Source organism: Emys orbicularis, chromosome 2 (genome assembly GCF_028017835.1).
Source record: "Emys orbicularis isolate rEmyOrb1 chromosome 2, rEmyOrb1.hap1, whole genome shotgun sequence".
NCBI classification, from domain to species: Eukaryota; Metazoa; Chordata; order Testudines; family Emydidae; genus Emys; species Emys orbicularis.
Window position 1 is genome coordinate 290,259,375 of NC_088684.1, and position 72,089 is coordinate 290,331,463.

At 43.8% G+C, this 72,089-nt stretch overlaps 1 protein-coding gene across 1 annotated transcript; it reads right to left on the reverse strand.

Moving 5' to 3' along the window:
* Positions 1-24,707: 24,707 nt before the first annotated feature.
* SEC22C (SEC22 homolog C, vesicle trafficking protein) lies at positions 24,708-55,572 on the reverse strand. Its single transcript, XM_065399720.1, has 7 exons — positions 55,549-55,572; positions 44,906-45,115; positions 42,191-42,354; positions 39,979-40,158; positions 30,317-30,435; positions 29,560-29,625; positions 24,708-25,074 (listed from the first exon to the last, which is right to left on the reverse strand). Exons 2-7 carry the CDS (start codon positions 45,085-45,087, stop codon positions 24,874-24,876), a joined length of 912 nt encoding a protein of 303 aa, XP_065255792.1. The 5' UTR covers positions 45,088-45,115; positions 55,549-55,572; the 3' UTR covers positions 24,708-24,873.
* Positions 55,573-72,089: the final 16,517 nt, after the last annotated feature.

The following is a 72,089-nucleotide window of genomic DNA, read 5'->3' on the forward strand; positions in this document are numbered from 1 at the left end:
TTTTAAGATGCCTCCAGTTGGGCACCCAAAAATGGCGGCACCAAACATCACTAGTCATGTTGGAAAACCTTGGCCTACAGTTTGTGTATGTAAATGATGCATAGATCCTATGCTGGGCCTCTGTGCAGGGGTGAATTTTAGCCTCTAGTCTTAGCAGAAGGCAGCTGGGTACCTTTTATGCTCAGCTAGCTGATTTTTGCAGCTAGTGATGTGTCTAGAACTCCAGAGCCCATCTAATAGACATGCGGCACTAGAAAAAAATGAAGCTGACTGGAGGCTGAATGTTTCACAGCAGTCAAGACAACCACACACCAAATAAGGCAGAGAGAGCAAATGCTCAGAAGTTACCCATGGGTGGGTGAAACGGCAAACATTAATTTGGACAGTTCTCCTGGATGATCTTCCCACATATGAGTTTTGCAGGGAGTTTAAATTGAAATCAAATCCCTGCTCAGGTTAATTTCTATTCTTCCTTTTCCTTCCCACCCTCGAGAGTCAATCACATGGGCTTCCTCCAAATTCCACTCTGCACATTTCTCCGTGTTTGGGTGAATTGCTGCAATCTAAGCGAGTGCCCTGAAACCAGCCTGTGCCTGAGGAGTACAGGGAAATCATGTACTCCAAATACCTGGTTCTAATCAGGGCTTGAATGGAACCAGTGCCACTGGCCAGGGCACACACAAAAATACACAGGGTCACTAACTTAGCACCAGATACAAGCAGATCCAAAAATATTGAGCTTGATTGCATATAGAGGGACCCTTGCCACATTAAATCACTAGTGGGGTTTGAACCTGAGACTCTCAGTGCTAAAAGCATAAGTCTTTGTCACTTGATCTTGTGGATTGCAGTAGTTGTCTCTTATCCACTTCTACTGACTAGCCACTAGAGGGAGACAAAGACCCACACTGTGCTACTGTGGGTTACATGTTCACTAGTACTAGTCACTATAGGAGATAGGATATTGGACAAGATGGGCCACTGCTCTGATCCAGGATGTTCACTCCTCCATTCCTACGGATTTGTATTTCACCAAACCTAGAGGCACAAGCCCATGGGGCTGGACGCGCTGCATCCGAGGGTGCTAAAGGAGTTGGCGGATGTGATTGCAGAGCCATTGGCCATTATCTTTGAAAACTCATGGCGATCGGGGGAGGTCCCGGATGACTGGAAAAAGGCTAATGTAGTGCCCATCTTTAAAAAAGGGAAGAAGGAGGATCCGGGGAACTACAGGCCAGTCAGCCTCACCTCAGTCCCTGGAAAAATCATGGAGCAGGTCTTCAAGGAATCAATTCTGAAGCACTTAGAGGAGAGGAAAGTGATCAGGAACAGTCAGCATGGATTCACCAAGGGCAAGTCATGCCTGACTAACCTAACTGCCTTCTATGAGGAGATAACTGACTCTGTGGATGAGGAGAAAGCAGTGGATGTGTTATTCCTTGACTTTAGCAAAGCTTTTGATACCGTCTCCCATAGTATTCTTGCCAGCAAGTTAAAGAAGTATGGGCTGGATGAATGGACTATAAGGTGGATAGAAAGCTGGCTAGATCGTCGGGCTCAACGGGTAGTGATCAACAGCTCCATGTCTAGTTGGCAGCCGGTTTCAAGTGGAGTGCCCCAAGGGTCGGTCCTGGGGCCAGTTTTGTTCAATATCTTCATTAATGATCTGGAGGATGGCGTGTACTGCACTCTCAGCAAGTTTGCAGATGACACTAAACTGGGAGGAGTGGTAGATACGCTGGAGGGTAGGGACAGGACACAGAGCGACCTAGACAAATTAGAGGATTGGGCCAAAAGAAACCTGATGAGGTTCAACAAGGACAAGTGCAGAGTCCTGCACTTAGGATGGAAGAATCCCATGCACTGTTACAGACTAGGGACCGAATGGCTAGGAAGCAGTTCTGCAGAAAAGGACCTAGGGGTTACAGTGGACAAGAAGCTGGATATGAGTCAACAGTGTGCCCTTGTTGCCAAGAAGGCTAACGGCATTTTGGGCTGTATAAGTAGGGGCATTTCCAGCAGATCGAGGGACGTGATCATTCCCCTCTATTCGACATTGGTGAGGCTTCATCTGGAGTACTGTGTCCAGTTTTGGGCCCCACACTACAAGAAGGATGTGGAAAAATTGGAAAGAGTCCAGCGGAGGACAACAAAAATGATTAGGGGGCTGGAACACATGACTTATGAGGAGAGGCTGAGGGAACTGGGATTGTTTAGTCTGCAGAAGAGAAGAATGAAGGGGGATTTGTTAGCTGCTTTCAACTACCTGAAAGGGGGTTCCAAAGAGGATAGATCCAAACTGTTCTCAGTGGTACCTGATGACAGAACAAGGAGTAATGGTCTCAAGTTGCAGTGGGGGAGGTTTAGGTTGGATATTAGGAAAAACTTTTTCACTAGGAGGGTGGTGAAGCACTGGAATGGGTTACCTAGGGAGGTGGTGGAATCTCCTTCCTTAGAGGTTTTTAAGGTCAGGCTTGACAAAGCCCTGGCTGGGATGATTTAGTTGGGAATTGGTCCTGCTTTGAGCAGGGGGTTGGACTAGATGACCTCCTGAGGTCCCTTCCAACCCTGATATTCTATGATTCTATGAAAAGGAAAGATGGTCTTGTGGTTTGTGTGCTAGCTGCAGATGTGGGTGATGGGTTCAAGTTCCTCCTCTACCATGGGCTTCTTGTGTGACCTCTGGCTCGTCTCTCAGTTTCCCTTTTTTAAAAGGGGGTTCATAGCCCTTCCCTATCCCAGAGGGGTGTTAGGAAGAGCATTACATTAAAAATGGTGAGGCATTCTGATATTACAGTCACGAGGGCCATATAAATAGCTTAGGTAGGTGGACAATGAAAATAGAGTGGTCCGTTTCACTTTATTTCTGGCTCTCGTGCACGATTACAATGCTGCAAAAAATGCAGGGAAATGGATAATTCCAGGCACAAGAAAGGTTGTCTTTGTTTTTTAATTAATGAAAACATGTTGATTAACATTAGGTTTGTTTAATCTCTAAAATGATAAATCCAGACTCCTGAGCGACGTCATTAAACCGGCCCAACCACCACCAACCCTCACCACCCCTGTGTAGACAGCGCTAGGTGGACGGAAGACCTAGTAATACTGTCTCTCAGAGAGGTGGATTAACTACAGCAAAGGGAGAATCTCTCCAGTTGCTGTAGTAAGCGTCTATGCTGAAGCGCTACAGCTGCCCTGCTGGAGCTGTTTAAGTGTAGACACAGCCTAAGGGCTTGAGTCTCAGCTACCATTTCTGCTGCACTGATACCATCACCGAGCCTTAAAGTGGCTGAAAATGTAAATGCAGTTCACACTTACTTCAATAGCCCTTCACAAGGCCAGAGTGGTGTGAAGGGGCCTCAGTGTAACTAGGGCTGTGTCTACACTAGAGACCACTGTAAGATCTCCCGTGTGGCTGCTCTATACCAGCAGGAGAGAGCTCTCTCCTGTCAACATAATTAAACCACCGCCAGTGAGCGGCGGTGGCTACGTTGGTGGGAGACGCTCTCCCACCGACATAACGCTGTGCACACTATCACTTATACCAGCGCAGCTTATGTCGCTCCAGGGGGTGTTTGTTTCACATCCCTGAGCAACATGAATTTTGCCGATGTAAGTGGCAGTGTTGGCATGGCCTAACTGAATCAGTCCCTAAAATCCTACATTTGGGGCCTGGACTACCCGACATAATCTTCTGAAAGGGAGCCAGGCTAAAGGTCATGCTACTTTATTCTCTCACACACACGAGGTTCGGATTGTTTGCTTTCTCTCACAAGCCAAGACCACTGGAGTACCTATCCACCTCCTGTGGCCATAGGCGCCGACTTCCCCTCTTTCATGTGGGTGCTTGACCCCCCCCCCTGCCCCTGGCCCCGCCCTCACTCCACCCCTTCCATGAGGCCCTGCCCCCGCCCCGCCCCGCCTCTTCCCACCCCTTCCCTGCCCCCATTCCAACCCCTTCTCCAAAGTCCCCGCCCCAACTCCGCCCCCTCCCTGCCAATATTCCAACTCCTTCCCCAAATCCCCACCCCAGTTCCGCCTCTTCCCCACCTCCTCCCCTGAGCGTGCCGCAATCCCGCTCCTCCCCCCCAACCCGGAGCGTGCTAACGCTGCCAAACAGCTGTTTGGCGGCGGCCGGGCAGGAAACGCTGGGAGCTTGGCGGAGGAGCGGGGATGCGGCGCACTCACGGGTGGGAGGAGGAGGTGGGGCGGGGGCAAGGGGAGGTTGGCTGCTGGTGGGTGCAGAGCACCCACTAATTTTTCCCTGGGGGAGCTCCAACCCCAGAGCACCCACAGTCGGCGCCTATGCCTGTGGCCTCATCAGATCTTTTTTCAGTCAACCCAAAGTAAACAGGAACTGGGGAGACAAGGGGAACAGAAGACAAGAGACAGGAGAGGCTTTTCATTAACAAAGGGAATGCAGAATAGTGCACTGAAGCAAGCACTGAAGAGATTAAAGCCACAGCCCCTCCAGATGCGTTATCCAGCTCTGCACATTACCCCACACATTGTGACAAAGCTGTTACGGAAAGCTGACAGGTCGACAGCTCTCTGGGTGAGTTATTTTCCAAGCTCCAGAGGTGTCTTTCTATGAAGGTGGGTGGCATATGCCCCTGCTTCCAGTGATTCCCTGACTTCGCAGCTGCATGGTGTTTACTATTGCCTACAATGACTTTCTTTTTGTAGTCAAAGACATGATTTAAACATCAGTTTTCTAAGCAGGAAATATTCTTTTCTGCCATACAATAAGCCAATTATTTTCAAAGCATGGAGCCTGAGAAAGGCTGGCCTTGTGGTTAAAATGGCAGCCTGAGGCTGGCCTTGTGGTTAAAATGGCAGGCTCAGACTCCTGAGATCTGGGCTCGATACCCAGTTTTGCCACAGATTCATTGTGTGAGGCCTGGTCGACACTCCAGAGTGAGGTCGACCCAAGGCAGCTTACGTCAACCTAACCATGGAAGCGTCTACACTTACATTTCGCTCCTGCCGACGTAATGGCCCAGCTACACCGACTTAATAACTCCCCCTCCACGAGCGGCGTAGAGCCAAGGTCGCTGTAGTTAGGTTGACACCGTGTCAAGGCAGACACTGCGTTGCTTACGTCGACTGTTGCTGGCTTTCAGAAGCTGTCCCACAATGCCCTGCACAGACAGTACAATCGATGCAAGAGCTCCTGATGAGGACGCCCACCACCGACACAAGGAGTGTAGCATGGACAGGCACAAGTGATGTAATTACTGCAGCGGCTGTATGCCGACGTAAATTAGGTCGACTTAATTTTGTAGAGTAGACCTGGGCTGAGTCACTAATCTCTGTGTTCCTCGACTCTCCATCTGTAAAATGGGGCTTAGGATATTACCTGGGTCTGTTTATCTATTTAGATGGTAAGTTCTTTGGGGCCCAGGTTCTTTTTCACTATGAATTTGTGCACGCACCATGGGGTCCTGATCTGTGGGGGCCTTTAGATGTTATAACAATAAATCAGAATAAGAATGGTCTTTGGGGCTTCTGCTGCCTCTCCCCTCCTCTGTACAGATCACGTCTCATCTCCCCCAAGCCACCAACATAACAACAGTCAGAACCTGATCCCTTATGAAGTGTAGAGTCACACACCCTTACCGCACACACCTCATCCCACCCCAGCCCTTTGCTGTCTCTTCTAGACTACGCGTGACAGACGCTCCTCTTCACAGCCAACATGCCGGGGATCGAACAGGGGAACGCCGGCACTAAACCATGAATGGCTACAGCTTGAGCGAAAGCAGAAGTCGCTGGAAGGCCTCCCTTTGCCTTCAGTGGGCTTTGGATCAGGCACTGAAGGGAGCCCACATGGTGGGAGACATCTCTCTCTGGCCCATCAGCCAGGCACTCTGGGTAAACTGCATAGGCACCAAAGCCCCTCTCCTTGGCATTTCACTCCTGGCTAGCCCCCGCTCAGCTGGCCAGCTTCTGAAAATCCCTTCCTTAGGTGCCTAACTCTCCCCGTCCATTGTATAGGGAGCTTGGATACCTTTCTTGGGGCTGAAAATTCCACCGGGTGGGGGGTACTTCTACACAGCGAGAGGCAGCAGGTCGAGCTCACCCCTTCTCCCTAGGCTTCACAGCCGGAGCCGTAACATCTACACTGCTGCTTTTAGTGCCACAGCCCACGCCCTTCGAGCCTGAATCCATCGGCCTGGACTCAGAGGCTGGCTGCCATTGGCTGTGTTGACTTACCCAGAGGGGTTAGGCGTTGCAGTGCTGATGGTGCAATGCCAAAGTACCTTAAAAGATCTGGGCTAAGTCCTGGAAGGCACCTAGCACACCCCTGCATGCTGGCGGACTAACTATAACAACGATAACGACCTACTCCTCGAAACCAAACCAAGTCCAGAGTTAATCAGGGCTTGTCCGGTTTATTTGATCATCACCCAGCTGAAGCCCTTCGAGCAGATTCTGCGGATGAATCACTCACCCCGATAACTTTTCCATTACTTTGATGACTTGTTATTTCAATGCTGCCTTTGCCAATACATAAATGAGTCTTGTGTGATCCACTGACTCACAGCTGCTTAGGCCAGCAATAATGTCTCCTTTTTTAATTACAACGGCACTCGTTTTAGAATAGGCTGATGTGCCAAGTTTCTAAAGATGTTCAAGGGTGCGTGTCCAACTCATAGTTCATAGTCTGTGTGAGCACCAGGGGGAGAAAAAGCCTAGGGCTGTCCTCTAATGGGGGAGACCCTAGGGCAGTGGCTCTCCACCTTTCCAGACCACTGTACCTCTTTCAGGAGTCTGATTTGTCTTGCATACCCCCAAGTTTCACCTCACTTAAAAACTACTTGCTTACAAAATCAGACATAGAAACACAAGTGTCACAGCACTGAACAATTGCTGACGGTCTCGTTTTTACCATGTAATTATAAAATAAATCAATTGGAATGTAAATATTGTCCTTACAGTTCAGTGCATAGTATATATAGAGCAATATAAACAAGTCATTGTCTGTATGACATTTTAGTTTGTCCGGACTTTGCTAGTGCTTTTTATGTAGCCTGTTCTAAAACTAGGCAAATATCTTGATGAGTTGATGTACCGCCCAGAAGACCTCTGGGTACCCCTGGTTGAGAAGCCCTGCCCTAGGGTTTACCTGCTGACGTGTTAAAACTACAATCGCCTCGTCTTCACTAGGCTTTTCCCTGGTGTTAGTTACCACGTGCTAGCTAACACATGGTAAGAACACATCGTTTTTCCTAGTGAAGACAAGCTCCAAGTGCAGATCCATAGCATTGATTAATCCTCACTGCGATCCCACGGAAGACCGGGCAAGGAGTCCAACTGGCTAACTGCACCGTGACAGCACCTCTGTGTTGACGGGACAGGATGAAGAGTAGGGCTGTGTTCAGAGCATCTAGTGATTTCAATGGAAGTTTGGAGCCTAAATACCTTTGTCAAACTGCGTCTAGAAGCCCAGAGGAGAGTTGGAAAGTCCACAACTTAATTTATTGTAACAAGATTTGGACTGAACTGCATGAGCCGAAGGGAAGACACTGATTTCCCACAGAACTTGAGTCACAGACTGCCCCCACAAGATACCATAAAGTAGCCAGGGAGTTACCATGGGCCTGATGCAAAGTCCACTGAAGTCACTGTGAGCGCTAGCGTGGACTTCAATGGACTTTGGATCAGTTCCTAGGTGGAAGCCTGGGGTGGTGAGATGGTCCTATGCTCTTTTAGGGTTCGATTAGGTTTGTTACGGTGTCACCTTGGTGGACGGAGCCCAGAGAACATAGAATCATAGGACTGGAAGGGACTTCGAGAGGTCTTCTAGTCTAGTTCCCTGCACACAAGGCAGGACTAAGTATTATCTAGACCATCCCTGACAGGTGTTTGTCCAACCTGCTCTTAAAAATCTCCAGTGACAGAGATTCCACAACCTCCCTAGGCAATTTATTCCAGTGCTTAACCACCCTGACAGTTAGGAAGTTTTTCCTAATGTCCAACCTAAATCTCCTTTGCTGCAATTTAAGCCCATTGCTTCTTGTCCTATCCTCAGAAGTTAACAAGAACAATATTTCTCTCTCTTCCTTGTAACAAACATTTATGTACTTGAAAACTGTTAAAAACTTCCTTTACAGTTAAAAACATGAATTGATTCTGCAGAAGGAAATGAATTAATTGCAATTAAAAATAAAATAGGGCTAGTAATGCTCTTATTTGCTGCATCCCTTGTATGGATTTTTGGCATGATATTATCAGCCAGTCTAATTTCTGTAGATAAATAGACATACCAGACGTACAGTTGCTGGTTTTACATGTGCGACATTAATGCATCTTTCTGGACATTTAGCCTATGTCGGGGGGGGGGGGGGGAGCGGTGTTGGTGTGTCACACCCAAAATGGAGGCTTTTTAATGATGGCTATTTCTCAATACTGAAGGGTACATTTTAAAAATACATATATTTAGGTCCAGCTTTTCTCCTGCACTCAGCGCTGGACAGGAGAGGGTCAGACCTGGGTTCTCAAGCTGCCCCAGCCTCAAGAAAAGTTAGAGCAGCCTAGGCACTGCTCTAACTTACAACAGCTAGCTATGGTCTGTAGGAGACCATATGCCAATGGCAAATTGGCTTAGCATAGTAGAGTTCTGCCCCCTACAGGCCCTGGCACACCTCTCCCATTCCCAAAATACCCCCTACACCCGGTGACAGACAGGCAGTGGCACAAAAATCAGTGCTGCCAGCTAAATACCAGTGGAGAATTCCCCTCCACTAGGGAGATTTCTCAGTTTGACAACTGGGGCTGGAACAGAGGCAAAGAATCCAGCTCTTAAAATCCAGAAGATACCTACAGATCCTATTCAGGATGGGACTAACTTTCTATGGGGCAGCGTGATTCTCTTCTTGTTACAAGGAGGAGGGTGAAAAATTGTTCTCGTTAACCTCGGAGGATAGGAGAAGAAGCAATGGGCTTAAACTGCAGCATGGGAGGTTTAGGATGGATGTTAGGACAAACTTCCTGTCAGGGTGGTCAAGCACTGGAACGAATTGCATAGGGAGGCTGTGGAATCTCCATCATTGGAGGTTTTTAAGAACAGTTAGATGAGCACCTGGCAGGAATGGTGTAGTTATTACGTAGCCCTGCCTTGAGTGCAGGGGACTGGACAAGGTGACCTACTGAGGTTCCTTCCAGTCCTACACTTCTATGATTCTCACTTACACTGATGTCAATCAGGAGTAACCCCAGTGGAGCCAGGGGAGTTGCACTGGTGTAAGGGAGGGTAGCATAAGGTCCTTAGAATGTGGGCTATGTGTCTCCTTCTGCTGGGCCATGCTGGGTCTAGCCACCCCCTGAAAAGCAGCAGCCCCCTCTAGAGGGTCACTGGATTTCTCAGCGTGTTGCTATCCCAAGCAGAATAGCAGAGTAGTTTTTTCCTGCAATCAGCTCCCCAGGGACCTGACTGCAGGATCTGGGCTGTAGCACCTAATCCAAAGCCTACTGAAGTCAGTGGAATTTGGATCAGTTCTTTAGGGAATGTCCACTCTACAGTTAGACCCCCATGACTGGGCCTGTGCTAGCTGACGTGGGTTTGGGTAAGGCTTTAACTGTGGTGTAAAGGTTTGGGCTTGGGCTGCAGCCCCTGTTCCAGGATGGGTCCTAGAGCCAGGCTCCAACCCAAGCCTGAATGTCTACACCGCAATTAAACAGCATCTTAGCCCCCGCCCCGCAAGCCCGGCACGGTTTATAACTGCAGCATAGACACACCCTTAGCATGCAAAGGCATTGATGGTGAACGGGATCTTTCTGAGCCCACTTAAGAGTTTGGAGTCACAAGAGCATTTAACACAGTAAAAGACAATTTTAGGTGGAAGAACCACGTTTTCCACAGTATAAGAACAGGCGTTTCGAGGCCCGCTGAATGCTGGTGCTTTACTCTAGAAACAATCGAATGTGGCGGAAAGACACACTCATTCATTTAAAAAGCTGGGAGGAAAATATATAGAAATCTCCATAAAAGCCTAATATTTTTGGAGCAAGACAAAGAGTTCTTGCTCCTGCGCCTCACAAGAACACTAGCAGCAGGTGGAGAGGATCCAAGAGCTGGAAGGCAGCCAAACCGTGTTTCGTTGCCAAGCCCTCTCTCAGACACCCAGCATTACTAGACAGGTCTCCACGAAAGGATTGGGGCTCTTGCTCTGTCTCTGAAGATGGAAGGATCCTTTTAGCCCCTCCAAGAGGCAAATGGATTTTCTCACCTCCTTGTATTTTTGCTCTGCTGGAGTGAGTTCCTACCTCACAATCGGGGAGACTGTGTGTGTGGCTGGTCTGGCTCCCCTCTATATCAATGGGAGTTTTGCCGTTCTCTTCAGTGGCAGAAGGATTGGGCTATAAACCCGTGAAAACTGACTTCTTATCTAACTCTCACATTAGCTTTATTCGTAATCATTCGCAAGTTTATTGGGTGACATCCTGGCCCCATTCAAATCAAAGGCAAAATTCCCACTGACTTCAGAGGGCCAGGATTTCACTCCTAATGCCTTTCTCCTGAGTATCCCAAGTCTCTCTACAAACAGCTAAGATAGTACCTCATACAGACTGATAGATAGGAATAGTAATGAACTAATAATACTTTGCTCTTACATAGCACTTTTCAGCTGTAGCTCTCAAAGCACTTTCCACAGCCAGACAAGTGTCATTATCCCCATTTTATAGATGGGGAAACTAAGCCACAGAGCAATGACACGACTGAGGTCACCGAGCAAGCCAGTGCTAGGAATAGAACCCACAGCTGCTGAGTCCCAGGGCAGTGCCCTAGTGTGGCCACTAGGCCACAGAGCATCCCCTCTAAGGCATGTAAATATTATTCCTATTTTACTTGTAAGGCATTTAAGTATTACCACATAATCAGCTTGTGCATGCAAGAATATGTTATCATTCTCTCATCTTCATAATACCCCTGTGAGATACAAATGGGGAACTGAGGCACAGGGTAGTTTAAGTACTTGCCCAAGGTCACAAGGCCACACAAGAAGCCTGAGGCCAAGCCAGGAATTAAACCCAGGTTTCCTGAGTCCAAGTGGAGTGTGCTAACCACTAGTCTACCCTTCACCATCATTAGAGTGATTAGTTTCCATTGATGGCTAACGACTGCATCAAAGTGGAAAGTGACTTACTTGTCCTGGCTAGGAAAGAATGTTGCCTTCAGGTTAATCAAAATCAAAGGTACAGGCACTGATTTTGGCCTTGAACCAAAACATAAATACTGTAGTTTTCCTTTTTGCTTTGCTTAAATTTTCAAACACTGGTTAACGTTTTTTTTTAAGGAATATGTTTTGCACCTTGATATTTATACCCCCTTACTGGAGTGGTTTCTCAAGCACAATCAATTCCCTTCCTGAGTCCTTAGAGCTCAGCTACAAAGCCCCAATCATCAGGAACCAGAGGGTTAATATTTAGCACAACCATTCATCAAAGAACCAAAAATGGGAAAGGACAAAAAGAGGTTGCAATTTTTTTAGGTCTGACAAATTGCCTCAATGCCGTTAGGTAAGTGGACTTTTCTTTCTGGAGTGTTCCCCTTAATGTGTCTGAAGTGCTTTATGTTTTGTAAACTCCAAAACAAAATCTATCTGGGAAATCTTATTCTTCATATAAGCAGGTTTTTGGGTTTTTTTAAAGACCCATTGCTGATTCTCCATCTGTCCAATTCCGTGGCTTGAGAAATGCAGCATTAGCTTGTACGCTGATGCCTCTTAGTGGTTAGAACAGAGATTGGCATTTAAAAAAGCTTGAAATGCAACTAGAGATATCTTCAAAACACATTTCACTTTGGCCACATCTACGCTAGGAAAAGGTGTTTTACACAGGTATTAAAATCCTAGCCTAGACAAGGTAAGATGTAGTGTTAACATGGGTTAGTTAACGTTTTAAAATGCACCCCATTTCCTAGTGAAACCATCTCTGTAACCAATAGGGTGACCAGATGTCCCGATTTTATAGGGACAGTCCGTTTTTTTGGTCTTTTTCTTATATAGGCTCCTATTACCCCCCCCCACCTACTGTCCCGATTTTTCACACTTGCTGTCTGGTCACCCTAGTAACCAAGGAGTTAAATACAATGGAACCGGCTAATAGTGATCTCAGGTGACCCTGCTCCTAATGAAGTCAATGGAAACCTCGCTAATGAACCCAAAAGGAGCAGAATTAAGCCTTTTTAGCAATAAGCGGGTGTTTATAGCATTTGTTCTCCTTAAGGAAGAAGATAGATGTACATGAAACTTTCATTAGAAATTGAGGCAATGTAAGGAATAATTCAGCTACCTCAGTGCTTTAAGAACTCCTATACTAGAGCTGGAATGAGGGAGAAAATACCAAAACGCACCTAAGTGACTTAGGAACCAACGTCCAATTTTCAAAAGTGACAGATAGGAGCCTAAGTCCTGTTGACTTCCAGGGAGCTTCGGAGCCTCAGGGCCAGATTTTCAAAAGTAGCTTTAGGTGCCTAAAGGTGCAGAGAGGCACCCACTGGGAGTTTTCAAAAGTGCCTGAATAGGTTAGGTGCCGACTCCCTGCTCTTGGAAAGCCCACCAGGCGCTTATCTACAGCTTTAGGCACCTAAAAACACTTCTGAAAAGCTGGCCGTAGGGCCAAGTTCCTCAAAGGTATTCAAGTGCCTACTTGCCACTGAAATCATTAGAAGTTAGACACCCATGTACCTTTGTGGATCTGGGCCTAAGTCACTTCTGAAAATGTGACAAGTTTCCAAGACACTGGGGCACTTTTGAAAATTTTGCCCCCACTCTTCAGTTGCGCTTTGTCTGAAATTTCTCATTCCTCCTGCAATTTCAAATTAATAGGGTATTTCTTCTTCCCTTCCTGTCAGACCTGCGTGCAGCATCCCACTGTGGATTGGTCCTGCGTTGAGCAGGGGGTTGGTCTAGATGACCTCCTGAGGTCCCTTCCAACCCTGATATTCTATGATTCTATCACACAGATGCAATGTCCTACAGGAGGTTAAGGAGATGGACAATAAATTAAAGGAAATACTGTAGGAATTCCTAAAAACCTGAGATGAAGGCTTTATCTGCGCTGCCTGGCAGACGCCTGCCTGAATCACTGCATCACGCAACACAGTTTGTGTCCTTGACTTCAGTTATTAGCAGAAAGGTGCCCTGGAAGTTGGCCCTCTAATGAGCCCCGTCCCCACTGCACAATTTATGGCACTAATACAGGAATGAGCTCCATGCAGGAGCGCCCCTCTGTGGAAACCACTGACATCACGGGCTCCATGTGAGTGCAAAGGCTTGGTTATGCAGAACAGGGCATAAGACTGTGTAGAGAGCTAATAAGAAATAGAACTTAAATGCTGCAAGACCGGCTGGAATAAATAAGGCTCCCAGGTCTAACAGCTTGCTGGATTAGGAAGACAAGGCGGGTGAGGTCATATCTTTAATTGGACAGTAAGCGTCTCTCTCACCCACAGAAGTTGGTCCAATTAAAGATATGACCTCACCCACCTTGTCTAATATCTTGGGAACAACCAACAACACTGCATACAGCGTGATGGACTCACTTTTGCACTAGCAAGTCACAGGAAGAGCTTTTGCAAAGTTCCAGCAGGGCTGACGCCAGGCAGGGGTCTGCATCCCAGTGGGTTATAGTTGGACACAGTCAGTACACTGAGAGATCACATGGAATGGGCATCATGTCATTTGTCGAACACTGACTGTTCTGCCCGAGCCAGGTTATAGAGGAAACAGTGGTCCTTACCTCCAAAGGGCCAAAGACAAAGAATACACTGCACCGGGGGATGGGAATGCACAACTGGAAGTTGGATCATCATAAAGCAGCACAGAATTAAGTAAATAAATTAATATGGCAATACTATGAATGAGGGATTCCACCTCTGGAAGGGAATTCCATGCTGTTAAGACACAAACTTCTCAGACCAAAATCTCTCTCAGAGTGGCCTAATATTACTGGGAATATTTACTTTTTCCTCCTTTGCAGAGTCTGCCTCAATATTTCTACAATACCTAGCACCATGAGACTGCAGATTTTACTAGGGAATCTGGATGTTACCATAACATAAACATAGGTGCTCAGACACTGGTGATAAGAGCCGTACCTGGATGGATATTACATGAATAATGGTTATATACCTTTAAGAGATGGCTGAACATGTAAAACAGATGCTTATTTAGAATATATAGGGTCCACTCTGCTAAGACCTCCCAGCTACCATCTGCGATTGGAATTAATGGGGATTCCACACCCAGAGGGGATGCCCATCCCAGCAACCTGTGGGTCTTGAGTGCTAGAAGCAATGGGGAATGGTAGGTCACGTGTCCTGGACTTCCCACATCTGAAGGGGCTGCATGAACTGAAAGACTTTTTTGGCCTTCATCATCAGGCAAGTGTGGATTGTTCAGGTCCGATCCTGCCAGGGACTCAGCGCGCCCAACTTTCAGTCAAGTCAGTGGGAGTTGATAGAGTTCAGCACCGCACAGGACAGGGCTCTTTGATTGGCTGGCCTAATACATATTTATGAGTGCTAATGTATTCCATAGCTGAACTTTTTGCATAATTGCTTTTTTTTTTTTTACTGTTCCACACCAGAGCACTTGAAAGAAAGGATTTTGTATGTTAATATATTTCATTGTGTAATGAAATAATGAATCTCAGCCGCTCTCTCTAGACTTGTGCCATGCTATGCTGACTACTGCTTTACAATAGCCATTATTTCAGTCCCTCTATCTTCTCTGCTCCTTCTCACCTCCTCTTATACAGAATGACTTTTATTCTACTAAATGTAATTAGGCATGGTCCTGTATTTTGATTACTTTTTATTCTTATAGTAGCAGAAATCAGAGTTTTCACCATTTAATTATTCAAAATGGTCTGTTTCAAGTATCCAAAACTAGTGTTCCTCTTTACCTGAAAGGCAAATGTAAAAAAGACATTTTAAAAAACACACAGTGAAAATTAAAAGTGTGGCAAAAGCGGCATTTGGGTCTAAGTATCAGATATGAAAAACCTAAGCATGAAAACTGGTCTACAAGTTCCAAAATTCAGTTTTTCAAATATGAAAAAGTCATCCCAATTTTTATAAGTCGTGTGTCTGCAGTCCTACACCCCCACCCTTCCCCGGGCTGTATAGTTGGTTGTCAGTTTTCAAATTCCTAATAAAATACTTGACAATGGAAAATATTATATACATGTCCACCAATTGTTTCATGATTTCTACCAGTTGACGATCTGGTCAAAATATTTCAGGTTTGAAGATTCTGACACAAAATTCGGAATGCAAAATGCTAGTGCAACCACATTCCAGTCACTGTTCCTCTTTAATATTAACCAACTTTCCCAGCAATGGTGCTGTTTTCATTTCTGACACAGATTAAAAGGCATCTTCTGAGATGCTATAAACAGTAGCCACCATTAAAAACTCATTGGCTATTCCACGGGGAGCGTAATAACTTCTCTGCTCTTCTAGCCCCAGGCACATACTGTGGATACTGCAGGTATATGGCATAGTGACTGACGAGTTCTTAAAATGGTATCCACTGCCGTTTGCCCTTAAGGGAACCAAATTTGGGGGCCTATACAGGCTGCGTGCCACCATGTTTGTGATCCATTTAAGGACCAACGGCTGTTATAATGGCAGGATTCTTTCACTTTTAACCAGGACACTCATCAAACCTGCCTCAGGAGCAAATAATGCATTCCAAGCTGATCTTTTCCTAGTGACCATTACTGCTCCAAACTTAGTTCTAGATAGAACTGGGTCACACTCAAAGGAAAGCATCAGCACAAAAGTTGAAAGCAACGAGTCCTGTGGTGCCTTATAGACTAACAGACGTATTGGAGCATAAGTTTTCATGGGTGAATATCCACTTCGTCAGACGCAAGTGGGTATTGCGTCTGACAAAGTGGGCATTCACCCACGAAAGCTTATGCTCCAATACGTCTGTTAGTCTATAAGGTGCCACAGGACACTCTGTTGCTTTTTACAGATCCAGACTAACACGGCTACCCCTCTGATACTTGACACAAAAGTTGAGTTGCCAAACGCCCAAGGTAAGGCATAGATGTGCAGGCTTTATCACAAAATTGCACACTTTCATCACCAGAGGAATTGTTCCTCCTTTGGCATGACGCTCCTCTCATCCTCCTGCCTCCTCTTCTCAGAATCTTCAAAAGAAAATGAAGCCGTTCTTGCTTTCTCCCCTAACATCGAGGGAAAAGAAAAAAGGGCAAAGCAGCTGCTCTTTTCCATTTGGCATCCCAAGAAGAAACGTGCTTTGAGCAGCCCTTTATTTACAAGAAAAACAGAATTCTAAGGGCGGAGCAGTTCAGAAGAATAAGGCTCTCATTTGTTACCGGCTACGTTTTACCACATTGTACCTCATTACAGCAGAAACACTTCCATTAAGCTTCAAGTTGGAAATATCTATACACTCCAGCACCACTAGTTAGCATCTCAGCAAGGGTGACTCAGCCCTTCAACTTTTGAAGGTAGATACATTAGGGCACATTCAAAAGTGAAGCTAGAGTTGAAACTGCGGTAACTTGGCTCTTTTTCAGTGCATTTATGGGTATAAGAACGGCCCTACTGGGTCAGACCAAAGGCCCATCTAGCCCAGTATCCTGTCTTCCGACAGTGGTCAATGACAGGTGCTTCATAGGGAATGAACAGAACAGGTAATCATAAAGTCATCCATCGCCTGCTGCCCATTCCCAGCTTCTGGCAGAGGCTAGGGACACCATCCCTGCCCATCGCCATTGATGGACCTATCCTCTTGAATTTACCTAGTTCTTTTTTGAACGCTGGTATAGTCTTTGCTAGAGGATATTGTGAAGGCCAAGAGTTCCACAGGTTGACTGTGTGTTGTGTGAAAAAATACTTCCTTTTGTTTTGTTTTAAATCTGCTGCCTATTAATTCCATTTGGTGACCCCTAGTTCTTGTGTTATATGAGGAGTAAACAACACTTCCTTATTTACTGTCTCCACACCAGTCATGATTTTATAGACCTCTATCATATCCCCCCTTAGTCATCTCTTTTCCAAGCTGAAGAGCCCCAGTCTTATTAATCTCTCTTCATATGGAAGCTGTCCCATACCCCTAAACATTTTTGTTGCTCTTTTCTGTACCTTTTCCAATTCCAATCTCTTGAGATGGGGGAGACCAGATCTGCACTCAGTATTCAAGATGTGGGAGTACCATGGATTTATATAGAGGCAATATGATATTTTCTGTCTTTTTTATCCCTTGCCTAATGATTCCCAACCTTGTTAGGTTTTTTTGACTGCTGCTGCATATTGAGTGGATGTTTTCAGTGAACTATCCACAATTGACTACAAAATCTCTCTCTTGAGTGGTAACAGCTAATTTAGACCCCATTATTTTATATGTATAGTTGGGATTATGTTTTCCAACATGTATTACTTTGCATTTATCAACACTGAATTTCATCTGCCATTTTGTTGCCCAGTCACCCACATGGTATCCCACATCAAGTTGGGTCATGTTTACACTAGGAAAAAGGGCAGATTTTTAACATGCATTAACATCCTAGAGTAGAAAAGGCAGTTGTATTTTAACAAATTGTTAGCTGATCACAGAAAACGCTATCAGGGAGCCTAGGGTTTACCTTGACCAGCTAAGAGATGTTAAAACTACAACTTTCCTTGTCTACACTAGGCTTTTAAAAGGTTAAACACACCTTTTCTCCTAGCGAAGGCAAGGCCTTGGAATTTAGAAAGCACCTTATACTTACACACTGGAAAATGGGCACAGGACTCAGGTCTAAGTTACTATTTCCTTACACATCACCTTTGGATCACTGCTTCTAAGGAAACCTAGGTTGATAGAAGGTTCTTGCTAAGGGGATGGAAGAGAGGAGTGTAGGATAAAAAGCTAACAGGAGAGTGTAAGAAAATACACTTACACTTTTGGCTCAAATTAAAATCACCCCAACTCCCTTATGCAATCACCAAGTGATCTAAAAGGAGGCTGACTTGCCTTTTAATTTGGTACACTGAATTTCATTTTTTATGGGCACATCTTTCTAACAAGACTTATTTTTAAAAAAAGGTCTCCTTTGTGTGGACTTTAACAATTCCATTGTCTTTTAAAAAAAGAAACTTATTTTGATGTGACCTTAGCTAAAGATTGTCTGCTGCTCTGCACCACAGATGCAGCTCCAATTAGTTGCTTTGGGTCCTAAATAAACAGAATAGGTTGCAAGATCAGATATATCTGGTTAGTGCTTTGTACAGTCCAATTTTAAACAGCCCCAGATATGAGCATCCATCACTTTGAAGGGCAGCTTTTAGAGGGTGTAACATATCACTGAAGCAGCCCATCATGACTACATGCAGACATTTCTCTCTATGAAAAACAGAGAGCCCACACAGATTGCCCAGCAAGTGTTAGGGCAACATTTGAACCAGATTGGATTTAAAATGTATTTGTTAAACAAGCTCAACTTCTCTCTTCAAGTTATTCTCGATATACACATACTGAAGGCTGGAAAATATGTCAAGAGTTTGGTATGTATATTTATATTTTATGATGCAACATTGATAAAAAGCTTGTTTATCCTGTTTGATGTGTTTCACTAATTTCTGAAGATATAAATGAACACAGCCATTATAAAAAGTCATTTATTTTTTACTCTAATCATATTAGATATGTACATATATACACACACACGTGCAAAAAATGACTTTACATACATATACACAGGTTCAATTGTTAATGCAGTGCAAAAGTTTTTTTAAAAAGGTACCAGCCAGCCTTTCAAGAAACCTTAACAGATCTTTGGTTAAAAAGGCAGGGGGAGAATGGGTCAATATTTCATAAGCTGGCAAAGCACTATAAATATTTTAACTGTAAGGAAGGTTTACTCTTGGCCTATTTTCTTGTGTTATATTTCTAGATGAACAGAGTTTCCAAGGGACTTAATTCTCACTTTCAATTTTCACCTGAAGTGGATAAACAATTTTAAATGGTCTAAGGTTCTGACAAAAAATTGATTCTTTTTAAAGATTTGATTCAATACAAGCACAATCCTCGTGTTCTGATCCAGATTTTCTGTTCTCAAACAGTAAAACGCTTGTTTTATTAAATCCTGAAGGACTCGTATAAATGTAAACTATGTTATCTCTTTTCCTGTTTTAGCAAAAGAAAGTTTAAACATATATTATACACACACTGTGCACAGAATTAACATACCAAGAAGCCAGTGTAAACATTTACAGAAAAAAAAATTAGGACAGCCAATGCTTAACTTGAACTCTCCTTGGTCTTTGAATCACAACCCAAGCTGGAAGAAGTGTTAAGATATTAATGGACATTGCTAAATGTATGTTCCCCAACATGGATTTTGTAGGCAGGCTTACCCACATTATAGAACCAAATCTCTCTGTGAATGGTTCCCTGCCAATCCTACTTCCTTTGTAACAAATCTCTACCAGGTGTTTGTCCATTCACCAGACATAGGATCCAACGGGACAAGCAGACGTTGTATTGAGAGATTTTGCTGTATTGCTTTCCTAAAGATGCTTGGGTTGGATGATCCTTCCAGTAGGTAAATCCAGTGATTCATTTCATTATGCTTAAACCCAGCGTCTTGGATGGGATGTACTCAAGGCAGCTGGCCCTCCCATCATTTGTAACACCGGGGCTACGCATGCCAGCTGAATGAGAGCTAATGCGGGTATGTCCTCCTTGCGCTGGAATTCACATCTCCAGACAGTAGTGTTGATGTACCTAACTGTTCTAGATGCCTAAGTCTATGCAAGACTAGCTTTATTCAAATACGTTTAGTGGAGACAAGTACAACACTACCAGGATCAGGGTCCATGGGAGACGTAGAAATCAGATCCTGTCATTAAGGTTACTCCCCACAATGTTTTGTCCATGTACAAAGTAAAACTCCTACCCCTTTTCCTAGCAGAAACAGCCTTCCCTATTTAAGTCAATGCGCTGCCACCTGGTTAAGAGTGCCTAGTAGACTAGCCAGAGGTATGAGCACCATGTCCCGTAACCTCAGCAAGGCAGAGCCTAGTGTGGAAATTTAGCAAACAGATGATTAAAAGAAGTTTACTCTTAGGCCAGGTCTACGCTACCGCGGTAGTTCGACGGCTGGCAATCGAAGTTCCGGGTTCGATTTATCGCGTCTGGTCTGGACGCGATAAATCGATCCCGGAAGCGCTCGCCGTCGACTGCGGTACTCCAGCTCGGCGAGAGGAGTACCGCGGAGTCGACGGGGAGCCTGCCTGCCGCGTGTGGACCGCGTCTGAACCGCGGTAAGTTCGAACTAAGGTATGTCGACTTCAGCTACGTTATTCACGTAGCTGAAGTTGCGTACCTTAGTTCGAATTTGGGGGTTAGTGTAGACCAGGCCTTAGTCATCTTCGTGGCTTATTTTCCAATAAGACCTCCGTTCACATGAACAGAACAAGTGCTACTAGGCTGATTGTTAAGAAAGGTTTCCCTGACAGAACTGGATTTCTGCCCTGATCACCATTTAAAAAAAAAAAAAAAAAAAGTACAAGATGAAACTTAGGTCTGCAGGACCAGCCCTTCAGCTCAGCAAAATTTTACCTGACACAAAGCAACCGTGATCTGTGACGCAAGAACACCCTTCTCATTAATGGTACTTTTATATTTTTATCAGAGAAAATGCAAAACATTTTGATTAGCTCTTATTTTAAATATGGTCAAAATGTGAGTAAAGAACTTTGGCTCATGTTCAACAATAGTCCAGATAAGAACGAGGAGGAACTTTGAATTGATATAGGAAAAAGTCAGGCCTTGACATAGCTTAGCAGCATACAGAGCTACGTCAACACGTCACTTGACATTTCATTGTTCCTTGTCATTTGAGTGATACAAAAAAGACCAGCAATTGCTGTTTCATTGTGCTTTTTAATTCACTGATAAAAAACTTGAAATGTTTAAAAAGGAGGTTATAATTTTAGGCTTCCTTGGGCATTTATTTTACAATGAGTTCAGAAATACTAAAATAGAAAAAGGAAAAATTTGCAAGTGGTACTTCAAACATTAAATTTTTAGGCAAGAGTATGTCTACACTACCTGCCGGATCGGCGGGTAGCGATCGATCCATCGGGGATCGATTTATCGCGTGTAGTGTAGACACGATAAATTGATCCCCGATCGCTCTCCCATCGACTGCTGAACGCCAGTTCGGGGAAAGGCAGAAGCAAAGTCGACAGGGGCGCGGCGGCCGTTGTTCCCGCGCCGCGAGGACACGAAGTAAGTGATTCTAAGTCGATATAAGATACATTGACTTCAGCTATGCTATTCTCGTAGCTGAAGTTGTGCATCTTAGATCCATCCCCCCCCCCCCGGTTTTGACCAGGCCCAAGTGTTATTTTAATCATGAAGTCTGGGACCTGCTGCCTTAGCCAATTCCACACAGTTTAATAGATCTTAGTATCAAGCAGTTTTCATAGAATATCAGGGTTGGAAGGGACCTCAGGGGTCATCTAGTCCAACCCCCTGCTCAAAGCAGGACCAATCCCCAACTAAATCATCCCAGCCAGGGCTTTGTTAAGCCGGGCCTTAAAAACCTCTAAGGAAGGAGATTCCACCAGCTCCCTAGGTAACCCATTCCAGTGCTTCACCACCCTCCTAGTGAAAAAGTTTTTCCTAATATCCAACCTAAACCTCCCCCACTGCAACTTGAGACCATTACTCCTTGTTCTGTCACCTGGTATCACTGAGAACAGTCTAGATCCATCCTCTTTGGAACCCCCCCTTAAGGTAGTTGAAAGCAGCTATCAAATCCCCCCTCATTCTTCTCTTCTGCAGACTAAACAATCCCAGTTCCCTCAGTCTCTCCTCATAAGTCATGTGCTCCAGCCCCCTAATCATTTTTGTTGCCCTCCGCTGGACTCTTTCCAATTTTTCCCAAATCCTTCTTGTAGTGTGGGGCCCAAAACTGGACACAGTACTCCAGATGAGACCTCACCAATGTCAAATAGAGGGGAATGATCATGTCCCTCGATTTGCTGGAAATGCCCCTACTTATACAGCCCAAAATGCCCTTAGCCTTCTTGGCAACAAGAGCACACCGTTGACTCATATCCAGCTTCTCGTCCACTGTAACCCCTAGGTCCTTTTCTGCAGAACTGCTGCCTAGCCACTCGGACCCTAGTCTGTAGCTGTGCATGGGATTCTTCCGTCCTAAATGCAGGACTCTGCACTTGTCCTTGTTGAACCTCATCAGATTTCTTTTGGCCCAATCCTCTAATTTGTCTAGGTCCCTCTGTATCCTATCCCTACCCTCCAGCGTATTTACCACTCCTCCCAGTTTAGTGTCATCTGCAAATTTGCTGAGGGTGCAATCCACACCATCCTCCAGATCATTAATGAAGATATTGAACAAAACCGGCCCCAGGACCAACCCTTGGGGCACTCCACTTGATACCAGCTGCCAACTAGACATGGAGCCATTGACTACTACCCGCTGAGCCCGACAATCTAGCCAGCTTTCTATCCACCTTATAGTCCATTCATCCAGCCCATACTAGTTTAACTTGCTGGCAAGAATACTGTGGAAGTCTGTATCAAAAACTTTGCTCAAGTCAACCTAAATGTTCCTTTTCCTCAGTTTCATTCTATTAGCCTTAGTTATGCCTTCTTGTGCTCTAACTTCTCTCTCATCTGACCCGATATCTGAAGGACAAACATCAAGAAAGGTCGATCCCTTTCGTTACTATGCTAAGCAGTGACTTTCCCTTCTCTCTTCAAATATCAATACCTGGACAGTCCTCTGTGGACACCCTTCAGTGCGTCTGTCTTTGGTACTGATATCTGGAACTGAATGAAATAATTCTCCGAGTGCTTGCATCCAAGCTGTATGAAGTATTATGATCCTTTCCTGCTCTGAGACATGCCTCACCCCATGCAGCCTACAATTATAGGGCCTTTTTGGCTGTCATATCATCTTGCAATTTCACATCCAATTTACTGTCTCCTATCAAGCTAAAGTTTCCACTGGTCTCTAGGTTTCTCCCCACCACTGTTTCTGATGTTTCATTTCATCCCTTTCCTTCTTATTTTTCCCTTTTTAAAGTTTATTTACTCCTGGAATTTCAGCTGTTTCCTTTACAACACAGTGCCTTTCCATGTCCCAAAAACACAGCAAATGATTCTTCTATTTCTCTGTAGCAGTGCATTGGACTAGGTACAGTAAAGGCTGTACTACTGAGAACAGCAGACATCAATGCAATATCCAGTCACTTAAATCTTTATGCACGGATTTATGCATTGGCTGCACAGAGTTGCATTACACAAGTTGTCAGAGGAAGCTGGAGGTTTCAGCAGCTGGACAGTCAGTTGTTAGGGCTTTTAGCACACAATGTGTGGGACTGTGGTTTAAAATATTAGCTGGATGTTTCTGCTATAATAGTCAGTAGTGAAATAGATAATATTGACTAACATTTAAGCTGCCTACAGAGTCAGGAAGGTAACTCTCCATCAATTTAATCTCTTTGCAACCATGAAAGGTAGAGACATTAAGTGAAAGAACAATTCCTCAGCTAAGGGATGAAATTCTACAGAATACATGGGGCTACCATAAAACGGTTAAGTGAGAAAAAATTAAGAAGGTACCTCCACAATATTACACCTACAAGCTTCCTGTAATTTCTGTTTCATGATTCTCCACTAACCCTCCAAAAGATAGCTGCATCAAAATATTAGGACATTCTCTATACAGAGACAACTTACCAAAAAAGTATCAAAAAAGTGTTCATATACATTTTAAATGTCAGTGTCTACTTCAGCACATTAAATACCAGAATATACACTGCAGCAGAGGTGGACAAATTCAGCTCCTATTGACTATATTCAAAAGTGCATGCTCATAAATTAACCGTAGCATGAGAGCTTAAATGTAAAATAAAGAGAACCTGCTCTTGCTTTCCAGGGTGGGGAATGGATTGCTAATCGCTAATAATGTATCTTTTGAAAGGTGGAAAAACTCATTGGGTTGTCACAAAATACATCTTCCAAGCTTATTTATCTGTATAAACCAAACATATATATTATTACCCTTTCAAACAATGTGACCTTCAACAAGGAAATAAAGGCCAGTTGGGCTGAAAGGTCAGTTGTGTATTTTCTTGGTTTGTTTTATGCAGCTTCAAACTTACTGACAATTTCCCAATGAGCTCACACCGTACCAACAATTAAGATGTACAGTTTAGTCAAGAGACATTTTACATCCTTTATGGTTTTTAAAAGGGCCCCTGCCCTTTTCTTTTCTTCAGATTCCTATAATTCTATTTCACCTTAATAGGATTACCCTGAAGATCCCACTAAAAGCATTTTTTCCCCACCAATTACTGACTAATTATGACAAACGCCTCCTTAGCTTACATCTGTCAAGCAACTTGAGATCTATAGATGAAAGTGCTAAGCATTATTATCCCCAATTTTAATCAGTCTTGGTTTTAACGTACAATTTCAATGTTTTCTGTCAAACTCCCAGGGCAACACACTGAAATAGTGAACTGTTGCAAAGCAAATGAGACAAATGAAGAGAGATTGACTGTTTGGTGTTAGTCAAGGAGTACACTGAAAAGAGTGAGTACTGAAGATTCTCAATGGCAGTGAGAACCTCCATTACGAATGCTTGCAAATAGTCTTCAATGCACAGTTGACCTGCAACTAATCCCCTGCATGTCTATTTGACACTAATTATAAGAGCAGAGTTTATTTCGAATTGTTTCGTTTCAAAATCTCTCTTGTGATAACCATCGTTGTGCATTTTTAAAATATTCCCCAAAGTATTTTTGGCCAGTGTAAGCAAATACAAGAGTTTTTAAAATATGAGTGATGAATCCCACGTGTGCTTTCATACTCCAAAATCCGGCTGTTTCTCCATCAGTTGCCTTGTCAGTATCTGATATGAAGAAAGAGAAGCCACTCCTATGTGAAAGAGTATTTGCCAGATGTTCCTTAATCCATACAAGTAAATGTTGCATAGACAAATGGAGAAAAACAGTACAAACGCCTTCATCTTCTTTGATGAACCGTGGAACAAGTACAAATAACACTGGAATAGCACCAGAGAAACAATGTTAGCAACATCAAACTGAATACATACAGACAAGGATCACAGCTTACAATTACTGGCACCTATGATTTAGGGATGCACCTGCCACTAAAATGCACACAAGAAGCTTAAAGCTCTTTTCAAGTCTTATCTATTATAAGACCATCCATCCAACAGAAGTGAATTGGTGGCCTCAATCCAGATCCTAGTGAACAGGTATCGTATCCACAACAAAAGAAACCCGCCAGCACAATTGGCACCCTTGTTGGTAGTCTAGAAAGGATTGGCAAGAATTAAACAAGTATGAAAGCTAAACTACGTTTTAAGACTCAGAAGTGAGCCTTGTAGGTTAAGGCTGAAACTCAACTTGAGTATAGATAGGAGGCAAACCTATACTCACTTCTGCTGTACCTATTCTGGGTATAAATAAAGGGCTAAATTAACAATGATTTTATCCCAGAATTCACTTTAATATTAAAGGATATAGTTTCTAACAAGAGTCTCAGAGCAATATTTAAACAAAACAAACCAAAAAATTCCCAGTGCAGGTACAGTCCACTGGTTCAGTGTATTTTAAGTGACTTCCTATAATGGTTGGTCCACATAACAGGGTAAGAGCCTATTACGCGTGCCAGCTAGAGGAGTTACTTGTTTAGCTCAAGCAGTCAAGACTCACGCTTTAGTCTGCTGGAGGTCCTTGCTTTCAAACCTTGCTGGTGAGACGTGGGATTGCTAAATACGCAGCACTTTGCACTGAGTATGATTATGCAGGGTCACTTCAGGACGCTGTCCTGCCATAATTTAAGAGGGCAAAGAGCCCAAAACACAATGTTTGTTAGCATTTTCCACTATCAGGCGAGAAGTTGGGAAAGTCAAGAGGGAGCTACTCTATGTAAAAAGGTGAAACTGACTGGCATCAAGTTAAGGAGCAGATCACGTCTCCACAAAAAATACAAAGTTTCTACTATGAAATACTGGCACCAAAACATAGTATAAGCTACATGATTACTTCTCTTATTGTATGTATATGTACCACCCCGGGGTGGGTCACCAGCAGTCAGGACCAAGGGTAGGACCTCTGGATCTATAAGCATCAGACTCTATTGCCTGAGCTAAAAGACCCAGGCCCTGTTATCTCAAAGCCAGCAGCAGATCCAAACCTCTAAGTGGTCCAGTCGTTAGAGTAGACAGAGAACCATGGTAAAAATGGGTTACACGTGTACCAGAGTGAGGAGTTGTTTCACTTTAACTGCCTCCCCCCTTATTTTGGCAGAAAAATCCAATGAATTTAAAGGGCAATAAACTTCAATCACAGTCAGAGAATCAAGCCAAGCTAGAAGCCATGTGGTACAATAAAGGACTAAGCCCAGAATACTAAGTTTCTGAAATTCTGTGATTGGACAAAACAAATCAGATATTAAAGGTACATTTCATTATCAGCCTAGGGTAACCTAACATGGCAAATAGTTTTCTAAATATTTCTAGCATATTAATCACCACACAGAAATACTGAAAGTGATACTTCACTAATTTACGTTTTTGCAAGAGGTCTGGAGTTGCATACACACTTAGAACTTGATCTTTATGCCAATTATAAAAACTTTGATGCAATTCTGCTATTTTACATTTGGTCAGGTTTTCAAAGGGCAATGATGCATAAGCCTAAATCCAAGACCTCAGCTCCTGGAAGAAATAATACTTCACCCCTCTTGGAAACCAGTCATCTCTGTGCCAAGACTCATTTATCACAGAGCTGCATTTGGCACTTTACAGCAAAGATGCACTGTATCAAGTCTGTAATTACTATTTAACAAGGGTCAAATTCTGCCCTCATATTCGTGCTACTTCACTTAAGTCAGTGGAATTGAGTGGCTGTAGTGACAGAACACAACTTGATCTTCTGATTAAACCTTAGATTATGCAGAAACCAATGTGGCATTTTATACACAATAAATATATTGGCTCTTTCCGCTGTAGATTTGAGAGCGTGTCCAAAGTAACTCCTCATTTGAAGAAAGGCTGAGCTGGGCAAACAGCAAGGTTTTTAAAGCATTTAATATTTTAAATATTAATTTGTTATAGTCTAGAATTTCTCTATTTTAGCAACGAAGGTTAGTGTCCAAAGACAAGACTAAATAGCAATGTTGAATTTCCCCCCCCTAAAACAGAGGTTCAGCCAATCCAGATGATACAGTTTAAAATTTCAAGACTTATTTTTAAATAAATTGGAGCATGTAGTTTTGCCCATTTTCAGTCCATTTTCCCAGTTATGCAAAGTCCAAGTTCCTCAAATAATTGAGCTCAATTCAAGCACCACATGACCCTGAAATCAGGATGACTGCTGTTCATTTGTATGTTGGCTTGTTTAGACATGAAAATTCATCCATTATGTCCATGTGAATCAGAAAACCAAGAACATAATTTAGAAAATGAATCTGCCAAAGCTCTAAGGAATGCCAAGCATGAATGCTTGTTCTTCCACTATACCGCACAAAAGAGGACTCAAATTATTGCAGAGCTCTCAGAGAAGAAAGGGGGTTTCGGTTCCCATTTGAAATAATGCAAGACGAAAGAATTATCTGGTAGCTACCTTAAAAGAATGAGGAGATGGGGGCTGCACATGCTCTTAAAGTAGTAGATTGGATATTGGGCCATGCTCATGCTAAAACAGCCTGGAAACAGGACCAACTCCCACCGAGATTTGTCTCTAAGCCAAGTTCAGCAGTGATGTGTAGAACCAGCGGCGGCTCTAGCTTTTTTTGCCGCCTCAAGCACGGCAGGCAGGCTGCCTTCGGCGGCATGCCTGTGGGAGGTCCCCGGTCCCGCGGATTTGGTGGCATGCCTGCGGGAGGTCCACCGGTCCCGCGCCTTCAACGTACCCGCCGCCGAATCTGCGGGACCGGTGGACCTCCCCCGCAGGCAAGCCACCGAAGGCTGCCTGACTGCCACCCTCGCAGGGATCGGCAGGGCGCCCCCCGCGGCTTGGAGCGCTGGTGCCTGGAGCCGCCGCCGTGTAGAATGTAAGTTACAAATCTTTGTGTGAGTTGTGCCAGTTTATGCCAGAACTGGTCCACAGGTAGTATTAAATTGCAGTAACATATTTTTGCACTCCATCAAATGCCAGATCAGTGTAAGTTACATTACTGCTCACACCTGATGCGTAAGTTACACCATTAACATCAGCAATTCCTTTTGCCTACTGACTAGGAGTCCATTGCAATATCCAACATGACTGCAATGCAAAAGGATCTTCATATATGACCTCAGGATTGTTTATTGGCAAAAAGAGAGGAGATTCTGAATGCAAGAACAATGGTCAAATACACAGGTAGGTGACATAAAAGCTATTTTGTAAAGTAAACAGATGTGCATGTGGCAGGATGTTGGGCAAGAACTGCTGACTCAGCCCTCTGTCACGCCAGCCCCCATTAAGGGACGTAAATTGGAGCTGGCTAGAGAAAACCTGCAACTAATTGGGAGACAGCTGCCCGCCCAATTATCCTGGGGCTATATAAAAGGCTGGGAGGAAGGAAGCCAGGGGGAGGAGCGAGGGAGTGGAAGCAGAGCGATAGCTCTTCCCTCCTGGGCGCAGACACTAGAACCCAAGCGGTGTATGGTGAAAAGATGGTGGGAGCACAACTTGTAAATAAACGGCACCAGTGGTTACTGAAGCCCAGGGCCTCGGAGTGACTTTGTCAGCACAACAGGGGCAGGAACCAAGAGGGTCCTGCAGCGCCCCGCTACAGTGCGTAATTGTCATTTTACAGATAGAAAGACAAAGGCTGAGAAGTTATGAGATTTATTCAAGGCTGCACTGAGTCAATGGCAGAGTTGGAATAAAACTTAGCAGGCCCTGGATTTGTCTCAGAGTCACAAACAATTCTGGTGACTCGTTATACATTATGGCAGTGAAACAATGGAAAAACAAGGATTGTGCTACAGTATCTTAAGGATTCTCTTTCGAAAATGTTTAAGTGTGAAAGAGTTTTAAAACTAGTTAATATAATTAAAATGATGGCTCAAGGCTTTTGAAGTTTGTATGACTCCGCTCTTTCAAGCGGTTAAAGAAAACGCTACAATGCTGGAATAGCACAAAGCGTATCTATTGCTGCTTTGGGGAGTTTTCATTTAACTAGTGGTTATGTGGGGGCTACTTTAAACCAGAATAGTTCTTGAGATATCTGTACCATGAAGGGGATAGATAAACCTACAGCTGAGGGGTTGAGAGGAGCGATTAGTCAATAGATGCATAATGGGTTAGAAATGTGAAGGCTCCATTTGTAGACTGAATCTACCCAATGGCCAATTTTTGCTCCTGTGTCATGTATGCATCCAAACGCAGAATTTCACCCAGTGAACAGCCAATGTGCTTCTGAGTCTCCTATTCTGCTCATTGATCATACTCAACAAATGTTTGTTAGATGCAGCGCAGCAGATGAAAAATGCAGGAAGAGTGCCAGAGCACAATAGCTAAATTTAACATACCTGAAAAATGCAGGCTAGAAAAGAAAGGAGAAATGCTATTACATTTCCAATTCCCTCGTGGTCTTCCTGTTTGGGGAAGATAATAAAGAAGAATTTTTTTAAGAGTTACTGAGTTTTAGTTGATGCAAAGTGCTGCTTGACATTTTATATAGGTACAGTCTATAGACGTACTTAGTACCACAGTAGAATGAGAATATCATAATTTCAGACTACAAAGTCAGACTGGAGTTAAATCAATATTCATTGAACAAAATACTGGAAATTGAGATGTATGGATCAATTTATGCCACAAAATAAAAACTGCAAAACACTAAATGATTTAGACTTTTTTTTTTTAAAAGAGGTACTTTATGCTGATTCCACAATACATTTTCTAAATGGTATAAAAATGCACCATCTGAAGAAACACATGCAATTTATCAAAACAGACATTTTAAAGTGGGACAATATGTCCACATAAAACCCTTCCAGGATGTCAAAAGTAAGATTCTCCTCCACCTTTCAAATGAACTACATCACTCCACTCCCTCCAGGGAAAAGAGATTTTGCAACATGCCCTGAAGCTCAAAAAATTCAGGGTCTGACAGATCAGAGTGCATGAAGTATATTCCTTCATCTGAATCAAGCTCTCCGGATAAACAAAGCATAACTTGAAAAGTTATGGTGTGCAATAACCACCGATGATAGGATACTTGTATAACTCTAATCCTCCCCTCCCTGCCCCCACAATACAACTCAAAAGTCAATAAAATGTTACCTGAAAAGAATACTCCGCTAGATGAACTCCTCGAATGAGGTTCAGAGCCCCACACATGATGTTGAGAACAAGGGACAGAATCCCCAAAGGAGTCACAGGTTGCATTCTGTAGGTAGGGGCTTCAGACAATTAAAAAAAAAAAAAGACTATTGAAAATTAATTCCAATTACCGTATATACTCGATCATAAGCTGGTTCGTTTATAAGCCGACCCCTCCCCCCCCCCCAAGAAGGATAAGTAAAAATGGAAATTTTTTATAACCAGTTCATAAGCCGACCCTATAATTCAGGGGTCAGCAAACTTTGGCTCCCGGGCCATCAGGATAAGCTGCTGATGGGCCGAGATGGTTTGCTTACCTCGAGCGTCCGCAGGCACGGATGTAAACCTAAGTAAACAAAAAGTGTCCCGGCGTGCCAGCTGCTTACCCTGATGGGCCAGGACAGCAACTGGTGGGGAACTTTTGGGGGGGGGGGGGGGGAGAAGCTAGGAGTCAGGGGAGTAACCCCTGTGACCACACCCCACATGACCCCACCCCTAGCCCGGGACCCCCACACTCTCCCTATCCCATCCCTTCCCACCTTATCTGGGGAGGATGTCTCTGACCTGGCTGGAGCTGCTCCAGCGGGCCAGACCGGGTGGCGCAGCCGCAGCATGTTCCGGTGGGCTGGGCCGGACGGCACGGCCGCAGCGTGCTCCGGCAGGCCGGGAGGCGCGGCCACAGCCTGCTCTGGGGGGCGGGGCCGAGTGGCATGGCTGCAGCCGGCCACCTGCAGCTGCTTCGGAGGCTGGGGGGAGAGCAGCGTGGCCAGAAGCGGAGAGACTCTGGCCCCGCCTCTTCCCTTCTGGCTCTGCTGCCTCTCCTTGCTCCCTCTGTTGGGGGGAGGGGCTGTGTCCCACCTCTCCCTCTCTATACCCGTTCATAAGCCGACCCCCTTCTCTGGTGCTTCCCTTTTTTACTAAAAAAAAAAAAAAAAAAAAAAAAAGGAATCGGCTTATGAACGAGTATATATGATACTTCATTCCTTTTTCATAAGGTAACTCAAATTCAGTCGAATTGTGGGCTGTATATTCAAGGCCTTGTGTACACTCTGGCAAGATGGACTTTAATTTTGTGGCAAGGCGCCCACAGTTTCTGTTCCACTCCATTGCTGAATTCTCAGGGCACCTGGAAATTCCACAGCAGCTACCAATAAACTGAAGTGATTTTTAATGGACTGAATGATACAATCAGTCCATTAGCACTTGCATTATGCATCTGGATATTAAGTGTCACTTATTTTATGCCACACCTAAATTTTCAATTGTCAACATGCTACAGATTTTTGTATTGCAGACACTTCACTTCCTTGTCAGCAGAAAAGCCGGACGTTTTGGCATCCAAAAGTCATGGCAGGTGGCTTACAGTTCTGGCACCCAAGAAGCAGTTACAGCTTTTGACACTGGAGAGGGGAAGTATCTCCTCTTTGCTGCTCCTTGTGGGCAGAGAGGACTTTACACATAGGGACGGAAAGGGGCTTTAACTCTTAGGATGCATCTACACTGCAGGATTCTTTTGGCGGCGTGTAGTATACATACGTGCATAGGCCTTCCAGCACGGGTATCTATAGCAGCATAGACATGTTCTCTACTGGCCCAAGCTGTGCCTCCCACCTACACTGCAGCGTCCCACTGCGGAGCCCTTCCACACTGCAGGGAAAGACTCCAGCAGCAAGGAGGTAGCATGGAAAGGCTCCAGTAGCTCCCCACTGCTGAAGCCCTTCCCTGCAGCGGAGAAAGGCACCAGCAGAAGGGAAAAGGCTCAGCGTTTCCCCACTGCTCCCCCTTTCTAGAGTACTTCCTCCCTGCAGTGACAGGCTCTGGCAGCAGGGAGCAGCTGAAGCCTTTCCACACTGCCTGCCCTCTGCCAGAGACTTTCACTGCAGTGAAAAGCACACCGTGTCCACTCTGCACTGCACAGCTACACCAAAAGTGGTGTGATGTGTAGACGTAGCTTTAGTTCCTGACCCCAGCGAACCCTCGACAACAGCTGCACTGCTGGTACCCACATCCAACATCGATGGTTTCAGCACCTTATCTGCCAACATTAACCTGCCCTTAGGCTTCAGAAGGAACTCCAGCCCTGAGATGAGTAGGCTAAGTTCACACCTCAGATAGTGGGCTCCAATTCTCTCTTACACCAAGATCCCCTAGATGCAAGAAAGAAGAGAAGGGTCATCAAGGAGTCTCCCCCGTTCTTACGATGTTTTGGCCTCAGCCCAGATACAGCCAGTAGCTGGCTGTTATCCCCAGACTGTGTAGCATAGAGGAGCTCCACACTGCACCCTCACCAACCACTCATGGCTGGGGAAGGGGGGGACAGAGGCAGCTGGCGCAGGAGGCAGCTCCACTAGCTTTTATGCCAGCTGAGAATTCCTCTCCACCAGGTTGGGTCTCAGTTCAGCAGCTGTAACGGGATTCCTAAGGTAGCAAAGAGCCTGCAAGCAGGGAAGATAATGTGCAGCAACATTTTATGCTCATTGCAGCTTCAGGAAGGTTAAACAAAATAGACAAGTTTCAGAGTGCGTAGCTGTGTTAGTCTGTATCAGCAAAAACAACGAGGAGTCCTTGTAGCACCTTTGAGACTAAAATTTATTGGGCATAAGCTTTTGTGGTGTTTTTTTCACTCCATGCATCTGATGAAGTGGGTTTTAGCCCACGAAAGCTTATGCCCAAATAAATTCGTTAGTCTCTAAGGTGCCACAAGGACTCCAAAATAGACAAGGTTTTCCTTATACCCATAAGGGCTAGAAACTTATTTATAAAACAGCAGAGGATGGAATTCCAATCATGAAAAATACAGAATACCCAATTACATATTTGAGCATTATATAAATCTATACAAACAATAAGTTAATATTTAAACTTTGTTAATATCAGACAAACACACAAGAGCAAGGAGTTAAGAGGCAGCAATTCCTTTATTGGAAGGGCCTCAGAACCAGAAGTGATCTTACTCCACCTCAAAAATAGACACTAGTAGCAATATAAGGATGCAAAAATACAATGATGTATGTTTTATAGCACCTTTAATCCAGCTGTCTCAAAATGCAGTACAAATATTACACCTCCCCAGGACAGGAGCTCTCCTATAGGATAAATGCGTATCATCGCATTTCACTCTTTAGTGAAATGCAGCCACTGCTGGGATGGAATGCAGCAGCTGTTTAATACAGTGATACTAAACAGTTTAAAGTAGGAAAGTCACCCACCTCTTTTTTTTTTATTAAAATAAAGGCTTGTCCTATAACTGAGGTTTCCTTGACAACGTAGGTTTACAGCAAGCTTCAATGCTACTTGAATACAGTGGTGTGAATTAGCGCTAATAAATGGCTACGCAATTAACTCAATTGGCACTCCCGCACACACCTGCTTTTATCTCAGACATTGCTGTAGCAGCAGTCACATTAATCTTGTTATGCAATATGCCAGCATCATGCAACATTATTGTATAAAAGTTTCCACTGAAATCAATGGTACAGGTATCTCAGTCACTTAAATATGACTTTGCATAATAAAAAACAGCAATGAAATTTAACATCTAAGTGACTCACTGAACAGTGTTTAGTCCGATAACACTGGTCTACAATTTGAGAAGTCGTCTGCTTCAGAGATAAAATGTGCTATTTATTATATATTTTGATGTGCTGAATTCAAATATGACAATTAAAACAACTGATTGGCTACTGTTTCTAAGATATTTAAGTTTTTACATTTTATGTCTATGTATATTGTGTAGATAGTAGAGTTTTAATCATAAATTGTAAACCTAGGTCTTTTCATGTGTTTATGGTTGCTTTACATGATAATATTTCACCTGTCCTGTTTATGTAACACTTTAAAAATCAGCAAAAGGGTTATATAAATAAAATTTATTATGAAACAAAAGGCAAAAAACTATTCTGTACATAGTTTAGTCCTATTCAGTGTCTACTCGGCGCTTCTTGGCTTGTCTCTTGTATTCATTAAATGGAGCATCTCTTGTCACTGTCCAGCAATAGTTTGCAAGCATTGATGGGCTCCATTTGCCCTGATAGCGTTTCTCCATTGTTGCAATGTCCTGGTGAAATCACTCGCCGCTCACTGCTCCGCAGTTCGGTGGGAAAAAAAAAATCTAGATGAGAGTGCAAAAAAATGTATCTTTAGTGACATGTTGCAACCAAGGCTTTTGTATGCCTTGAGGAGGTTTTCCACCAACAACCTGTAGTTGTCTGCCTTGTTGTTTCTGAGAAAATTTATTGCCACTAACTGGAAGGTTTTCCATGCCGTCTTTTCCTTGCCACACAGTGCATGGTCAAATGCATTATCTCGAAGAAGTTCACGAATCTGAGGACCAACAAAGACACCTTTCTTTATCTTAGCTTCACTTAACCTTGGAAATTTTCCACGGAGGTACTTGAAAGCTGCTTGTGTTTTGTCAATTCCACTGCTGTAGTCTGGAGCCCAACAGCTCTGCCTTACTCTTGGGTAGTTCCAAATCCCTGACAAGGTCATTCAGTTCTCCTTGTGTTAGGAGGTGTGGTTCAGAGGAGGAGGATGGGAGAAAATGTGGGTCCTGTGACATTGATGGTTCAGGACCAGAAGTTTCATCCTCTTCCTCGTCTGACTCAAGTGAGAATGATTCTGGTGCCTCAGGAACCGGCAGTCCTTCTCCGTGGGGTACTGGGCGTATAGCTGATGGAATGTTTGGATAATGCACAGTCCACTTTTTCTTCTTTGACACACCTTTCCCAACTGGAGGCACCATGCAGAAGTAACAATTGCTGGTATGATCTGTTGGCTCTCTCCAAATCATTGGCACTGCAAAAGGCATAGATTTCCTTTTCCTGTTCAACCACTGGCGAAGATTTGTTGCACAAGTGTTGCAGCATATGTGTGGGGCCCACCTCTTGTCCTGATCTCCAATTTTGCAGCCAAAATAAAGGTGATAGGCTTTCTTAACCATAGTGGTTATACTGCGCTTTTGTGATGCAAAAGTCACTTCACCACAAACATAGCAGAAGTTATCTGCACTGTTCACACAAGTACGAGGCATCTCTGCTCACTTTGGCTAAACAGAAATGTGTCCCTTTGCAAAATCAAACACTGACAAATAAGAGAGCACAACACTGTATGATTTCTAGAGCTGATATAGGGCAATTTGTTCAGCAGAGTGATGTAAGCTTCGTTATGATTGCATCATCCATGACTTCTAGGAATAACATGATGCAATTCATATCATGTATGACGCAATACCAGCTTCAGATTGCATCATTCATTGGTTTGCCTAAAAAGCAAGTACTGTCCAAACCCAGTCATAGATTTATTCGAAAATACATCTTTGATTGGATCTATGTCATTTCTGGTTTAAATTGAGATCCCTTCCCTTTATAACTCACTTATCCTCCGCCATTCCCAAGTCAAGGGTTGTATATACTGACCCAATCGCATATCTTGAAAACTAGAGCCAATCAACAATTTTAAGCATCATTTTCGTTCTCAGTGGCCCAGAATTAGTAAAGTTTGACTACATTTATTTCAGAAGCATTTTGGCTGTAGAGCAGTGTAAGCAGCACCAGCATGTTTTATTTTCTCAATGATCTGCACACATAGTTTACTGTACATTACTCGATGGATTAAGTTTTACTAAAATAAGCAATAGTGCATATTCCTCCCCCACACAATTCTCCCGAAAAGAGCATTGATTCTCCCTCCCTCGTCTAGCTATCCCTTGACTGCAAGTTGCCAAGTTTGTTCATGCAGACGACATGTGCCTTGGCACTCAGTCACATGCCTTTGACATACCTAAGAGAGCGTTCTAAACGCAGATATGGTGGCTATTACCGATTGTCGTCGGTTGCGCCTGATACCAAGTGGAAGTAAGACTGTGTTGAGTGTTTTCCCACTTACATCATGCACAAGTGGGCAGAGAGCTGAATATAGTTCTCAATGGTCAGCGAATAAAGCATGATTCACACCTGGTCTATCTAGGCGTCACATTGGATAGAACTCACATATCATGACCATTTTATAAAGACAGCGACTAAGGTCAAAACACAGCAACCTGCTCAGAAAACTGGCCAGAATGACATGGGGTGCCAAAGCCCAAACATTACGCACTTCAGCCGTGGCATTCTGTTATTCAGCGGCAGAGTATTGCACTCCAGTATGGGCTCACTTGTCTCACACAAAGATGATTGACATACTACTTAATTCCACCATGCGTATTATTTCAGGCCACTTAAATCTACTCCTCTACCATGGTTACTGGTTCTCTGCAATATTGCTTCACTCAGTGTTTGCAGAGAGGAGAGTGAAGCAAAGCTCATGACGACTCTGCATGATATGCCACATCCACTGTTAATTAAAGACTTGTTTAATCCACCACATGATTGTCTGTCCTCACATTGCCCATTGTAGATAAGTTTACCAGGTGAGGAATTTACAGTAGAGGACACGTGGTGAGCTCCATGGTCCGCTGAGAAAGTGACAAATAATTATCTTGTCTCGGACCCCACTCAATGTCATCCTGGGTTTGATTTACCATGAAGGCAATGGAGCCTTCTGAACCAGTTTCGTACTTGACATGGAATTTGTGCTGCAGTGAAATTTCAGTGGTATTTTACAGACAGTCCACTATGTCAATGTGGGCAGCCACAAACTATGACACGTATTGTTAAGGACTGCAAAATGACAACTTCCTGGAGGTCTTCGTGCCTGGAACATCGTTAATAAGAATGCCATGGCTTGGCTTGACCAGACTGCATATGTCAAATAAATAAATACGTTGCCAAGATTCACTTCAGAGCCAATCAGTGTTTCACTTTAAAACAAACAGGAATTGTCAATAACTAATAAGAGTCATTCTTCCCTGCTTGAAGTAAGCATATCATCAGCTTCCAGTCCCCAGTGAGAAACTATGGAAGCAACATATTGAGACTTGAATATGATGAAGAATCTAGTTTGGAAAATTTACAAATTAGAAGTTCTATACAGGAGGCAATAAGCGTTAATATCATGGGAGAAAAAGAGTGGAGAGTGCTACGCCTGATCATGTGGGGTTGGTTTATTTCTGACTTTATACCCCAAGACAAAAGTTTTCATTTCATTTTATTCCTATATAAAAAGTCTTAGGCATTACCCACTCATAAAAAGTTGTACCACTTACAGTGGTATGGCTTATTCCCATATTTAAGAGAATAAACCAAGCCAGTATAAGTATCCTTATACCAGTATAACTACAACCACATTAGGGGTAGTACTGATGTAGCTATTTCAAAATCACACCCATAACAGAAATAGTTAAGTCGGTACATAAATTGTGTGGCCCTGGAGAATCGGAGATTGTTCCGTCCTTATCAGCAGCAGTTCGTGCATTTCTCCAGGGGACTATATAATCCTGCAAAACCGTTCACTAAGTAACAGGCAGAAGTTTCACTTAAGATTTTTCCAAACTGATTCCCTCAGCCTATTTAACTGGAGATAGAATGGAATTTGCAGCAAACGGTAATGGCTATTTCCTCAGGGCATTGTACAAAATAGTTGGCTGCCAAGGAGCCAAGCAGAGAAATAAGGCTGACAGAGAGCTCCAAGTCAATGCATGATCTTTAGCAGTATGAAATTAGACTCAGATATTTCCATTTAAAAATAAGTGGGGTATTTTAAATCTGAAAAACACTTGTATTAAGATCTCATCTTAAGAAAACACAATTATGCTTTAAATACGACCTGTAAAGCTGTTCAGGAGACTAGTGGTGTTCATTCAGGAGAACACAATGCTGCATAGCTTATTACCGTGTTTACCAGACAATTAGGACAAGATGTTTTTCCATTTCATAAATACCATTTCTGTATCTGTCTAGGATGGAAATGTTCTCTCCTCTCCACATCAACTATTTACAACATTTCTTAAGGACCCAATCTCTTCCAGAACTTCACCCGCTATATAAACACCGTCAAGATAGGAGTTACGCTTTCCAGTAAGACAATGGCGACCACACTGACCAAAGGAACAATGCTAGCACCTTGCGAGCAAGAACTGGGTTCAAGCATTGTTCTTTAGCATGGTGCAAAAGGGGTTCTCTCTGGCCAGAGTAGATCGGGAGGAGATGGCTAGACTATGCTCACCTTTCCTACATTAGAAATAGGGAGTCAGAGGATCTGGTCACAACATGGTTACAAAGTGTAGATAGGAACTAACCACCTCCCTGTGACAAGTCTAAAGCCTTGGACAGTACACATTTTTACCTGTTTACGAGGACATGATTAGGTCCTGTCTCTACTATATCTTTCAACCTTATTGTAATCAGATCCCCTGGCTTTGTGTTGTCACCAAGTTTCCTGACTAGTATAGTTGTAGTGTAGATAAAGTCTTAGTTTCCTTCTAAGATAGAACAAGCAAATTTTGGAGGCAGTAGAATGGGATTCAGCCACTGCTTCTGTTAATGACAGAAAATGAAAGACCGAGATACAGACAAAAGCCAGAAAAGCGGAGTCAAGCAGTGGTAGATAGATGAGGCTGAAAATGGTTCTTACAATAAGGATGAAACAATATGTATGAGTATCTGGGTTAGACCACTGAAAAGAGCCAGAGGTTCAAAACTAGATGGAAAATGGAAGAAATAAAGAATACGGAGGTTATGAGAACTGAATATTTAGTTCTGATCATTTGTTCAGGTCTAGCTTGGAAATATATACTGGTCTTGAAAGCATCTGTACTAGTTCAAAGTATTTCTAAGCCTGGCAGGTCATAAGATATTGTCCCTTCACATGTGGTTCTGAAAACTGATCACTAATATAACTTGCCAATCAAATCTGCTTCGTTTATAAATAAAACAATGGGGGTTTTTTGTTAGCCCTACAGATTCACCCTGAAATAGGCAAGTCAAGCTGTGTTCTAAGTTTTTGCATAGTAAGATGATACTGAAAAACAAATAGATACATTTTAAAGTGTTTGTTATACAATGTTAGCTATGTGAAACCTCTCAATATGATATTTGAGTAGATGTTTATCATAACTGTAAGATAGCTTTAATTCTGTTTTTTACTTACAGCAACTTTAAATGTAAGCTGTTATCTTGCCTGGCTACTGGGGAAGAGGGAAAGGTGAAATGCTGTGAAACAATTCAAGATGGATAATCTTAAGTGAGACATCACCCTGCCGTCTCAGAGATATTTATTCTTTGAATCATTTTCTTCCTTAAGCTAAAATAAATCTTCTAGACTGGAAATATATTTTGGGTCTTTGTTTATGGAACACATGATATAATGAAGCTCTTTCTCTTAAAGAAAATTAAAGCCTCAACTTGCTTAAATGCAGGGGAAATGTGCAATTCGTAATTCCAGTCATAACGAACTTCCATAGAGAAAATGATTTATGGTTAAAGATGAACTACTATAAGTACTTCATCAGTTTCATTATGTATCTGCTATAACACAAGGGTTTATGTCCTCTTCATGATGATGAAAAAGCTAGCCTTGAACAAGAACTATTTGTCTGAGGTTTATATATGTTAACATGGGTTTCTCATTTCAGAAAAAACACAACTGGGATTTTTAACTATTCATCGTAGGTTAAAAAGGTAGTTATCAGAAGAAACCTGTATTGCTGACATTAAAAAAAAAATCTTTGCATACCAATAACTTACCAGACCCCATGTGCACTTCTATGTGCCCGTTAATCATCCCGTTCATCAGCTCTGTATCCTCTAGTTTCAGAAGCACAGGAGGATGGAACTTCAGCTCTTCCTGAATTTTCTCCAGGTTGTTCTTCATTTGAGAGCAGCTTGTGTAGTTGAAATGGTATTTCACTTTCTGAATAATATTATCTATAAGAGGGTATCAAGAAATATTTTAATTAAAACACTGGATTGTTAATGAGCTAACTGATATCCCGGACCTTCCTATCCCGTTTTTTAACCTTAACTGTAGCATATCTAAAATGTTATTGTTTATTGTTTGGGTCAAATACTTTGCTTTCTATTTGTTGTGTAAAGTACCCATCACACTTCTGGATGCTGAAACACACACACTCGCCATCCCAGATTTGCTTAAAACACAGCTTTACTCTGCACAGTAGAGACGACCTAACCATGGTTTAACAAGGTCTATCAATCACAATGAAGCCTTGAATGCTGTAATGTCCCATCTACTCCGCAAGACAGAATTGTATTTTAAACAGTGCTGGGAATTTTAGTTTTACAGTGCAAGATGGGACCTACTGTTCAAAGTCATAGACCTATTCAAGATGGGACCTACTATTCAAAGTCACAGCAACAACTTCTCAGACCAGGATGCACAGGGATTTTCCTGAGACTTGTGCTACAAATGACTCAGACAAATATTCCATAGTTAGATTTTATAACAGCGTTCTCATACAAAAATATCCCTCTCCACAGGTTTGAGTCAAGTTGCAGAACACTAAAACTATAACCTACAGTAGCATCTCAGTAACAATCATGCACATCTCCAGAGTTGGAGCTCCCCATTACGGATATTGCTAACTGTTCTCTAGCCGAGCTTACTTGCTTATCTCTATACTATGAAGGGTGGAAGTTTTGTTATAAAAAATAATGTAATAATCATGAGTAATGAAGCAAATTAACTGTAGAAGCATATTTATAAAGAGATCTGTTTTTTAAGTGAAGTAAAAAAAAAAAAAAAAAAAAAATCTTAACTTAAAAGGCAATACATCCAAACAGTAAGTTACAACATATCATTTAGGTTGATGGCAGATCCTACTGAACAGCAAGACTACAGAGTGCTTTATGACCCAGAGTACACAGCATCAGGCAAGGATAAGGGATTTCAAGCAACAACTACAGGGATCATATTAGTGTTGCAATATTCCAAGAGTTAAACAGTTACAAAGATCAATAACTACTAAGGCAACAGTTCAGATCTTGCAATTTATTCAGTGCAGTTTAGATCTAGAAGAATGTATAAAAGATCATGCAAAAGCATAAGAGGGGAGGGAAACATGACACTGAAAATGAAAAAAGCAAGGAATCAAAACTTTTGCATTTTGTTTTCTTCGTACATCGCCAATGTGTGATTAAAATAAGCTAGAAATCCCTAGCCAAAATGCAGGAGAAATAAAATGCAAATTTCAACACCGATTTATGAAGACATTAGAATGTGGCTGGCAGTCAATTCACTCAACGCAAGAACTGCTGCATACTGTAGTTTCCCTTTAAGCATCTCTTTCTTCTAAGCAGGATCTGAAATCTCTTGTTCAGAGCTGGACGTTAGTGTATTAACCCATTTCACCACCCTAGCCCTCACAGGGTATAGAGATCTCACTAATGGAACTAATCCTACAGAGCTAGTCATATTTTTCCAGAGATGTGATGTTCACAAGGGGCCCTAGTTGGTAGGTGAAAAAAAAAAGCCATTTATTTATGTCAGGAATCACAGGTGAGAGAGGACACCCAGTATGATCACGAAGTGCTACATGAACCTAAGCTATGTGGGAAGTGAAACTGGCTACCACGCTGACCTGCGTCATCTCTCTGTTTTCTGTGCTGCTCACACGGTCTTTTTCCCAGTCTTGTCTTATACTTAGATTGTAAACATTTTGGGGCAGGGACTGTCTTTTTGTTCTGTGTTTGTACAGCACCTAGCACAACAGGGCCCAGGTCTACGACTAAGACTCCTAAGAAATACCACAATAATAATATACAGTTTCATATTATTATATGAATATTTTTCGTACACCCTTCTCCTGACACATAAAGCCACTTTGTACAATCAGGAATTAGCATGGCTCCTTGTCATTACCAACCTGTCCACTAGTTTAATTATTTCAAATATGATGCTCTGTACAAAGGATTCTAACAGTAAAAGAGTAAATCTACAAACCAAATTCAAGAAAAGCATAGGGTCTGGTAGCCAAGTTTATGCTCGTAGAGTCATATGAAGCAGAAAATTTCCACTGGAGCTCCTCCAGGAAACAAAATGCCATGACGGTTGGGCAACTGCTGGTGCAGATCCCCAGGCAGGCGATGTCCCCAGAAGAATGAAAACTGAAAAGAAAACATCCATTTTAAAAAAAACACAATTAAGAGGTAGAAGTGTTATGCTGGACATCAACTGTACGTTAGACTTTATGGTATCTAAAAAATATTTTTATCTTGGCTGCATTAGTTGGGAAAGAGTACTGAAGAAAAACCATCTGGTTTTCATCCCAGTTGTAGTTCTATTTAAAGAAAATATACCAATGCAGCAGTTTATCTATAGCCTTTATCCCCCATACCTGTTTATGGTCCCTTCTCTACAAAGGGCACTAGATCTAAAAGTTATCACCTTCACCTGACAATGCTGAAGATTAAACATAACATGAAATTCATGCCTTGTTACACTGGCTTTGAAGGAAAACCAATTAAAACTTTAATCTTTCCTTTCTCAATTCATTCAAAGTTCATAGCCCCCTCCACGCCACAAAAATAAATTATACACATACAGCTCAGGTCTCCAATAACCAGCCCTTACAATCTCTAACCAGGAGTGCAGTCTCAGATGTGAGCTCTGATCACTTAAGAAATAAAATCCAACCAATTTAGATTATACAAAAACAAACAATTCATTAATATTCCCTTTTGCAAATATCCAGAACATGGGATTTATATTTTTCTTACAAATTAAAGCTATGCTTTTTCTAGCAACGGAAGCAGATGTTAGTCTATAGGTTTTAGAGAATAAGCCACTGTGCATGGAACAAGAAAGCATTTTCCTGTAAAACCGGTTCCTCAATTTCTTGTCCATAATTTTTAAGACCCAACAATCTACAATTTAAGTTTTGTGAGGCAACATTTTTTGTGCCTGGCTGGGGAATTTTTGTGGTTCCTCAGGTCTTATTAAACTGCTAGATATCTAATTGCAGCCACTGTGTGTGTCGTGGCATATTTATTTGGAGGGGTTATGGGATCCTATAGGCAGGAGTCTCACCGGTTCTTCTACCACCAGTAGGATTTTCAGACATGCCTAAGGAAGTTGTGCAAGACTCCCACTGAAAATCCATTGTTGTAAGTCTGAGCCAAATGGCCCTGTTCAAGGAGTGATTTCTGATCCTAGGAAACACCCACATTCATGCATAAAACAATTGGCACTATTTTAAAAAAAGTGAATTTTCATCATATCACTCTTGCTGTGTTAGGTAGGAATCACAAGGCTGTGGTGCAAATCAAAATACTGGATAATCACAGGTCCCCTCCAGGAATGTTGGTAGCAGTTTAAAATTCAGACACATGGAGTGGGATTTTCATAAGTGCCTAAAGGAGATGGGTACACAAATATTGTTCCAATCGAGGAAGTGTAGTGAAAAAATAAATAGATCATTATGTAAACTAAGAGAACAACATATGGGCTGCAGAACAGAGAAAAGGAATTTTGTAATATGTGGTCAAGACTAGGATCCTTGAAGTATTATTTCTCAGACATGGGCATTCACCAGTCTGGATGGCTTGCATGGGCCAGACACAATGAAGGGGGCTTTCCCATCCTCTGAGTTCTGTCCAGTATTGAGACCAAACAACCACCAGATGCTAACTTTCATTCACGAATGACCTCGGCTGGTTCTTAAGCCTAAGAAAAAAGTAGCTTCCCATGATTCAATGGGAAGGGAATTTTGATTATCAACAGGTCTGAGTAGTCTTGCAGATCAAGGTAAGTGGAATGAGGAAAAAAAGCTGAAGAGCCTATTAAAACCATTTTAAAATCTAATTTAAAGAGTATACTCTGGTAGGATTATTTATTATAAATATTATTTTTGTCTTGACAAGATTACCTTTTTAAATGTACAATTTAAAGATAATACAACTGACATGACTGTGAATGAGGATCTTGAGATTAGAGAAAACTCATCTAGATCAGTGGTTCTCAAAGACGGTCTGCTGCTTGTTCAGGGAAAGCCCCTGGCAGGCCAGGCCGATTTGTTTACCAGCTGCATCCGCAGGTACGGCCAATCGCGGCTCCCACTGGCCGCGGTTCGCCGCTCCAGGTGCCAACGGGGGCTACGAGAAGGGCGGCCAGGACATCACTCGGCCTGTGCCACTTCCCGCAGCCCCCATTGGCCTGGAGTGGTGAACCGCAGAGCCGCGATCGGCCGAACCTGCGGACGCAGCAGGTAAACAAACCGGCCCGGCCCGCCAGGGGCTTTCCCTGAACAAGCGGCAGACCGGCTTTGAGAACCACTGATCTAGATGTTATAGTAGAGATGGCTGTTTTAGAAATGCTTAAGACAGAAAGAGTTTCATTCCCATAAAGAAGTGGGAACATCAACATGAAGGACAGGGAGGGGAGAAGAGATGCAGGTTGGAAGCAAAAAGATAGCAGGAGGAAATTAGTAATAAAGTTTATATAACATGATAATGCAAACACTCATTTTCATATAATATTGAAAGTTCATGTTATACCTGTAGCACATGTTCAAGTTGCAGTTATATTATAGGATAAAAATATATATATATATATATATATATATATATATATATATGATAGCCAACCCTTGAAGTTAAATTAATCCCAGCAGGATAAACAATTCTGTGAAATTAAGACCAAGTGAACGTGGTAGCTTACTGTATGCTGAAGCCACGTCCTGTTGCTGTGCCTCGATCAGGATACTGTGCCAGAATTAAGGATAATGCCTTTAGTCTCTTCCTGCATTCCAGAAAGTCCTGGTTGAGATGAAAATCCGTAGAGGCTGAAAGTGGAAGTCCGTCCCTCACTCTCACCACACAAGCAAAGAGGATCATGGACATCCTCCACAAGAGTATTCATGAGGACAATCTGGAAATAAATGTATTAAATTAAGATTGCATCCATTTACATAATAACCTGCTACGCAAGGATGTATTGTGTTAAAGCATAGATTTAACTCTTTCATTGCTGCTTCTCAACAATACTTCTTGTACTGCCATCATCTTTTAAAGATGATCTAAAAAGTATGGGGTATTTTTTTTTTTTTGCTTTTTTAAATTAGAACTGTCCCTTTTTCTGCTTCTTGCTGATGTATAATAATGACCAGAAAATGTTCTCTCCCTGAAAGAATTCACCAATTTCTTCCCGATAGCTTTTTACTCTAGAAATCTCAGGAACATTGGAAGAGATATTCAAAGATAAAAATAGCACTTGCACATTTAACTCACACTGACTAGTTCTCATTTCCACTAGCCCTCCTGTCAGTCATCGAATGGTACATCTATACCACAAATGATGGTGTGTTTGCAGTGCGGTTAGACATACCCATGCTAGCTTTAATCTAGCTGGTGCGAGTAACAGTGGTAGTGAGGACATGGTGGTGCGAGCTTCAACACAGGCTAGCCACCCCAGTACCAGCCTGCCAGGGATTCTAGGTACATACTTGGGTTGCTAGACCTGCCCAGGGTCCATGCTGCCACATCTTCGCTGCTATTACTCACACAAGCTAACTTAAAACCCACGTTGCAATCACACCTTAATCTGCACTGCAGACATATTCTTACTGTTGCAGACGAGTCCTAAATTCCTAATGTAAAAAACAAACAGGAAATAAGTTTTTTGTCCAAAAACTTTCAGGACTTTTTTTATATATTATATAAAAATCAAAAGAGGGGACAACCCTAATTCTTCTTGCGGAAAGGGATCTGGGGATCATAGTGGACCACAAGCTAAATATGAGTCAACGGTGTAACACTGTTGCAAAAAAAAGCAAACATCATTCTGGGATGTATTAGCAGGAGTATTGTAAGCAAGACACGAGAAGCAATTCTTCCACTCTACTCCGCACTGATTAGGCCTCAGCTGGAGTCCTAATTGTGTCCAGTTCTGAGTGCCACATTTCAGGAAAGATGTGGACAAATTGGAGAAAGTCCAGAGAAGAACAACAAAAATGATTAAAGGTCTACAAAACATGACCTATGAGGGAAGACTGAAAAAATTGGGTTTGTTTAGTATGGAGAAGAGAAGACTGAGAGGGAACATGATAACAGTTTTCAAGTATATAAAAGGTGATTACAAGGAGGAGGGAGAAAAATTGTTCTTCTTAACCTCTGAGGATAGGACAAGAAGCAATGGCCTTAAATTGCAACAAGGGCAGTTTAGGTTGGACATTAGGAAAAACTTCCTAACTGTGAGCATGGTTAAGCACTGGAATGAATTGTCTAGGGAGGTTATGGAATCTCCATCATTGAGGATTTTTAAGAGCAGGTTGGACAAACACCTGTCAGAGATGGTCTAGATAATACTTAGTCCTGTCATGAGTGCAGGGACTAGACTTGATGACCTCTCAAGGTCCCTTCCAGTCCTGTGATTTTATTGTACAAAGAGTCTGTCCTGAAGTAAACTAATTTTAGTAGGCAAGCATACCTCCTAGAATATTGGAGTATGCTGATCAGCTCACTGGCAAGCTTTTTCAGATGATCCATTGAGTTCTATTTCTGAGATGATGTGTAAGTTGATGCCTTAGTCTTCTAGCATTTTTGCTGCTGAACTCTCACGGTACATTTTTGAGGGACATATCTGCTGTGCTTCTTGAATGTACCAGATACAGCGTGACACTTAATTGGCTTCCATGGGATATTAGGTGGCCTGCTAAGGAAGAATCATAGAACTGAAAGAAACTGCAAAGAAAAGAAAAAGAAACATTGTTCACTCATATTTAGCTTGTGATCCACTATGACTCCCAGATCCCTTTCTGCAGTACTCCTTCCTAGTCAAAGGATATGTCTAGGAACGCTAATAAGGATCATCTAGTGTGAAATCAGAATTGTATATATGATGTAAAGTACATCTAATCCCCAAATGGTGTTTAAACTTTGTTTTACAGTACGGAAAAAAAAGAGAGACAATTCAGAGAACTTGAAGGTATTTTCTCCACCCAGTTCATATTAAAAAAAATTGCTCAGCATCGTAGGCAAAAGCAATTAATGTGGCGAGGTAAATAAACTCTCAATCATAGTCAAAAGTACACTGTATAACTACGGGGTTTGGCATGCTGAACTGGCCACCATATCAAAAAAGAGTAAGGCCCCTAATTACACATAATTCAATTTTTGTTGTTATGAAACTAGACAACCAGAGGGAGCAAATCCTCCATTCTTAGAATAGTGCTGGCATTTGTGATACGATTATATTTATCAGAACTATGAAGTTGTGACGTTATCTAATTAAAATATAACCATGCAAACCACTGTTGCTACCACTGCTATATAATTGCAGCAAATCTTATACAAAATATAACTCATGGCCAGAAAGGGTTAAACAGCTTGCAGGCTGAATGACACAAAGCCGGCCTTTAAAAACATGTTAGAAATGTTAATTAGGGCCACTGCATGCTAAATAGGCTAGAACTTTGAAATACAAACCTACGTTGTTAGACGTTAGAGGTAATATTAATTGTGTGTATCTTAGATACTACCCGTGTAATCCAGACAGTTCCTGTCTGTCACTAGAACTACTGATTCAGAGATCAAAATGGAATATTAACATTTAGATGAATCTTTGGTAAAATAATATCATTGTCTATATGTCTCTTTGAAGTTTGTGATAGACTGCCTAATGGATAAATTGCCCTATGTTAATTTGTGTAACTAATTACTGGTGGTGTTTAAGCAAAAGGTTACATCAAAAGCCTATTGCAGGGGTCCCCAATGCGGTGCCTGTGGGTGCCATGGCGCCCGCCAGGGTGTCTAAGTGCGCCCGCGTACTGACCAGCAGACGAGCATCCACCGAAATGCCGCCGAGAAGCAGCATCATCCAGAGGCATCGCGGCAACACCTCTGGATGCTGATGCTTCTCGGCAGCATTTCGGCGGCGATGCCTATTGACGTTGCCGCTTGTCGGCAGCATTTCAGCAGATGCTCGTTTGCCGCCACGGTCCTCCGTGGCTCGTCGTCTGGCGCCCGTCAAACGAAAAAGATTGCGGACCACTGGCCTATTGTTTATTAACCAGGACTGCACGGTCAAGTGGATGCTAGAACACTGTATAAAAAGACCGTTTGGTCCCGATTCTGTCAGCTCAGATCTGCTTAAGCTTCATCAGGGGAAGTTTGAGTTGCAAGACTGAGGTCCCAGTTATGTCGGTACGTCCTGAATATGATATTTGGACATTAGACTATAACCTAATAACTGAATTCTAAAGGAACTCTTTGCAACTACAAAGCTCACCATCTCTGCTATGAATCTGAACCTCAGGGATTGAACTCATGTCTGTATGTATATTGATCTTTTAACCATACTCTCTTTTGTTTTTTAATAAATTTTAGTTTAGTTAATAAGAATTGGCTGTAGCATGTATTTGGGTAAGATCTGGAATATTCAATAACCTAGGAGGTAATGTGTCCGATACTTTGAGATTGGTAGAACCTTTTCTTTTATATGATGAAATAAGATTTTCAGAAATCATCATATTTGACTTAGGTACCTGGATGGAGGCCTGAGGCTGGATCACTTTAAGGGAACTGCATTGTTTGGACTTCTGAGTAACCAGCAAGGTAATAAAGAAGCTGTTTTATGCTGGCTTGGTAAATCTAAGGGTACGTCTACACTACCCGCCGGATCGGCGGGTAGTGATCGATCTATCGGGGATCGATATTATCGCGTCTTCCCCGATCGCTCTGCCATCGACTCCGGAACTCCACCGCGGCGAGAGGTAGAAGCAGAGTTGACAGGGGAGCGGCAGCGGTCGACTCCCCGCCGTCCTCACGGCCAGGTAAATCGACCTAAGATACGCCAACTTCAGCAAAAGTTGCGTATCTTAGGTCGACCCCCCCTCCCCCAGAGTGTAGACCTAGCCTAAGTATTGGAATATCCACCAGCTTTTGGGGGTTTGTCTGCCCCATTCTTTGCAGTTCACCCTGAGTGACCACAGCTGGTCCCCACTGGGACCCTGGTGACAGTAGAGAAAGAAAGAGCCACATAGGGCTTGCATGCCATTAAAAAGAGAAAAATAGTCATTTGCTAAATTGAACGACACTACAGAAGTGTTACTGTTGAGCTTTTAAGATAGAGAGTAAAAAAAGTTAAAGCAGTTAATGTTTCTTGATACTATTTGATTCACAGCTTGTGTTTAAAATAACAGATTTTGTAAAAAGAAAAAAAAAAAAGACAAACCACTAAGCCCCAAAATAATTACACTTCTGTAATCATCTATTTAACAATTACTCCCATTCCACTGATAAACAAGATACATGAGAGTGAAACATCACACTGACCTTTCATCTGCTCTTGTAATATCAATGTTTAAAACAAACAGTGCACAAAAATGCCCAGACTTTAACCTACTGAAAAAAGTTTGTTGGTTCAGAAGAAGTATAAATATTAGCATTGTTAACTTTCAACTGAGATCAGCTCCTCAAAACAGCAGTCTCTCAGTTACTAGGTGCTATTGCTAACAGATAAATTCATCTTAATCTAAAACTGTTTCAGATCTATATAAAATGAATGGTATAGATGAGGTACATCGGACGCTTCTACTTACCCTCTTGTAATAGAAGAACAAGGGGACATTCAATTAAATGGAAAGGCAACAAATTTAAAACATAAAAACAAAAATCCTTTTAACACATCACATAATTAGCCCGTAGAACTCTTTGCCTCAACAAACCAGTGTTGCCAAGATTTTAGGATTCAAAAAGAAATTAGACATTTGTATGGATACTGAGAACACAGATTGCTAGGTTACCTAGAATGAACCACTTTTCATCATTTTCTAAGGAATTGTGTACAACTTTTAAAAGCATCTACTCATGAGCAGAAGATAGAGACTTATATATTCTTGACTGATTTGGGGTTTTGTTAGAAATCTGATAGGGCCTGGATTAGAGGTCAGCACTAATGTCACCCCATAAAATTCAGGGCAAACCTTAAAAAGATTTAACTCACAAGTTTGTTCCACGCTTCTGTCATACACAGAGGCCACAGCTGGTCATCAAGACACTGAAAAACACTTAGACCCACCTACATCTCCAAACGAGGCTGCAAACTAGGCATGCTCTCTCCATCTACTCTGCCTACAAGACCAGCCTCAACACCCTATTCATTTTTCTGCTCTCACTTTTACCTGTGTTCATTCCATGCTGCCCCACAGGCATAGAATGCCTTCCAAAAACCTGTTTCCCAAGCCACCTCCCTTCTGCTTGTTTAAATTATCATGGCATGTATTCACTTGCAGGTGACATGATAAAGTTAGTTCTTAAGAGAGATTAACGGACTCATCAGGATGTGTACCTGTCTGAGTAACTGCACGATCTTATTACTCTAACCCTTGTCTATCTCTCCTCTTCCCCAGTCCCCTTTTCTGTCTATGATCACTTGTCTGAATTTAGGCCCCAATCCAGCCATTGGATCTGTGTAGCAGACCCTTGCACGTATGCAGAGCCTCTCTGAAGCCAGCTACACCTCTACCTCGATATAATGCTGTCCTCGGGAGCCAAAAAATCTTACCGCGTTATAGGTGAAACCGCGTTATATCGAACTTGCTTTAATCCACCGGAGTGCGCAGCCTCTCCCCCCGGAGCGCTGCTTTACCGCATTATATTGGGTCGCATTATATCGGGGTAGAGGTGTCATTACTGTTTTTGTGAAACACCTATCATACATTTTGGTGCTCAAAATTAAGAAAACAATAACGTGCTCACAGTATTTTCATTTATAGCCCCTCACCACACTCTACTGAAACATTTAATAAAAAATATTTTGCCAGTCCAGTTATACTACCAGTATAGATGGGACATAACTTCACATAAACTTTTTTTAAAGGGACGTTTCAACTAAGTAGGTGGAAACTTACGTAACAACCAAGGTACGTCAAATTTCAACATGAATGAAATACACTCGTACATCTAATAATATTCCAGGGATATGCTTTTTAACCTAAGGCTCACATAAAGACTAGTCAGTGTATTGTGTATGACTGAATTAGACATTTACTGTAGTATTATTGCACCCCCTTTATGGGTAAATTAGCGCTCCCATTTATAAAACAGGCCATACATTTTCCATTCCATTTTTTTCATATTTTACAATTTAGAAAATGTATCCACCCAAAAGGCTCTGAGCACAGATGCAGACAAGCTGCCTGGGTGTCCTTTTAAGCAAAAAATTCCTCTATTGTTGAAAGAGTTTGTCTTTGTTTAGTCAGAATGGGAAGGTTGGCAGCACTCAGGAAGCTGGAGTGTCCTGACTCGAGTATCTGTTCTCCTTCTCATTGCTCATTTGAGTCACCCTTTACCTATGGAAAAGCTGCATTTAGGCCAATTTCAGCCCAATGATTTACTAACTTCCAGTTACTGGGCCAAGTTCTGCCCTTGGCCAGATCTACACAATCCCACTGAAGACTGAGGGAGAGCTGGTAAAGTTACATCAGTGCTCAGGAAAGCTTTAGAGGAAGTTGAGGTTTTTTGACTGTGCATTTGATTAAAATTTGAGTTTTGCTACATGTAATACACCTTTGATCTCATTTTCAGATGGACCAAACACCAACAGCTTCCACTGACTGCAGAGGGAGCTGGGTGTGCTCAATACCTCTTTAGGTCTATTAGGCACAGAACAGTCTAAACTCTAAACAAACATAAAGGAAATATACAGCTTCATCAGTATTTAACAGAGCTGCAGATCACATGCGGATATTTTGCCTCAGCCAATAAAAGAAATAAAAATAAAGGGGATGAGAGCGTGTATGGGTGGAAGCAGGAGCGAGGCCTTTGTCTTTTCTGTGGAAGCAGGTATCCTGGATGGATTGTACCGCCCCCCGCCACACCTGAAGAGTCTGTCTTTCCTTACTACATATAACAGTGTTATCAAAGTGTATAATTGTAGTCGGGTCAGTCCCAGGATATTAGAGAGACAAGGTGGGTGAGGTAATATATTTTACTGGACCAGCTTCTCTTGTTGTGAGAGACAAGCTTTTGAGCCACACAGAGCTCTTCTTCAGGTCTGGGAAAGGAACTCCCAGCATCACAAGACAAGGTGGAATAGATTGTGCTATCTATGTGCTAAACAAATGCACCACAAAACCAGTGACATACCTCAATGATATTTTCAACCTCGGACAGGCAACCTAAAATCCCTTATAGATTTCCACTAGAACTTCAACAACCACGATCCATCCTTTAAACCAGTGGTTCTCAACCAGGGGTCCAAGGCCCCCTGGGGAGCCACGAGCAGGTTTCAGGGGGGCCGCCAACCAGGGCCAGCATTAGACTCACTGGGGCCCAGGGTAAAAAGCCAAAGCCCCACTGCATGGGGTTGAAGCCTGGGTCCTGAGCCCCGTCACTCGGGGCTGAAGCTGAAGCCTGAGCAATATAGTTTCGCAGGGGCCCTGTGGCATGAGGCTCCAGGCAATTGCCCTGCTTGCTATACCCTAATGCCAGCCCTGGCTTTTATATGCAGGAAACCGGTTTTTGTGGCAAAGGTGGGCCATGGAGTTTTTATAGCATATTGAGGGGGCCTCAGAAAGAAAAAGGTTGAGAACCCCTGCTTTAAACTCTCTCTGGAACAATCCCACACTAGCATCAGCTTCCTGGACACCACAATCACCTTCAACCATGGAACCCTGCAGACAACCATATACAAGAAACACACGGATTACCACACCTACCTTCATAGAGCCAATAAACACCCCAAACACACCAAGAAATCTGTTATCTACAGACAGGCACTTGGATACCACAGAATCTGGGATATACACCTCAACACATTTAAAACTGTCTTCACCAAACAAGGATAGTCCACCAAAGAAGTAGATTGCATCATGCAATGGGCCACCCAAACACCCTTAACAAATCTGCTTCAATACAGAAATAAAACCCCCTCTGACGCCTCACCCCTTCTTATCACCTACCACCACCCCACACTGGAACCCACACAGGGTATCATCAAACTACCACCATCCATATTCAATAGGGACCCCATCCTGAAATAAATCTTTCCTGAACCCCCTCTTCTGGCCTTCAAACAACCCACAGCCTCTCCAAGCTCATCACCAGAAGCAAGCTCCCCACAGACCAGGACACACCAACTCAAAGCAAACCTGCAGACACCCCCCACACACACACAACACATCTTTCAAGATCAATGGATCCTACACATGCCAATCACAACATGTGGTATACCTCATCCAGTGCACTCAATTCCCCAATAACTATGTGGGTGAAACCAGATGACCACTATGCTCTCAAATGAACTCACACAGGAAAAGACAAAAACCTGTGGGTAAACACTTTTCATAAAGTGATCAATATCTGACTATCAGTCCTCACCCTTAAAGGAAACCAGCACAAGAGCCTGGGAGCTTAAATTCATTACTTTGCTAAACAGCAAAAATCATGGACTGAACACAGACACTGGATTTATGGCTTATTTTACAACAATCTGTAACCCATAAAATCCATTTTTTTGTTTTGGTCCTATGACTGCAGAGGTGTTAACAGGCCTCTCTACTTGAATGGTCCCTTACAATATGTGGGGGGGGGGGGAGGAAGAAGAGGAGTCTTTGTGGCACCTTAGAGACCAACAAATTTATTTGGGCATAAGCTTTCGTGGACTAGAACCCATTTCATCAGATGTATGAAGTAAAAGATACAGGAGCAGGTATAAATACATGAAAGGATGTGGGTTGCTTTACGAAGTGTTAGGCTGTGGGGTTATGACAGACTTTCATGTATTTATACCTGCTCCTGTATCTTTTACTTTATACATCTGATGAAGTGGGTTCTAGCCCATGAAAGCTTATGCCCAAATAAATTTGTTAGTCTCTAAGGTGCCACAAAGACTCCTTTTTTTTTTTTTTGCTGATATAGACTAACATGGCTACCACTCAAACCTGTCACCTTACAATATGTGACAACTACTCATGTTAACAATATGTTCCACTGTGCATTTTGCTGTGCCACTTTGAGTTCCTTTCCCAGACCTAAAGAAGAGCTCTGTGTGGCTCAAAAGCTGGTTTCCCTCACCAACAGAAATTGGTCCAATAAAAGATATTCCCTCACCCACCTTGTCTCTCTAACACTGTTATAGTTTTTCATGCAAATAGAGTCTTGTTGACTCGAGTTATCTAAGGACCAGTCTCCAAAAGCATCCAGCAACTACACCTATTGGCCCTTCAATTGCCCACTTTTCCACAGTCACACCTATATTGTGAACAACTAGAACAAAAATTGTTCTCGCAGCATAGGAAGAGCTAAATTCCAGACCTAGCAGGATTTTTGCAGTTTGGGAGCACAATACAATCCCATCCACAAACCACATCTTCAAGACATCAGGAGCACATAGTGCTACTTCCAAGTGTCCCAACACAGTTGTTTTTAGAACAGGTAGTCAACAGGCAGACTGCAGGCCAAAGGCAGACCACCAGACACTGTTGAATGGCCCCCAAAAATCGATTTACTTATTATCTTTAATTATTTTCTCTGGAGTCTGGACCTTGACAAAAAATATAGACAAGATCTAGTGCCCAACACATCGCCCTCCCGTAACCAGGTGTTTCTCCAGCAGTGAGTTGCCAACAAGGGCATCTCCTCCATGCACATCCACTGAGCAGTGTTGCCAACTCTCATGATTTTGTCATGAGCCTCACAATAATTGTTTTCCTTAAAGCCCCAGCTCCTGGAATCAAGTGGATATGCGACGATTTCAGACTTCATTCTTAGAGGGAAAACTACGTTTCTAGCCCTCATGGCTGTGGAGAAAGCTTCAAAATGTGAGCTCAGGGCACCCTAAAGGCTCAAAATGCAGAAGGCAAATAAAAACACCGAATCTGTTGTTTTTACATAAAAATCATGAGATTAAAGTCAATCTCATGATTTTCGGTGAGAATGACTCATGAATGTGGAAGATTTGGGGTTGACAGTACAGGCTCTGTATCCCCAGCACACCCCCCCCCCCCCCCACACACACACACACACCAGCCTGCCCCCCAACCCGCTCAGCCTCGCCACTAGCCTGCCCCACCCAGCCCCACACCCTCTTCAGCCCCCCCGCCAGTAGCCTACACCCGGGCCTCCACAGCTCCCCCATCAGCCTTTCCCCCCCTTCAGCCCCACACCAGCCTCGCCCCCAGCCTGCCCCCCGCCCTCCACAGCTCCCCCATCAGCCTTTCCCCCCCCTTCAGCCCCACACCAGCCTCGCCCCTAGCCTGCCCCCCGCCCTCCTCAGCTGCCCCACCAGCCTTCGCCCCCAGCCTGCCCCGTCCAGCCGCCTCCTCAGCCTGCCTCACGCGCGGGCGGCTGAAGGGCTCTTACCTTCCCCACCGCGGGCCCTGTCACAGCCACCAGGCGGCGGCCCCACAACAAACCCGCCCCGCCGAGACGACGGCTAGAGAGTCCACCCCACCCCGGAGCATGCCGGGAAGCAGGTGAGTCCTCCTCTGGAGGCTCGGCTCTTAAAGGGCCACGCCCCGGGGGGGGCTCTGCCAAGAAGCGCTCCCTGGCCCAAGGGCTTCGAGCTCAGCTCAGCCCGCCCCGGGCCCGCGCGGGCCTCCCCCCCCTCCGCGCCCTCGGGCCTCCCGAGCCCCGCCTCTCCCGGGCCGGCCGCGCCTCCCGAGCACCCCGCCGCGGCAGCTCCCCCAGCAAGGGGACGATGATGCTGGGAGCCCCTGGCCCTGCCCAGCCTCGGCCCCGTCCGCAGCTGCTCCCAACGCTCAGACCCTGAAGCCAGATCCTCCTGGGATTTAGGCGCCTAATTCCCCTCCCCCACCGCCCGTTCCCCCGGGCCGTGCCGAGGCGCCCAACTCCCCCTCCGCCCGTTCCCCTGGGCCGTGCCGAGGCGCCCAACTCCCCCACCGCCCGTTCCCCTGGGCCGTGCCGAGGCGCCCAACTCCCCCCTCCCGTTCCCCTGGGGCCGTGCCGAGGCGCCCAACTCCCCCTCCGCCCGTTCCCCTGGGCCGTGCCGAGGCGCCCAACTCCCCCACCGCCCGTTCCCCCGGGCCGTGCCAAGGCGCCCAACTCCCCCACCGCCCGTTCCCCCGGGCCGTGCCGAGGCGCCCAACTCCCCCACCGCCCGTTCCCCTGGGCCGTGCCCAGGCGCCCAACTCCCCACCGCCCGTTCCCCCGGGCCGTGCCGAGGCGCCCAACTCCCCCACTGCCCGTTCCCCCGGGCCGTGCTGAGGCGCCCAACTCCCCCACCGCCCGTTCCCCGAGGCGCCCATTCCCTTGGGGCCATGCCGAGGCGCCCAACTCCCCTACCGCCCGTTACCCTGGGGCCGTGCCCAGGCGCCCAACTCCCCCACCGCCCGTTCCCCTGGGCCGTGCCGAGGTGCCCAACTCCCCCACCGCCCGTTCCCCTGGGCCGTGCCGAGGCGCCCAACTCCCCCACCGCCCGTTCCCCTGGGGCCGTGCCGAGGCGCCCAACTCCCCCCTCCCGTTCCCCTGGGGCCGTGCCGAGGCGCCCAACTCCCCCACCGCCCGTTCCCCTGGGCCGTGCTGAGGCGCCCAACTCCCCCAATGGCTGTTCCCCTGGGGCCGTGCCGAGGCGCCCAACTCCCCCACCTCCCGTTCCCCTGGGGCCGTGCCGAGGCGCCCAACTCCCCCACCGCCCGTTCCCCCGGGCCGTGCCCAGGCGCCCAATTCCCCCACCGCCCGTTCCCCTGGGGCCGTGCCGAGGCGCCCAACTCCCCCACCGCCCATTCCCCCGGGCCGTGCCGAGGCGCCCAACTCCCCCTCCGCCCGTTCCCCTGGGCCATGCCGAGGCGCCCAACTCCCCCACCGCCCGTTCCCCTGGGCCGTGCCGAGGCGCCCAACTCCCCCACCGCCCGTTCCCCCGGGCCATGCCCAGGCGCCCAATTCCCCCACCGCCCGTTCCCCTGGGGCTGTGCCGAGGCGCCCAACTCCCCCACCGCCCGTTCCCCGGGGCCGTGCCGAGGCGCCCAACTCCCCCCCCGCCCATTCCCCCGGGGCCGTGCCCAGGCGCCTAACTCCCCCACCGCCCATTCCCCCGGGCCGTGCCGAGGCGCCCAACTCCCCCTCCGCCCGTTCCCCTGGGCCATGCCGAGGCACCCAACTCCCCCACCGCCCGTTCCCCTGGGGCCGTGCCGAGGCACCCAACTCCCCCACCGTCCGTTCCCCTGGGCCGTGCCGAGGCGCCCAACTCCCCCACCGCCCGTTCCCCCGGGCCATGCCCAGGCGCCCAACTCCCCCACCGCCCGTTCCCCTGGGGCCGTGCCCAGGCGCCTAACTCCCCCACCGTCTGTGCCCCTGGGGTCTCCCCCTGACAAAGCCCATGAGCTCAGGGAGCCTCTCTGGCAAGGACAGCACATTACCACGGGAGGCTGTCCCTTCCCACTCAGCCCTCATCAAGTCCAGGGGTCCCCTCACTCTCCTACTATACCGTTCGAAAGGGGAGAACCCTGTCCATACCTAGGGCACTTCCCTATAAATGAACAGCAGGTAGGGTAAGCATTTTTCCAGTCCTGGGGATGCTGATCCATAGAAGTCCTCAGTGTCATTTTCAGGGTCCCATTAAATCTGGCCATCAGCTCATTGGACTGAGGGCGATGGAGTCAGGTGCCTATCTGTGAGAGCTGGAGCCAGACTTCTTAAGGGGTGATTTTTTCCATGTTCGGTCTCAGCCCAGAGGTGAATTATTCAGGAAAGTTTTCAGCAAAATCTGTTCAATTATTATTGGAGTTACATATGCCTGAAAATACTCATGCTTCGACATTAGTGGTGTGCTCCATCAGATATTCCGGGCATGGATAAATGAAACATCGTTGAAGGTAGAAACATCATGTGCAACTTAGTCCATAGATCACAATGAGATCTGAGGAACAAGCATGATTTGAATGAAAGTGAACCTAATTTTTAAAGCTGTGTCCATTTAAAAAGGTAAATTTCATGCACATGAGATACAGTTTTGCATTCAGAACTATTTGGTGGGGTCAGTCTAAAATTCTAGCAATTCTCATGCTTAAATGATATTTTAGTGCATTACTTTACTGCATAGGAGGCCTAGGCTCCCAAAGAAATCAAGCAGGCTTATTGAGTCAGGCCACAAACCCCAAAATTGTTGTGGCATTTACTATGGTCAGGCCATTTAAAATCAGAGAAAAATGGCATAGGATATATCTGTCACCATGTTGAGCAGCTGATGATCCCATATTTTGTAGCTATGGAAGAAGAATTAACAAAGAGTGGCTGAACAGCATAATCAAAGTCCATCCAACAGCTAAGATTAAAAGCTGAGACGATAGCTTTATCTTATTGCTGACAAGCACGTTATGTTATTGATAGAAAAAGATCAAGCCATATTATCATGGACTATGACCTTAGTCTTCATAACCTAATCAGAGTAAGATTGGATCAGTGCTTGAAGGGGAGAGATCAAAAGAAAGACCAGGTATTCAAGGAAACTGTGGTAGGGTTTCAGCAGGTAGCACTTTTCCCTGAGTGTCAACACTGAACCAGTTGCAGAACATAGTGGTAAGGGCACTCGTGGGATGTGTAAAACTCAGTTCTTGATCATTTGTGGTAATTAAAGATTCCAAGGCAATTTTTGCTAGAGCTTTGTTGTTCGCTATGATATACTGGACAGTTTCCAATTTCTGAGGAGACCTTATTATAATAAGATTGTTTTAACCATGTCAGAGGAACAAATTGAATCTTCTAATGCAGACACAACTTTATCATATTTTAAGCATATTCCTGAATCAGATTAGAACTAGAGCTATGTAAATAATGATTTTTTTTTTTGCTGGCAATTCAAAAAAAATGGTTTGGGTCAACTTGAAAAAAAAAATTCAGAATTTTTGGCAAAAAACATTTTTAAAAGTCATTTTGGGTCACACAAACATTTTGTTCATTTTTGAGTGGGTTTTTTTTTTTTTTTTACATTTTTATGTTTTGTTAAAAAATGGAAGGAAAATCCAGAACAAAAAGTGGTTTTGACCCAAAAAATCCAAACATTGTTTTAAAAATGTCAAAATGGCATGTTTTGATTTGTAGGGGGGGAAATGAGATGAACAATTCAGTGAAATGGACACAAATTCATGAAACATTTCGGTGTTGCCAACCCTCATTTTTTGCACCCCAAAAAGTTTTGGATGAAAAACTTCCCCCAGCTCTAACTAGAACTTTGTGCAGGTCAGCAGGTCAGAGGAGTTTCCCCCAGGGTCTCTTGGACAATGACAGGGATGTGGTGGCCAATGCCCCCAACTGGAGCATGTCCTACTTCAATCCTGTATCAGAACCAGGGGGCCAGAGAAGCAGAGGCAGTCACTGAGGTCTTTGATAGAAGACCTATCATCATCAGAGAAGTGTCTAGACTTGGACTCAAAGGCAAAACATTCTGGCCACATCTTCCTCTTCTTGGGGCAGGAAGTCTGCAAGGCAGTTGGAACTAGCAGATCCAAAGTGCTACAGGCTGCATCAGGTAAATTCTTCTTGTGGCAATTCTTCATGGGTGTCAAATACAAAAAATCACTGAAGATGACAAAACAAGCCCTTTTAGATGGGGCTTTCATGACTTTGGCTTATGAAAATTGCCTCCTTCCATTCATTGGTGCTGCTTAAATGAGACCATTTAAAGAACAAATTGAATAACCCCTACAAGTGAATATAATATGATGAAAAATAATGTGGCTTTATTCCCTGACTGATAATGACAATGTAAAATATTAGAAATAATCTTACTCTCTTAAAGTCAGTGGACAGGATCAAAGTCCCTACTCAAGTCAATCCTTGCTCAGGCAATACTCTTATTGACACCAGTGGGCCAAACCCTGAGAACTATTGGGTACCTGTGACTCTCACTGGGAGTAATGAAAGAGGCAGCTGCTCAGGAGCTCCCTGGACTTGTACCCTGCTGGGAGGTTTACACAAGTCAGGACTGAGTAAAAACTGTAAAATAATATGAACTTGTGTTGTTGAATTTGAGCTAATGTATAATTATTATTGAAGTGTTGACAGACACTGTCTGTGGTTAGAGAAAAATCTGCTGTTGCCAGTTTTAATTGATACCAACTTTGGCAGTCACCAGGCGCACCAAGTAATCATTGGTTGACAACCATCCTACCAGTGATGTTCTGACAACTCCCATTTCCACATCAAACATGTCACCCCAATGGGCCAACTTCAGCCCTGGTTTACAGTCTGAAAGCAACTAATTTCCATCTCCTTTATTTTTCCCCTCATCCTTTGATTTACAAAAAGACAATACTGACCTTAGAAAAATGTATGCAATAGATCTCTTTTACAGCAGTGCGTCAACCCTATTCCAAACCTCCAGCTCTTTTATCCAGGTACAACACAATTGTATTCCCAGAAGAAGCAACAGGGCATGCGAAGTATTTTGCATACGGTTTTCTAAAATGGTACCACAATGCATTTGTGTATGAGAGAGAAGTACCTCAGTAGGCCCGATCTTTCAATCAGAGTGACACCCACTTCCATCAAGGCTGAATTTTGCCCAAAGGGTTTCCAAGTCTGTGTTTACCTACTGCATTGGACATCATCATTAATGTGGATTATTTGCCTGGCTCAGGCAGTCTTCAGTGCACTACATTAGCCTTTAACGTGAATGTTTCCCATCTGCCAACATCAAACAGAAATGAACAAAGACATTTATAATATGTTGTATATATTTTATTCCATCATAGAGGTTAGTTAGGAATCTGAGAGTACCCCAAAAAGCAAGACTCAACAGCCAACGCATAAGTGCTGATGATATAATAGGTAGCAGCATTCCCTGCTCTGAGTCCATACTAAATCAATGCCCCAGGGAGATGTTAGAGGGCGCAGTGCTGCTGCAAATGGCATGTGTTTGGATGAAAACTTAAAACCAATGTCCTGATCACTTGTGGTCATTGAAGATCACACAGCACTTTATTCCAAAAGAGGGATGTTAACACAATGCCCTTGTCATAGTCCAGCGTGGGGTTGCACTCTTCCTAAAATGTGACAGTTTCAACTGGCTATAGCATTCTTCAATTTCAATTCTAAGCTATGCATACCTTTTACTGTGCTCCATTACCAGTAACTACATTTCATTAGCTTGGGTTTTTTTTTTTTTTTTAATATTGCTTACACATTTGCCATCCAAAACAGAAACATGTAAGGAGTAACACTGCAGTTTTACAAATTCAAAATAACATTGCCCATTTAACTCCATTTTATGCTGTTACTTGTGTCAAAGTCAGACTCAGGACTCACAGTTTGTCAGACCACTCTGTTTATTAGCAAAATGCTCTGCTAATACACCCAGATAATGTGAGCACCATGCAAGACTCAAACTATCTTATTTATACAGATAAAAGGGCACGAACTTAACAAGATAACAAAAGGAAGCAGAACTGATAAGTTTACCTGGGGCTAGGCATACATATCTTATTTCCTTACTAACTATTACCGATCTCCTGTTAATGTCCCACCATTAGCTTAAGTGGACCCATTGTTTCATACCTTAATGTTTCTCTTCCTGACAACTATATTTCAACATTCCTTATTCCTGCTTAAAGGAACAATCATGAGTGATGTTGAGAAAGTGGATAAGGAAAAGTTATTTACTTATTCCCATAATACAAGAACTAGGGGTCACCAAATGAAATTAATAGGCAGCAGGTTTAAAACAAATAAAAGGAAGTTCTTCTTCACGCAGCGCACAGTCAACTTGTGGAACTCCTTACCTGAGGAGGTTGTGAAGGCTAGGACTATAACAATGTTTAAAAGGGGACTGGATAAATTCATGGTGGCTAAGTCCATAAATGGCTATTAGCCAGGATGGGTAAGAATGGTGTCCCTAGCCTCTGTTCGTCAGAGGATGGAGATGGATGGCAGGAGAGAGATCACTTGATCATTGCCTGTTAGGTTCACTCCCTCTGGGGCACCTGGCATTGGCCACTGTCGGTAGACAGATACTGGGCTAGATGGACCTTTGGTCTGACCCAGTATGGCCTTTCTTATGTTCTTATGTTCTTATACAGCATTTCTTTAATCCATTCTATTTTAACAATATAATTTATTCTACTTTCACACTTGACATACAACATTATACCAAGCACACATTTGAGATCTTTTTTCTACAGCCTTTTCAACAATTTTATACTTTTGAGCAAGCATACCTTTTACAGTCTAGTTAACCATTCTATTTGGTATAGTGATTAGTTTGTATTTTCATATCCCAATCTGTATCATTTCACTTTATTTTCCTCAAATTTGGCAATGTTAATCTAGGGTAAGTCTTAAAGGTTTTAGTTATCTGAGGGTGCCATTGATATTGTTCATACTGGAAATGAGTTATATCTTCACGAGTACATTACATTCCTTAGTCCATAGGCCAGGTTATTTATTACTACATTACCCTTTTTCTTTTGATACCAACATATGTGTTGGTTTATTTTATATAATTCCCACCAACCCTTTTTTTTAAATTGTAAATTTATGGTGAGGTTACCTCCTTTTTAATCCAAATTTCAATTTCCTTCTGTGATTAAGGTGCCCTGTTCTTACTGGGCTCCTATTATTGGTTTCCATTTCACTTTGGGTATTCACCATAATCCATTTCCTTCTGGTACTATTCCATAGTGCCCTGTTTTATTTTCCAGGTGCTGGCATATATTACCTGGTACACTTATTGTTGTAAGTGAGTCTATGTGAGTTTTGACTGTTTTGCATAAATACTGTGTGGTGCCTTAGTTTTCCTGTGTGTTGCACCAATGCTTAGGTGGTAGGAACAAGGGCATGTGACACGCTAAGACCCTTGAGGGCAGGTTACTCCAGTTGCCTGTATGTAAGCTATAGAAGGTGCTCTTCGTATCCTAAAACCTAGGATGGGGGATGCGACCAGGTGCCACTTTGCCCAGGAAGTGAGCAAAAGACCAGGAGGAGGAGCAATGGGCGTGTTGGAAGTCGGGTCGCTAGAAGCTGGACAGTCTGTGGTTGGGAAAGAGGCGGGGAGTCCAAGATGGATTTGCTAAAAGTTACCGATTCCCGTGCCAGCAAGTCCGTTCCACATTGTGTACCTGTTAATTAATAAACCCTCCGTTTTACAGTGTTGGCTGAGAGTTAGAGCTGACTACAGAGTTGAAGCACAGGGCCCGTTGGCTTCCCCAGGAGCCACGCCCAGGCAGACTCACAGCAGGGATGCCAAATGCCCCGAGGTCAGACACAGGAAAACCAAGACCACTTAGGCTTTTTTGCCCCGGCAACAGTGTGAGGGGAAGCATGCCTTACCACGGTTTTGACTGGCTTTTTTGAGAGCAGTTTTAGAGCATTAGTCTGATGACTCTGTGACAGACTGTTGATTATCCACTCCTTAGGGATTACAGAAATCTTACATTTAGATTCGTTGTGTGTATATATATATATACTATGATTACAATCTGGAATTAACCATTTTATATGTTTAGGAACATTGTAACCAAATCAACACAAAAATATCACATTAACCCATGTTCATCCTTCCATGTATTACATATTGTCCCCATATGAGGTATGGCATCTTAAAGCACATTTATGTTAGGGTACTTTTGTTTGGACACTTTAAATACAGATTTGTTACCATACCCCAGTAAAAATGTGTTCTATGTGCACCAATTACATTTTTATTGACACATTTTCATATTCTTAGTGATGCTATACAATTTTACAGTTGATCCTGTATTTATGACTGGAATTTTAGTTTAATTTTTAAACTAAGCCCCTTGAATTATAGATTCTTGGGGTGCTTTTTCCTGATGATGTTGGTGTGTCTGAGGGGTTCCTTTATGTGGTGTATGTGGGTCCCACAATTCCCCAGTTTTGGTATTAATTGCTTGGGATACATTGGCCACCAATGCATATTAACTAAGGGCTGGTCTACACTGGGGGGGGGGGGGTCGATCCAAGATACGCAACTTCAGCTACGCGAATAGCATAGCTGAAGTCGAAGTATCTTGGATCGAATTACCTGGGGTCCACACGGTGCGGGATCGACGGCCACGGCTCCCCCATCGACTGCGCTACCACCGCTCGCTCTGGTGGAGTTCCGGAGTCGACGGTGAGCGCGTTCGGGGATCGATTGCTACCCGCCGATACGGCGGGTAGTGAAGACATACCCTATGTGTTACACTTGAGGTCCCTAAACACCTTTTGTTAGTTGGATTATATTCCCTCTTAACTACTAAAGCATGTTTTCCTGAAGTTTCTTGCCACCCTTTTGTTAATATCTTGGATGTTAATCCTTATACTATACAGAAATACATGCCTTATTTGGTACATGAAATGTCCACATTCCCTGAGTGTTTTTTATGGCCTCAAAGGGAATGACAGTTTCTGTTACCATAGAGTGCCAAGTTTCCCCATCTTCCACAGTTTTCCTTATCATCCCCCTTTACCAGGTTTAGCAACTGGATATTCCTTTATTGAGTTGTGGAGAGTTTTTATACTGGAAAATCAGTTACCTGGATAGACTTTTTTTTTATTCCCTTTTACTTTGTTTTCTTTTAACCTTCCCCCCCCCCCCCCTTTGATCCTAGTGAAATAAATGATGCTAGAGTAAACATTATCAGGGTAACAGCTGTAACATGACTTTTGTACAGGACTTTTTTCAGACGTTGACTTCAACTGTTGCCCACAGTAAAGTTTACACTGGCTAGGACTTGATTAAATCTGCACCATTATCTATGCCAATACTGGAATTTAGACTTTCCAAAAGCTTTTTTTAAAATGTTCCTCTCCTCAGAGAATTAAGCCTGGAGGCTGCTTTCAGATTTTGAGATTTTCCTATACTGAGAGTATATCAAAAGCAGGAAGCCTACTACACAACCAGTGAGGCCACTGGGTAATTAAGGCTTCCTTAGCACCTTGGAACACCCAAGAAGACTAAAGCCAATATAGAAATTTGCATTCATCTTTACAGTTAAGAAATTATTGTACAAAATAGTTTACTAGAATTCTCTGAGAGGATTATTGAAGATTTTTAGGCAAGGTGAGCTGTTATAGGATAAGAAAGAAAATCCTTTATGGATCAATAACTGGTCACAGGGCCGGCTCTGGCTTTTTTGCCACCCCAAGCAAAAAAAAAAAAAAAAAACAACCAGGGTGCAGGGAGGCCGGAGCGGCAAACCAAAAAAACCACAACAGGGTGCATACTTTCAGTGCCACTTGCCTGGCAGCTTGCGGCTGCCTCCCCCGGCCGCGCGGGCAAGCCTCTGGGCGGGCGGCGGCTGCACTCTGGCTAGCGGGACTCCCTGCGCTGCAGACATGCCCTGGGTAGCAGAGTGCGCGCCCCAGCTAACGGGGGGGGGGAGAGAGAGAAGGGGAGCAGCCAGGGCTTCCTTCAGCCAGGGCGCTCGCCACTCGGCCCCTCCCGCTGCGCCGCCTGCCGGGAGGGCTCTGCGCCGCTCCCGCCTGCAGGTGAATTGAAAGTCATCGGTCGGCGGGGAGGGAAGGACACGGGCTGCTGGGCTTGCTGCAGACCTGGCACCGGCTGGGGCAGACGGAGCACGCAGCCTGCTCCCAGCAGGGCGCTCCCCTCCTCCGCGCCGCCACCCCCTACAGTGGCGCATTGAAAGTCGTCAGCGAAACAAAAGAAAAACAAACAAACAAACAAAAACCGCATGGCGGCCGGAGCGGCGAACCAAAAAAAAAAAAAAAAAAAGGCGGCCGTGCCACCCTAGGATTGGATGGAATGCCGCCCCTTAGAATCTGCCGCCCCAAGCACGAGCTTGCTCGGCTGGTGCCTGGAGCCGGCCCTGACTGGTCAAAAGATAAGAGACAAAAGGCAAGAATAACTGATTAGTTTTCAGAATGGAGAGAGGTAAACAGTGGCATTTCCAGGTGTCTGTATTGCGAAAAGGCAGTACTGTTAAATGATCTATATATTAAAAAGGCAAACAATGAAGTGGCAAAAATTTGCAGATGATACAAAACTTTAAGATTGTCAAGTCCAAAACAGACTTTAAAGAGTTGCAAAGGGATCTTACAAAACTAGGTGACTACGCAGATGAAATTCAGTGCTGACAAATGCAAAATAATGCACCTTGGAAAAACATAATTCAAACTATACATATAAAAGAATGGGGTCTAAATTAGCTGCTACCATCCAAAAGAAAAAAGGTTCTGGAATCATTGTGTATAGATCCCTAAAAACATTCACTTAATGTGCAACAGCCATAACTGGAAAAAAAAAGCACAGGAAAAAAAAGCAACAAAAATAATCAGGGGTCTGGAACAACTTCATATAAGAAAAGATTAACAAGACTAGGACTTTCCAACTTGGAAAAGAGATAACTAAAGGGGGAATGAATACAATAGAGGTCTATGAAATCCTGACTGTTGTTGAGAAAGTAAATACGAAAGTGCTATTTACTTCCCTGATTTCCCTGAGCAAATACAGCACATTTTGAAGTTGCCTCTAGGAGTGCTACTCACGGAGTGCTGAGGAAAAGGAGAGTGAACTACTGATGCTGCAATGGGGGCCATATACATGTCTGTTGAAATTATTTGGAATGCATGTGTGACAGAGTGGCCTGCCCCTTTACAAGCTAGGTGGACTTGGGTCAGGCAGCCCTGTCCTTAGGTGGAACCCTTTTAAGAACAGGTGTTTAAGTTTAGCAGAGGGGATTATCAGACCCAGCTGAGAAGGGTCAGAACTCAGCTGGTGGGGAAGGGAGAGCTACAGCTACAGTGCAGGTTGGCTCCTGTGACAGGCCCTGTAGCAGAGTTTGAGAGAAGACTTGGTCTCTCAAGCGGATAGACTGTGGGATGATTAGGGAAGAACTACCAGAAGCAAAGAGACTCTGGCAAGGAAGCTCCAGGGGAAAGTAGCTGTTGGATTTATGTTGAACTGTTGAATTTGGGGATTTCCTGAAGATCATTTGTGCAACCAGTAAATGGTTCCCTGAAGAAAGGGCCTGAACAGACTCTAGGTCTGGTGTTAATGGACTGGGGATTACCTTTTTCTGTAAGGTGGGAAAAGATTGGTCACATGATCCAGCAGTTCTGCCCAGAGACAAGAGAGTATATAAGCTCCTCTCACAGGCTATAGGGTGCTGTCCATCATGGTGGCAGCCCATGTCTGCGTCGGTCATCGGTTGTCGTGAGCAGTCTCCGAGAGGCAACACATCAACTCACCCCTACTTACCTGAGATTGAGGGATTCTGGTCCAGCAGCCGATTTGATCCGTGTTCCTCCTGTGCACATCACCATCACCAGGCACAGTACAAGGTCTGGGTTGCTCCATTGCACCAGAGCTGAGGCAATTGGTCGGACACGACCCTCCCTCCGTGACTGACGTCTCGTCTGTAAAGTATAGATTTCTTGACTGTTCGTCCATAACATCTGTAAGGGCTGGAAGGCCTGGGCTTCGTGCCCTCGATTCCAAACCACCGAGTGTTCTTTACTTACCTGTACCTAATAAACTGTCTTTTCGTTCACCTTTAATCTTGTCCCTCTTCTGTTTCACTGAGACCATAGGTGACAGACCTTAATCAGGGATAATCCGAACTTCCATCATTAGCAGGGGTCCTTTAATACCCCCCCTTTAATTCCCTTTTTCCCCAACAGTACGATGTCATGATTCGAAAAGGGGGCAACTCCTCATTACTCACAGCGCCATTCCACAACGCCCCACACTGACAGTTAAATCAGTGCAAGCACTCCTGGTGAGGACCTGCACCGCCAACACAAGGAGTGTAGTGTAGACATGCAAAAGCAGTTGAATTACTGTGGTAGCTGTACGTTGACGTAACTTAGGTCAACTTAATTTTGTAGTGTAGACTTGTCCTGGGTGTAAGGGACCATCTATCACAAAGATAGGCTCACCCTTATGGCGAGACAAATAAGAGTACCCAAGGGGACTGTCTGTGACTCCATGTTTAGGCTGCCATAGTGCCTGAGGAGTTTACACTTAATTGGTTGGTGAAATCTAAGTATAGAGCTCACAACCAATTTGGGGTTTGTGCCCTGGTTCTTAACATTCTGACCTGAGGTTGGTACTTACGTTCTTGAATCACTGCAGGACACCTTGACACTAACCACGCTTTTAGACTTGGCTATAATAAAAATGACTCAAGTTTGAATATGAGCCATCGACATAATCCTCATTGAGGACTAGTGGTTTTGCTTTGTTTGAAAAACAAATTAGTTTTGATTTAACACAATTACAATGGTTAGAAATTGCATGAGGGCAATATCTTCTAAACTCCAGAGGCAACGTAGTTCCAGATATTTCCTCTCCTTTTACCCTCTTTTTTTCCCCTCTCTCTCTTTCTTTAAAAAATAGATTGTGTTAATACACTATTAAATGTATTCAGTTACATTTACTAAAAAGTCAAGAAATGCAAATGTTATAGTTCTGATAACGTATGCACTGGGCCAGATTCTCTGCTGATGTAAATCAGCATAGTTCCTGGAGCTATGCCAATTTACACCAGCTTAGAATCTGACCCAGCGTGTGCTATTTCTTTCTTCTTCTGTAAAGTGTAGTTAATACATTATGTCTTATAAACCTAATCCAAAGCCCAATGAAGTCAATGGACAGTGTCCTATTGACTCAGTGGATGTTGGATTAGGCCCTTATGGTACATTATCTCAGTTCCCTCTAAGGTTAGAAGCAAGTGCTGTGGGTGCCAATAAGAAAATGGGAATTCCCCCCTTACAAATGGCATAACGTCCCCATTTCTAGCCCTGCAGAGTAATGAAATATTAGACTTCGAAAGCTTGACATTTTGATGTAGGGAACACCTGTCTCTGGCCCAGGACTGATTCTTGCCTGTCTTGGTCCTTGAACAGGTGTAATTTTGGGAGGAAATTCCATAGGTGTGAGAAGGAGAGCAGAAGTATAACTGGCTTCAAAAAAGAATTAGATAAGTTAATGAAAGATAGTCCATCACTGGCTATTAGCAACCCATGCTCGTGGTGACCTAAACCACTGCCTGCCAGAAGCCTGGAATGGAAGACATGGATGGATCACTCCAAAATTGCCCTGATCTGTCCACTATCTCTGAAGCTGTGGTACTGGCCACTGTCAAAGACAGGATACTGGGTAAGAAGGACCATGGTCTGACCCACTTTGGCAGCTTTTATGTTCTTATTTCTCTAGCAGGTTTATTTTTTTTAAATGGCACCTATTTGAAGCTCCTCATGGTCTTTGAACATTAGATCAGATGGCTGGAAGATGGATTAACCGGTAGAGTTCAGGTGAGATGGTCAAAGATGAGTGATAAATACCTTTATCATATGGATATCACCTCTGTATATTAGCTAGGTAGTAGACATTAATAATTTCCAATATATCAAAGTATGTAAGGCCTCAATCCCACAAAGACTTCCACACAAGCTTAATGTTATGCATTGAAAATAGTTCTGTTCAAATCACTAAGACTACTCACGGTGTGTAAAGTTAACCCTGTGTGTAAGTCTTTGCGGAATTAGGGCCTAATTCTATGTGTTTTGGTAATGACATGATGTTGAAAGTGTGCATTACCGACCCTATCTGATACGTTGTGCTGATGTTCTCCTAGTAATGATCGAGGCTTCATATCAGAAGGGACCGTTGTGATCATCTAGTCTGACCTCCTGGAGGAGGTAGGGTAAATTCAGGATCTAGGTCTTCAATAGGTGTTTCAGCAGCTCCCATCTTTCTTTCCCATGCTGCCACTTGGGACGCCCAGAGCTAAGGCTATTGTAAGAAAAAGGATTAAAAGTCTGGGAACGTGCACACATTGATACAGGAGATATTTGCTGAGTGCTATGGTCTGACAAACAAGCACAAACACTGAGGCCAGTACCTGATCGTGTTACAATGATCATCGTTTCTGGTCATATTCCCTTCACCGTTACTTCCCAAAACATCGTTGGAAACAAACCACAAAATAAAGGAGCTGGATCTGTGTATTTTCTATATTCTGGGGGTTTGTTTACAAAAAATGGCTATCCAACAGGTTATTTTATTATTTTTACAGCAACCAAAAGTTTTCTAGGTGCTCTATGGAACACAAAGGAAGACACAATCCTTGTCCCAGAAGTTTTCAACCTAAGGCCTCAATCCTGCAAACACTTACAAACTTGCTTAACTGTATTTATTTGAGTAGTCCCACTGAAGTCAATGGATCTATTCCCAGACAGAATAAAGTTACTTATGTGCATATGCATTTACAGGATCAGGGGCTAATTTTAGACAGGATGCAGCAAGTAGAATTAATAAGTTCTGCAGTTACTCAGCATGCCTCAGTGGATCAATTAAAAGTAATAAAATTATTAATATTAAATATAAGCTGGATCTTCTTGCATATGTTTTTTTGTTTTCTGGATTTACCCGGACTCTGTTTCCATGAGCCCATTCCCAGTGCTTAATTTGTAATGAAAGAGGTGCCGTGGCTCAAGCAATTTTTTTATGTTCTGAGTTACTACAGAGAATTCTTTCCTGGGTGCTGGCTAGTGAGTCTTGCCCACATGCTCAGGGTTTAGCTGATCGCCATATTTGGGGTCGGGAAGGAATTTTCCTCCAGGGCAGATTGGCAGAGGCCCTGGGGGTTTTTTGCCTTCCTCTGCAGCGTGGGGCATGGGTCACTTGCTGGAGGATTCTCTGCACCTTGAGGTCTTTAAACCACGATTTGAGGACTTCAATAACTCAGACATAGGTTAGGGGTTTGTTACTGGAGTGGGTGGGTGAGATTCTGTGGCCTGCGTTGTGCAGGAGGTCAGACTAGATGATCATAATGGTCCCTTCTGACCTTAAAGTCTATGAGTCTATGTTCATAACTGACACGACAAGCCCAGAGATGCCTGGACTATGAAGTGCCAAGTCTAGAGGTACCAAGGCTCAGCCCTGGCAAGCCCTAGCACAAATTAAGCACTGCCTGTTCCTCAAACTGTCACAACATATAAATTATTAAACCCTGCTGCTGCAAAGACTATACAATGTCCATGTCGGGGATATTTTGTGAATCTCTCTCATCTCTGATTTAATGACAAATTATTTGTCCCATTGATACAGGGTTTTACCTTACAGGCTCATTCCCCTTCTCCTTCCCCATTAAACGTGATGGTTGTTTCAACAGAAAGTTAGGGATTCCATATCGCTGATTTGGAAAGTCATACTAATCAATTGACCATGTGAACATGTGTCTTGGACCAATGTAAAGGTATAGTTAGTAGACTGGATCAGATCCATGGTCCATATAGTCCCATATCCTGTCTCCAACAGTGGCCAGTACCGAATGCTTCAGAGATGATCCATAATAGGCAGATGTGGGATAACCTCTCCCCCATTCTAACGCCGTTTTCATTCCTGAACAACAGCAAACCCAGACACTCTCTGTGCTCCCTGTTTCTGTTCTTCCACGTCCCATTTAACGTTTTAAGACTAGATGCACACCACCTATATCAGCTCACTTCTCAGCGCACCCCCTTCTTTTTAACTCTCTGCTGTATCTCATTTACACTAGGACCCTCAGATGATCATCTGTTTGGAATACTTTAGCAGCTGTGAGCACTGTATGCACTACATTTTAAAAACGCAGATTTATGTGAGCAATGACCCAGCCATCGTTTCTGTTGATATTGATCATGACAGGGATCATCCAATTTAAAGAAAGTTACTTAGGTTGTGAATACAATGCCATATGGAAGAGAACAGAGGAAACAGCAAAATATAGAAACCGTTGCTTTCCAGCACAGACCCAGCTCCTCTCTTCCCTGTCTGACAGCGGCAAAGTCCTCTGATCTAGGGGTAAAGGACTAAATCCAGTTCCTCTACTGGTTGGCCCTTTTGGAGGTGTTTGACTCCCAGCCAAAACTCATGTCATTTGTCGTTTATCTTCAGCAGTAAATTACATTGTTCTGTGCCCTTACATTGTAAAAACAAACAG

Excerpts from the sequence above, each read along its gene's own strand:
- SEC22C (XM_065399720.1), bottom strand. The coding sequence starts at position 45,087 with ATGTCCATGATCCTCTTTGCTTGTGTGGTGAGAGTGAGGGACGGACTT. Across the intron at positions 30,436-39,978 it reads AGAAGTGCACATGGGGTCTG|CCCCTACCTACAGAATGCAA; the intron begins GTAAGTTATTGG and ends AATTGTCTGAAG. Across the intron at positions 25,075-29,559 it reads TTCTAGCCTGCATTTTTCAG|TGTTATTTGTACTTGTTCCA; the intron begins GTATGTTAAATT and ends GTGCTATTCCAG.